The sequence below is a fragment of the Mustelus asterias genome, chromosome 12 (genome assembly GCF_964213995.1).
Source record: "Mustelus asterias chromosome 12, sMusAst1.hap1.1, whole genome shotgun sequence".
Lineage (NCBI taxonomy): Eukaryota > Metazoa > Chordata > Chondrichthyes > Carcharhiniformes > Triakidae > Mustelus > Mustelus asterias.
Genome location: NC_135812.1, coordinates 44,621,182 through 44,693,270, shown reverse-complemented (window position 1 = coordinate 44,693,270; position 72,089 = coordinate 44,621,182). Strand labels below are relative to the sequence as shown.

The 72,089-nt window shown below is 43.9% G+C and overlaps 1 protein-coding gene across 1 annotated transcript; it reads left to right on the top strand.

Annotated features, from left to right (window-relative positions):
* The first annotated feature begins 28,063 nt into the window (after window positions 1-28,063).
* Window positions 28,064-71,839, top strand: LOC144501413 (cytochrome P450 2J6-like). The gene is made up of 9 exons (XM_078225140.1): window positions 28,064-29,288; window positions 38,568-38,736; window positions 42,272-42,424; window positions 48,978-49,138; window positions 54,456-54,629; window positions 59,477-59,618; window positions 67,024-67,211; window positions 67,706-67,847; window positions 70,590-71,839. The coding sequence occupies exons 1-9, from the start codon at window positions 29,079-29,081 to the stop codon at window positions 70,769-70,771; spliced, it is 1,521 nt and encodes a 506-aa protein (XP_078081266.1). The 5' UTR covers window positions 28,064-29,078; the 3' UTR covers window positions 70,772-71,839.
* The last annotated feature ends 250 nt before the right edge of the window (window positions 71,840-72,089 follow it).

The following is a 72,089-nucleotide window of genomic DNA, read 5'->3' as shown; positions in this document are numbered from 1 at the left end:
TCCATTGGCAGAGCATGGCAAGATCTGGTGAGAAATCGACCTCTGGAGAGAAAAATGCCATTTTTTTCACTGGAAACAATACTCTGCCAAATTCAAGATGCTCTAAAAAGTTTTACCACCAACAAGGTACTTCCTGCAGTGCAATCACTGTCATAATAAAGGAAATACAGTTTGTGCACAGCAAGGTCACAATAAGATATTTACCAAATGGAATATTCAATACCTGGCTTACTGATCATTGGACCATTTTTCTCAATAACAATGTCAATGTCTATTAATTGTCCATCTTTAACAAAACATCCTTAATGCTATACAGAGTATAAAACTAAATATGGAACTGAGCTACAGAAGAGATATTAAAACAGATGGCGAAAAGTTTGGTCAAAGAGGTGGGTTTTAGAGAGTATCTGATTGAAGGAAGATGAGGTGGAGAGACAGAGAGGTTCAGGAAGGCAATTCCAGAGCTTAGGGCCCGGGCAGCTGAAGGTAAAGCAAATAAAACAGTCGAGGCTCAAGGGGTCAGAATTAGAGGAGCTCAGATATCTCAGAGGATTGTAGGGCTGGAGGAGACCCCAGTGATAGGGAGGAGCATGGTCATGGAGGGATTTGCAAACAAGGATAAGAGTTTTACAATTGAGGCATTTCACAGTCAGCAATCAGGACAGGTCAGTGAGCACAGTGGGGTATTGGTGAATGGAATTTGGTGCAAGGCAGGAAATGGGTGGCAGAGTTTTAGATTATCTCATAGTCATCCATTCCTGGAGGACAGAATGCCTCATCCTCCTGATAATAGTTGGTGAAGGAAGAACCCAGAGCTAGTCTTTACTCGGAATAGATTTATTTGCAGAGTGAAGCAGTCCAGGTATGTATCTCCCGGTTCCACCCTATTCCTGTGTCAATTCGTGTCTCTATATGTGTTCATATAACCACCCAATCAAAACCCTCCTCCTCCTATATGTACTTAACTTCAATTGATACGATTAGCAGAATGTGGGTGGCCAGCCAGCCGTGTGTCAAAATAATCAAGAGGTATGAAAGTATGAATGAGGGTTTCAGCAGAAGAAGAGCTGTGCTGACTAGAGCCAGGTAATGTCAGTGCAACAATTTTAATCAGACAATTGAGGTTGGCTGGTTTGAATATGAACTCCCTGATTAAGGGCCAAATTGATGGGCCAGTCAGGGAGCCCCATGCTCTGTAAACAGGAGTGTCAGTTCCTCTGGCACTCCGGATGTGGACTGCACACTGAGAGCATTCTGTATAGTGTTGTTGGATCTTGTAAATGAAAGAATTTTGGTGAAGGGAATTCCGCCTCTGAGGACTTATTACGGTCAGGCAGGTGGAAACAGGTGGTCTTAGCGACTACATAGATATGTAGAATACATCGCTGTGTCACATATAACACTGAGGGTATGAAGAGTCCGGTTCAGAGTCAGTCAGTTGCCTGGGAAAGGGATAGAGTCAGTGGTGAGGGGGCAAAGACAATGCCTTCAATCTTCCCACTTAAGTGGAGAAAGTCTTGCTCATCCAGTTCTGGATGTTGGGATGAGCAGTCTGAAAGTGTAGAGACAGTAAAGGTGGGAAGACAAGTAGTGATGAGCTAGAGTTGAGTGTTGTCAGCATTCCTATGGAAACAAACATTGGCCAGAATTTTATGTGGCTGGGCCTGACGTGTGTTAAATCACGCAAGAGGACATCAGGAGCATTTCCCGGCATCATCATGCACGTGAATCAGATGCACGCCTGCCAACAATTAAAGGGCCAATTAAGACCATTAAAAGTCGAATCAACAGGAATTTTACATTGCCCATTTGATTTTTAGCTCATTGCACAAGCAAAACTGGTGGGCGCTCATTACAATTTTTTTATTTCCTCATCCTAGGATGAGATGAAATTTCCCCGGGGCAGTCACAGTTTCTCTGTGATAGAGTGCGCAGCTGTGTTAGTATTGAGTTTAGTTCTTCTTCTGGGTCACTTGTTGGGACTCTACCCTCCCCGCCAGCTTTCGAAACAGTAAGTTTAATCACGTCCCAAACCTTTATTCCATTAACAATTCTGTTGGGGTGATTCCTGTCATTGTATGATTCCTGTCATTGTGTGAGGGATAGTCCTGTAGTTGAATGAAATGCGTGCCAGTTTGGTCTCTGTGGATTTTGGGGGTTGCTTCTTCATGCCAAGCTTAAAAGTCTGCACCATTCGGTCAGCGGATCATTCGATGGTGGGTGTTAGGGTGCTGTCCTAATGTGTTTGATTCCATTGGAAAGCATGAAGTTCTGGAACTTGGTGCTAGTAAAGGCAGTGCCATTGTCAGAGAGCAGGAATTCAGATATCCCGTGCATGCAGAAACTTTGTCGTAGTTTCTCAATGATAGCATGGAAAGTGGTGGAGTCCATGTGATGTATCTCCAACCATTTAGAGTGAACACCAACCATAATCAAGAACATGAAAGCCAAAAAAGGCCTGGCGAAGTCTACATGCTCTCACACTCAGGGCCTACCAGGCCACTCCCATAGATGTAGGGGGGCTGGGGGGCGAGTTGTTGATTCTCCTGGCACCACTCACACTGTCTGACCAAGTTGGTAATGTCTGCATCAAGGCCGGGCCACCATACATGGCTAGCATTTTCATCTTCAAAATCCCAGATTTCTATGATGTAATTCCATAAGTATTGCACATCACCCAGGGCAAGGCACAACTACGCAGGAACCCCAGAGGATGTTGTCATCCTCAACACAGGACTCATCTTTCTTCATTCAGTAATGTTTCATTTCATCTAAGGGCTGTCCTCTGAATCCCCCATGTAGTATTATGTTTTTCAATTTAGACAGGACTGGGTCCTTTTGTGTCCAGGCCCTGATTTACCCTGCAGACATTGGCAAGGTGTCCAATAATTTGACGTTCATCACGACCTCTTCCACAGCTGGTCATGAAGTCAGGCTTATGGGCAATGGCAGATGAATCAGTGCATTGGCGTTAGCTATCCAGGTCCCACAGCAGTGCTCTAGGAAGTATTCATAAGCCACTAGTAACAAGGCCTAATACTATCTGGGCAGAAGCAATGGGGGGGGGGGGGGGGGCGGATATTGCCGTCTCTCTTTAAAAAAACCCAGCAATGGTTTATAATCAGTTACTATGAAGTTGCATCTGCAGCAGACATATTGATGGATTTTATAACGCTGAAGACAACTGCTATCCTATCTCTCGATCTGGGAATACCTCCGCTCAGCTTCTGAGAGAGTCTTAGATGTGTACACAATAGGCATCTCTATTCCATCTCTCCAGTGATGTGCCAGTACCATTCAAATCCCATTAGGGGAGCCATTGCATGTCATGATGAGATCCTCTTTGGGTTCAAATGGGCCAATAAATTAGAGGGCAAAAGTTGCTGTTTAACCCTTTGAAAGCCACCAGCTGCGGCACCCCCAAGATCACCTTTGATGCACCTGTAGTAGGGTATGCAAGGAGGCCGTAAAGAAGCGAAATTAGGAGTAAATTTCCCGTAATTTCACTAACCCTATGAAGGATTTCAATCCTGTGGGGTTCCTTGGAGTTGGCGCCTCCTCAATGGCCCTCACCTTGTCCTCCAACGGATGAAGGCCCTTGCCTTCTATCTGATAGCACAAATAGGTCACGGTACTTGCTTGAAATACACATTTTTCCCTTTCAAGCATACTCTGACCTCCTAAAATTGCTGTAAGATCTCTTCCAGCTTTGCTAGATATTTGTGTTCCAAAATTCCTATCACTAAGAGATCGTCCAGGTACATCGCTACTTGAGGTAACCCTTGGAGTATGTTCTCCATAAACTGTTGGAAAATGGTGCATGCAGACGAGAACCCAAATGGCAGGTGAGTGTACTAATATATAGACCTTTATGAATAGTAATTGTTACATACTTTCAGGAAGGCTCATTCAATTCAAGTTGGAGATATGCATGGCTCATGTCCAACTTTGAAAATGTTTGGTCCCCAGGCATACAGGTCTTCAATCATGTTCTACACGGCCCACAGGAGGATCTACTGAAGTTCCCCAGTGGACATCATAACGGCATGACTTCAAAATTTGCAGATGATACCAAACGTGGATGTGTTGTTAACAATGAAGTGGATAGTGTAGAACTTCAGAAGATCATAGATAGGTTAGTGGAATGGGCGGACAATGACATTTGAAATTTAATGCAGAGAAGTGTGAGGTGATTCATTTATGTAGCAAGAATTCAGGGAGCTAATATATAATAAAGGGTACAACATCAAAGCAGGTGCAGCAAAGAGGCCACAGTTTATACGTTCATAAATCATTGAAGGTGGCATGTAGTTTGAGAGAACGGTTAATAATGCATACAGTATCCTGGGCTTTATCAATAGGGGCAAAGAGTACAAAAGCAAGGAAGTTTTGTTAAACTAGTATAAACCATTTGTTCAGGCTCAACTAAAACATTGCGTCCAGTTCTGAGCATAAGCCTTTAGGCTGTGAAGGCATTAGAAAGGGTACAGAAAAGATTCACAAGAATGGTTTTCATGTAGAAAGATTGGAAAAGTGGGACAATTCTCATTTAAGGAGAGGATTTGATAGAGGTATTCAAAATTCTGAGGGGTTTACAGACAGGGAGAAATTGTTTCCATTGGTGGAAGGATGAGAAGTGGGGGGCACAGATTTAGGTTAATGGGGAAAAGAAGCAGTGACAACATAAGGAAAAGCTTTTCTCAAGCAGTAAGTGGTTAGGATCCAGAATGCACTGCCTAAGAGTGGAGTGTAGTGGGGGATGGGTCAATTGAGGCTTCAACTAGGAAATTAGATCATTCTGTGAAAAGGAAATAAATGCAGGGCTGTGGGGGAAAGACAGGGGAGTGGCACAAGGAGAACCTCTCCTTCAGAGGGCCAGTGCAGACATGGTGGGCCAAATGGCTTCTTTCTGTGTTGTAACCATTCTATGATTCTATGAATATACTTGAATAAACTCAACAAGTGAATATCTTCTCTATAGTAGTTGAGAATTCTAAAGGTACACAACTCTTTGGATGAAGAAATTTTCCCCTAGTTCTGGGCAGTCTAACTAGTGGAAACATCCTTCCAGCATTTACCCTGTCAAGTTGCTTAAGAATTTAAATATCCTAATTTCAATAAAGAACACTGCAGTTTTTTATATTCGAGGGAATATTGGCCTCATCCCAGGAATCAACCTAGTGAACATTAATGCACTCCCTCTAAAGCAAATATATCCTTCCTTTAGGTAAAAACACCAAAGACAAGATCTTACCAGCCATTCACGCCACGCTCCTGCAGCAGCGAGGTCGGAAAATTTTGCACTCAGCCAAATCTCCATTCACAGCAGTGGGATGGGAAAATCCCGCCCAGCTTGAATGGCCATAACATTCCGGCCCAACACTATGTGCAGTATTCCAGGTATGGTTTCACTATGGCCCTATATAATTGAACCAATCCTTATTGGATTGAAATGCAGGAACTCCCCCCCGCAAACAGCACTGTGGGTGTATCTACACCACATGACAGCAGTGGTTCAAGACGGCAGCTCACCACTTCCTCGCAAGGGAAATTAGGGCTGGAAGTAAAAATGTTATGTTGGTCAGCGATGCCCACATCCCATGAAAGAATAAAAAAAATACTCTTATTCTGCAATTCCTTTTTAACAAAGGCTAAAATACTATTTTCTCTCCTAATTGCTTATTATACCTGCACGCTAGCTTTCTGTAATTTATGTCAATATCCCTCTTAATAGCAACATTTTCCATCTCTAACCTTACATTCTTTTTTGTTTTTCCTACCAAAGTGGATAACCTCACATTCCTCCATATTATATTCCATCTGCCAAGTTCTTGCCCCGTCCAGATCCATTTGTAGCCGCTGCATCTTTTTTAGAACTTACTTTCCCACCTAACATGGTATTGCCCCAAGCACTGACCCTGGTCACAATCTAACTTGAAGATGACGCGTTTATTCCTGCTCGCCTTCCTGTTGGCTGACAAATTCTTAATCCATGCTAATATGCTACCCTCAATTCCACCTGCCCTAATGTTGCATAATAACCTCCTGTTATTACTCAAACTCCATAGTGGTGCTGCAAATTTGGTTTGCCCAGTCAAAGTGTAAAGTTCCCCATTCTTATGTATTGCAAATCAATGCATCTCTGTTTAATATGTCACATGATTATGCGATGACAACAGAGGCATTTGGGAAAATTCTCCTCTCTTCCATCCTGGACTGTAAGTAAGCAACAGCTAGCTAATGAAGCTCCACTAACTGGCTAAGTAACTCACCGTGTGGCAACCTTTTCATTCTTTTATCTTTCTGTTAAAGTGAGCTGACCACTATAACACCCATGATAACTGTATTACCCTTATTACATGCACCTCGAATTTCTTGACTCATGTTCTGTCCAACACTACAATTGCTGTTTGGGGCCTGTTAGTTATTTCCAGGGGTTTCTTATTTCTTAGCTCCATCCAAACCGAATTGGTAGCTTGGTTTTCTTCTCAGCTACCTTTATTCCTTCCATTAGAACAACTCCTCCGATCCATCCCTTTTAAAAGTCAAATATCCTGAATATTAAATTCCAAACCGAATAGTAATTAGATCACATTCATTTCTATCTGTGCTATAAATACATCTATTTTCTTGCAAATGAGCGACAGATTCAAATGCAATGCCTTTAACTTTATCCTCTGTTTTCACCTGATGTCATCCTCGTCTTGAATGTCTCATTGTTTTTGTTAAGCTCTCTGGCCCTTCCTGACATGCACTCCATATTTTCATCCAAATTGGTTCTTGGCTCAATGCCAGTGAGTTGCTTTTGAATTTAACCTCCCCTCAAATCATCCTACTACTCTCTTTATCAGTTTAAAGCCCTATCTGGAGGTTTAGCCCAATCCTGTTTAAGTGGAGCCCATTCCAAAACAGCAGCTCCCTCTTTCCGCAGTACTGGTGCCAGTGCCCCATGAGTTGGCACTCTTTCCTCCCCCATCACTCTTTCAGGCACATAATCTTCTAATCTATTGAACATCATGCCAATTTGACTGTGGTTCAGATAACAATCCAGAGATTATTTCATCTGAGGCTCTGTGTTTCAATTTTAACCCTAGTTCCCAAACTCTCTCAGAACCTCATTCCTAGTTTCATCTGTTTCATAGAAAAAAATTATGGGTGGGATTTTACGGCCTCACTCATCCCAAAACCGTAAAATCCCACCTGAGGTCAATGGACCTTTCCATTGTCCGCCCTCCAATTCCCGTGATGGGCAGGGCGGTAAAATTCCGGCTTACATCTTTAGTTAAGAATTTGGTCACCTGTCCTACTGTCTCCTTATTTATCTGGGTATCAGTCTTTCTTTGACCACACCTCTGTGAAACATTTTGGGACATTTTACAATGTTTGAAATGCTATACAAATGCAAGTTGTTATTGTTCAGTTCCAAGCTGCCAGAGGCCTCCAGCTTTGTGAAGGAGCCCGGCTGCACCAAATGAAAAATTGGAAGCTCTCTGGATGTGCCTTCTATGCTCTTATTGGGCTGTTCAATTGAACACTCAACTGTTTGAGATGGGTTCATTTCAATTCAGACCAGTTCCAATGTAATTTTCCAACTCTTTCCCCATTGTCTGATAGAAAAAACAACTCCTTCACAGACTTTCCAATCTGAAAAGATAGGTCAGCCACAGGCTCCATGGTCTCTTGGGTCTGTTTCTTTTCTATCAGACAATGGGGAAAGAGTTGGAAAATTACACTGGAACTGGTCTGAATTGAAATGAACCCATCTCAAATAGTTGAATGTTCAATTGAACAGTCCAATGAAATGCCCAATAAGAGCAAAGGAGGCAAAGCCCCAAAGCTCGACCTTTCACCCAATTTTCTTTCTATCAGTCCAAAACCTGGTGCACACAGAAGAGTTTTGCTAATTCATTCATGGGACAGATGTGTTGTTAGTAATTCCATTTATTGCCCATCTGAAATGTCCTCAAAAAGATGGTGGTCAGGTGCCTTCTTGAACCACTGTAATCCATGAGGTATAGGAGCACCCACAGTGCAATTAGGGTGGGAATTACAGACTTTGAGCAGGGAATAATGAAGGAGCTGCGCCATATTTCTTAGTCAGGACTGTGTGTGACTTGGAGGGTGGTGGTTTTTGCATGCATCAGCTACTCTTGTTCTTCTAGCTGATAAAGGTTATGGTTTTTGAAAGTGCTGTCAAAGGATCCGTGGTGAATTGTTGCAATGCATTTTGTATATGGTACACACTGCTGCCATTGTGCGATAGTGATAGAGAGTGTGAATGTTTTAAGGTGGTGGATGAGGTGCCAATCGAGTGTGCTGCTTTGTCCTGGATGATGTGGAGCTCATTGAGTGTTGTTGGAGCTGCACCCATTCAGGCAAGTGGGAGAGTTGCGATTTGTGCCTTGCAGATGGTGGGAAAACTTTAGGAACTCAGAAGTTGAGTAAAATCAATCATATTGAGCACAACATTAGACAGAAAGTTCATTGAAATCTGCTCACCGTTTTCATCCTGAAATTCTTTGTTAACTAACAGAAAGCAAAGCAAAGAGTGGGGGTAAATGGGTGTTTTACTGGTTGGCGATCAGTGACTAGTGGTGTGCCTCAGGGATCAGTGTTGGGACCATAATTATTTACGATTTACATAGATGATTTGGAGTTGGGGACCAAGTGTAGTGCGTCAAAATTCACAGATGACACTAAGATGAGTGGCAGAGCAAAGTGTGCAGAGGACACTGAAAGTCTGCAAAGGGATATAGATAGTCTAAGTGAATGGGCGAGGGTCTGGCAGATGGAATACAATGTTGGTAAATGTGAGGTCATCCATTTTGGTAGGAATAACAGCAAAATGGACTATTATTTAAATGTAAAAAATTGCAGCATGCTGCTGTGCCGAGGGACCTGGGTGTCCTTGTCCATAAATCACAAAAAGTTGGTTTGCAGATGCAGCAGGTAATGAAAAAGGCAAATGGAATTTTGTTTGGAGTTTACAGTGAGGTTATGTTGCAGCTGTATAAGGTGCTGGTGAGGCCACACCTGGAGTACTGTGTACAGTTTTGGTCTCCTTACTTGAGAAAGAATATACTGGCACTGGAGGGGGTCCAAAGGAGATTCATTAGGTTGATTCCAGAGTTGAGGGTTGGCTTATGAGATGAGACTGAGTAGACTGGGTCTATACTCATTGGAATTCAGAAGAATGAGGGGAGATCTTATAGAAACATATAAAATTATGAAGGGAATAGATAAGATAGAAGCAGGGAAGTTGTTTCCACTGGCGGGTGAAACTAGAACTAGGGGGCATAGCCTCAAAATAAGGGGAAATAGATTTAGGACTGAGTTGAGGAGGAACTTCTTCACACAAAAGGTCGCGAATCTGTGGAATTCCCTGCCCAGTGAAGCAGTTGAGGCTACCTCATTGAATGTTTTTAAGGCAAGGATAGATAAATTTTTGAACAGTAAAGGAATTAAGGGTTATGGTAAGCGGGCGGGTAAGTGAAGCTGAGTCCACAAAAAGATCAGCCATGATCTTATTGAATGGCGGAGCAGGCTCGAGGGGTCAGATGGCCTGCTCCTGCTCCTAGTTCTTATGTTCTCTTGTTTCATTTTGGACCGGTCTGTTAAACATTTGGTTGCTTGTTCCCTGGCTGCACATGTTCTGACCTTAGTTGTGAATCAACCATGCGTTGCCTTATCAAAAAAAAGCTGTTTCAAAAATCCAAAGCTATTATACCTGCAACATTATCTACCCTTTCGAACTCTTTTACAAACAATTCAATAGAGTTGGCTAAGCACGACAGGAATCCCTCACATATTGTTTTAAAACTCCATTCCCTCTAGCACTCTCGCTACCTGGTCTTGTCAGTTTATTTCCGGCCAAAAAAAATCTCCCATGAATATTATTTGTCCTTTACTCATTCCACATTTTTATTGACATATTTCTTTCTCCACTTCCTTTCCCCTACTGCTCTGTACTGCTGCCCCAATTGATGCTGGACTTCGGGGAGGTTGGCACGCCAGTCCATGTGTCGGTTATGTGACGGGCAGGGGCGTAATTGGATCCTTCTTTACAGCGACTACTTTCCTCGGCTAATTACCCCATCCAACGGACTGTGAATCTTATGCCGAGCCTCATAAATACCGCAATATCTCAGTTCAAAATATGCATTAAATTATGAAGGTAGTGTTTCAGGTAATTTGTTGCAGCAGTCTTTATCAAAGGTATCATTTTACCAGTGACTGAAACGTTGAGCTGGATCCTCACTTTGGGGAGGTAACAGGCCCATTGTGAGTGCCGATTCGATTGTATTGTGACTCCTGGTGCTTTGTCATGGGGAACTCTGCGAAGGTAACACACATCACAACAACTGCACAATGGCTTCAAGCAGATCAGCACCACTTTAAAAATAATAGTTTCTAAAACTGCCCTGAATATTGGTCTATGTCCAGTGATTAAACCAAAGTGGGAGTGGGGAATTGATTTTTCACTTTAAATCAAAGGTATACTCAACATTCTATCATTTGTAGTGCAGGAGATAGTGGGAATTTCCCCTCACTTCTTCAGGAGAAACTTTGGTCTCGACAAACTATTGGTTATAAAAGCAAAACATGCTGGATAAAGTCAGCAGGTCTGGCAGCATCTGTGGAGAGAGTAACAGAGTTAGCGTTTCTAGTCTAAATGACTCTTCTATATAACCATTTGTTATGTCAAGTTATGGTTGTCACGGCAATACAGAAACATTCTTCACTAACCTCCACATGCAGCCTCCACTTGTACTGACTCTGACCAGTGCTGCACCCAGGGATGTGGACTGCAGGGATCTTTTACTCCCGATGCGTGCCACCATTGACTATATAGACAGCATTGTGATGTGGACCTCATGCACCCTCCACTTTGACCGACCGAAGTTTGACCAGGGGTGAGGGTGTGAGGTGAGTGTGTGGCTGAGATGCACAAGGAGGGCAATAGGTAACAAGGGCCTGCAAAGGCAGAGATAAAGGGCACAGGGGCACGATGGAAGGCAGAGGCGCAGGAATGTGGAGGAGGATGATGAACGATGGAAGGCAGAGGGAAGACCGAGGGCTGGGAAGCTGACCTCGACAAGGATACATGAAATGTTGAATAAAGAAATGGGTGAAAGTGGTACCACATTGTTTATTGGAAGGGGTGCACGCAGACTCTGGAATGGGCGAGGGGGTGCTGTCATTAGTGGGGCACTTTAGGGATGGTTTGCATCAATTCTTGGAAGTTGATGGAGGTGTAGTTTGGGAGTGTCAGTTGTCCTTCCTCCTCTTTGGAAAGGGAAAATATGTCAAAGTTTCAATGTTAATTCAGGAGCATGCTGACAGGAGTCACAGAGATTTCTCCTGCCAAATGGAAAGGAGTCACACATGACAGGCAGCCCAGGAGCTATGTCGACCTCACAATCAGAAGACAGAGAAAAGGGACAGTTCAGAAGAGCAGCAGGCATATAACAGGGGCAGCCTTTGGGAGCATGGGTACCTCAGCTGCACGGAGGGGCAAGAGCTCTGCACTCTGCAGTGAGGGAGGGAGGGAGAGTCAATCTGGGTCCTGAAGTATAGGTGGAGCAACACCATCTTGAGGTGTTAGAACAATGGTATCGTGCAAAAATAAAAGTAAGCTCACTTCTGTTTGGGAGAGATATAAGGCATTGTGGGAAGACTGCTAAGCTGGGTAATGGGCTTCTTCGTGGTGAAGTAGGAAAAATATACAGATGGGTACACATAAGATGGTTGCCTGGCACACAAACAGTCACCTGGGAAAGAGACATTAAACGGGCACTGACTTTCAGTACAGACAGCCACCTGAGATTAAAACATAAAGGACAGACAGGCATTCAAAGTTAAACATGCAGGAATCAAATCCTACAGGAAGCCAGCCAGGGCTTAAGGATAAGGACAATGGGGTAGATAATGAGATTAGCTACAGGTGGGATCGGGAATACACAACTGCAGGAAAACCAATTACTGTAAATTACTATATGAATAGGCCGAAACTAAGAACCATTGATAGCCACTGACGTAGGAAATGTATCTATTCATAAGACAATGCGATGTTAACATATTCATGTCTGTATCTGTCTGTATTTGTCTATAATGATGTGTTAACGATCGATCACCTACTTGATTACAATGATGTGATAATGGCTAGATGTCCAGTTCATTTATTGTGTAAAGAGAATAACGATGGACCACTCCTATTGTCTCATTGAGAGAAGGTTTGCTGCTTGTTAGTGCCTTTTCTCCACGAAGCTTCGTTAAAATAAAACTGTATTCTTGAAACCTTCAAGCCTGACTCAGTGGTACTTTTCCCACAACAATTGGCTAGGATCCTATTACTGGTGAGATCGATTGGCCACGATCGGAGCCGGGGTAGAGATCACTGAATCTGTGAGAGTCAGACAAGGTCAAGAATACAGTTTGCAAGGGGTTAAACTTAAGGTGTTAAACTTAAGGGGTATTTGTAGTAATAAGTATTGTTGTATATGATATAGTGATAAGTACTAACTGCTGGTAGTGATAAGTAACTGTTGCTTGTGCTGACCGACAAGAGGACAAGGTAGTGCCTGCCTCAAAACCCTGCCTTAGACCGGTTGTTAAGAGGAGGAACTTCCCACGCGAAGGTCAGGAGGTTGAAGTGGATAAAGAGACACCAAGGGCACTTAGGATTGTGAAGCACAAGTGGCAGAGGTCGGTTAACATCAAACTCTGTAGTGGCGAACAAACGCAGAGTTGCTATCTGATTGCATGAAAGTTTGAAAAGTTGGGAACTGTACTGTCAATGTTGTGAAAAGCGGGGCGGAAAAGGAGCTTGATCAACTCTGACCAAAACCGGACTCCGGTGGAGAAGCACATTGCCGAGGTGGTAATAGTGGAAGCCGTGAGTATAACTTGAAACCCTGTAACAGTAGTGAAACACGGTGCTAGATTAGTAATAGTGGCCGGGGTAGTGAAGTCCCTACGGTAGAGAGCACACTTTACTAGCGAGTAATCGTGGCCGGGGTTAGTGAAGTCTGCGAAATGGCAGATAATGAAGTTAAAAGGGGACCTGCAGGATCCCTCATTGAAATTTACATGACAGACAGGGAAGAGTTAATAAAGAGAATGCAAAAGGATGGCTGGGATACTTCTCACACCTTAGAGCAGCGGAGAGAGTGGATAGATAAAGAAAAGAGAAACAAGACAAAGAAGATAGGAGTAATGTTAACACATCAGTTAGCTGGTCTAATTGAGCAAGTAGTCGCCTCTACTAAGAAGTGAAGAGAAGATAAAGAAAGGATTAAAGAATTAGAATCCCGAGTGAGGGAACTGGAAAAGCAAAACCAGGTTTTAGAAGAAAAGCAATGGAGAGGGGAAACTCTTCCTCTACCTCCTCATGAGTCCACACAGCAGGAACCAACCGCTCCTTCAGAGGAGTGGGAAGCGCTAGAGCACAACTTAGCACCAGTAACCCGAGGGGGAACAAATGCACGACCAAAGGCAACTTATCAACCCTTCACCCCAGGTGAGAGACAACAGATAATGGCTTCCCTGGGTAAATTACAACCTAGAAACGCAAACACCAAATTCTGGGAAGAATTAGACACAATCTGGGTAGGACACCAATTACACCTGAGAGACGTACACCAGCTGGTCAGGGCAGCCTGTCCAGTGGATAAGTGGAGGCAGGTAGCAGGTGAACCCGCCGCTCCTCCAGCACAGGATTATAATGGGGGACGGTGGACACATGCAGTCGTCCTAACATCGGAGATAGATGCCCAACAGGCACCCTTCACCCAGTTTAAAGCAGAGATTCAGAGGGTATTAGGGAATGCTCCCACTAACTGGAGCAGAATTACCACATCAAAACAGTTAAAAGGGGAAGGAGCTTCTGAATACGGGGAACGGTTGTTCCAGGTATATCAAGAGAGCTCAGGACAAGGGAACCCAGGTTGCTGGGATCGAGCGTTCATCCAGGCTTTTAAGGATGGACTCTCCAGCACTCACCAGGTCATCCTAAAAATGGGAGTGATTATGTCCCAAGATTACGATGAGTTGGTAGAGTGGGCTAGCGGAGTACCGGGAGAAGAGAAATCCCAGGCAAGAACAAGGCTAGAAAGAGTAGCAGCCTACAGTAATGGGAATGGAACAAAGCCTAAACTGACTTGCCACAATTGTGGCCGGCAAGAACACTTTGCGAGGGATTGCGGGACTCCACGGAAAGGGAACAGATTTGGGAACAGTGGGAAACATTGCAGCCACTGTAATAAATATGGACACACAGAAGCAGTGTGTTGGAATAAGCATGGGAAACCCCCGACCCGATCCATGACCACAGCAGAACCGGAGGAACCACAGGACCTCCGGGGTCAGCAAGATTGACGGTCTGCAGCCCCCATTCACAGGGGTAAGAAGGAGGGAAGGATTTACGTGTCAGCACTAGTAGGGGGCAGGCAATGTGAGATGCTAGTGGACACAGGAGCATCCATATCTGTCACCGACCTACCCTTACCCACTACAAATAAAATGATTTACCTAACCGGGATAGGAGAGAACAAAACACCCGCCTACCTGAGCGAGACCACATTAGTAGAGATAAATAATCTGTATATACCAATGAGGTTTTGTGTGCGCAAAAATAACGAGGGTACAATAATGGGAAATGATCTGATGAAAGAATATGAGATTCTGATACTCTGTGGAAAGGGAGAACTAATCTGACCAAGACAGGACGGTCGGAAAACGAGAATAGGGAAACTTACAAGTCACCTCGAAACTGTTAGGGTGGCCACAGTCATCACCAGAAATTGGGAATTAGAAACAGGAGGGTTCGGAGCCACCTGTGCCTCCGTCCCCGGAGTATGGGCTAAAACGAAGTTAGATACCGGTTTGATTAAAACGGACCAAAGGAACCGGGACCGGAGCATAAGCCACACCGACAATACCCAACCAAACCAGAGGCAGAGAAAGCTGTAGTGGAGATAGTTAAAGGGTTAGTGGAAAGGGGGATTCTGAGAGAAACCACAAGCACCACTAACTCCCCAACATGGCCAGTGAGCAAGCCTAACGGAAGCTATAGGCTCACGATAGACTACACCGGACTCAATAAAGTCACGTCCAAATTGCACCCCATTGTAGCAAGCCCTTCGACAATCCTGAATGGACTGTCACAGGAGCATAAAATATTCACAGTATTGGACATAGCCAACGGATTCTGGTCCTTACCATTGGATCCTGAATCCCAAGACAAATTCGCCTTTACAGTAGGAGACAGACAGTACACCTGGACTCGCCTACCGCAGGGATTCCACAACAGCCCTGCTATCTTCCATCGAGCAATGAGTGACATCCTGAACAGGGTAGAATTGCCAGAGGGTAGTACGGTCCTACAATATGTAGACAATATCCTGATAGCTTCAGAGTCCAAGTCAGGACATCAAGAAGCCTTGTATTTAGTACTGAATGAATTAAAAGCCGCAGGGTTAAAGATGAGCCCCAAAAAGGCACGAATCGGGAAAACACAGGTCCTATACCTAGGACACCTTATATCCCAAGGACTTAAAGAAATGCCAATGGACCAAAAGAAGGCAATACAACAAATGCCGTGACCCGTCACCGTAAGAGGGGTCAGAAAGGTGCTAGGAATATTTAACTATAGCCAGAGTTTCATCCCAGGGTTCACAAAATTAGCAGAATCCATACAAAGACTAGTCAAAGGGGGAAAACCAGCTTTAGATCCCGTAGAATGGGGACCCGAGCAGGAAGAGGCTTACACTAAACTAAAAACAGAACTGATATCAGCCCCTGGACTAGGATTACCAGATTCTAATAAGGACTTCCATATCCATTGTAGTACTGAGGGAGGGTTCTATTCCGCTGTGGTAACACAAGACCATGGCGACAGAAAGAGGTAGCCATGATGTGGAGATGCCGGCGTTGAACTGGGGTGAACACAGTAAGAAGTCTCACAACACCAGGTTAAAGTCCAACAGGCTTATTTGGTAGCAAATACCAATGGTATTTGAGGAAAAAACTAATATCATTATTACCCCTGCAAATACCAATGGTATTTGCTACCAAATAAACCTGTTGGCCTTTAACCTGGTGTTGTGAGACTTCTTACTGTGACAGAAAGAGGCCCATAGGATATTATTCCACAGCAGAAGGGTCGGTAGTCACCGGACTGCCAAGGTGCATAGCCACCTTGGATTGCGCCGCCTGGGCTGTAAAGGTTAGCGAGCCAGTAATCATGACAGGGAATATAATCCTTCACACCAAACACACCTTGGTGGAAATGTTGAACACGGGAAAATTAAGGTCAGTCTCAAACATGAGAAGGGCTAAGTGGGAAGCTGTTCTCCTACCTCCAAGCAAGTCCGTGATAATAATAAGGGATACAGGGAATAACCCAGCAGAAGGGATTTTAGACGAAGGAGAGCCACACAATTGTGAAGATATAGATAGGGACGAAGAAGAGGGTAAGATAAAGGATATACCCTTAATAACAGCTGAGGAGACCCTTTTTGTGGATGGGTCACGTAAATATGTGGAAGGATCACCCCGAACAGGGTGGGCAGTAGGGAATGACAAATTAGAGACAGTAAGGTCAGGAAGGATTGACGGAGGTCTATCCGCGCAAATGGCAGAACTAGTGGCACTCACACAGGCACTAGAGTGATCTGAAGGTAAAACGGTAAACATCTATACAGACAGTCGCTATGCATTCGGAGTCATACATGACTATATGTAAGCATGGGGAAGAAGAGGGTTCATAACCACACCCTATTAAGCACCAGCAAAGAATTGAGGCATTATTGAGAGCTAGCGAGAAACCTAGAGAAACCGCAGTAATCAAAATTAAAGCGCACCAGAAAGAGCCAGGAAGAGATAACCCGGACTGGTTAAATTTCAAAGGGAACCAAGCCGCAGACAGGGCGGCACAGTTAGCCTTAGGACAGGAGACAATTGGCAAGCTGCCAATAGCAGCAACAGAACAGACAGGAGACGAAATAGATATTCGGGACTTACATGAGGATACCCCAAGGGAGGAAAAGGAGAAATGGAAAGCACAGGGAGCAGTCAAAGGGACTGATAACATTTGGAGATGGGAAGATAAGGTAATAGCACCAGAGTGCATACAAAACACCCTATTGGAACTACACCATGGACTCTCACATGTGGGTAGAGAGGCCATGATAACTGGTATAGGAAAGGAATGGTGGTGGAAAGGAATGGGAAGAGATATAGCCCGACACTCACCGATGCGTAACGTGCGCGCCACACAACCCTGGTAGATCCATAAAAATTAAAATGGGACACCAGCCGAGACTAAAGGGACCCTGGGAACATCTGCAAATAGATTTCACAGGGCCACTACCACAATCCCATAGCAAAACTTATTATCTGGTTATTATAGACCAGTTCACCAGGTGGGTAGAAGCGTTCCCTACTACAAATTGTACTACTACCATGGTGGCTCGGATATTGGCAGAAGAGGTAATCCCTAGATGGGGAGTACCCCTACAAATCGATTCGGATCAAGGGATGCACTTCACCGGAAAGGTGGTAAAAACAGTCTGCTAATTAATGGGGATAAAACAAAAATTTCACATCCCTTACCACCCACAGAGTTCTGGAATGGTGGAACGCATGAATAGAACACTAAAAAATGCATTAGCTAAAGCCATACAAACATCGGGAAAAATGTGGACAGAGGTATTGCCCACTATACTAATGAGATTAAGGGCTACCACAAACCGGACAACCGGATTAACCCCTTATGAGCTAATGACAGGACGGGCGATGCAATTACCCGAAAGCATCATAACAGGTGGGACCGATGTAGGTCTATGAAAAGATAAAATCGGGAGATATGTTCTGGAACTAAGCACCCAACTAAAAGGGATGCGCAAATTGGTAAAGGACAATCAGGAAATATAAGACGCAGAGAGCTTGAAATGCTCCCTGACGTCCCAACAGCGGGAAGTCGCGTCCTAGTAAAAACATTACCTGACAAACCAGGGTTTGCACCAAAATGGAATGGGCCATATGAAGTTATAATTAGTGGAGACACCTGTGCCTGTATAGACATAAGAGGGAAAGGGGTCTGGAAGCATTGGACACAGCTAAAAATATACAAGGGGACAAATAAGTCATTAAATTGATGAACTAACGAAAATGCTTTCCTCAACACAGGCAAAGACTGCAAGCAAGAATGACTGGCGCGCGCGGGTTGATAGATAATATAACTTGTAAAGATTATATGAATTATAGTGTTAGGTTTGATATTCGATCGTTGCGAATATGTATGTAATTGCGTAGGTAACTGTACTACTTTGCATTGTCGCGACTGTAAATTTAACTGGATTGGAGGATAACTTGTTTTACAAAGCTCACATACATTTACACGGGAATCGAACTGTATGGTACCCGTTAGCACAATCGGTAGAAGCCCTATTTGTAGCCCTGGGTGGACCCCTCATGACTTATATACTGTAGATACATCAGATACACCCTGTAAGGGACAAATTGGCAAATATAAAAGAGGTATACAGGGGAGATGTGTGGGACTTGTAAATCCCACAGATCCTGTGTGCAGGGGGTTCTAACCGGTGGGAGGAAAAGCTCATTCAGATACTGCAAGCTATCCGCTTTGTTTTACGGGGCAGGGATGGGGATGTGCCTATGCCTTGGTCCCTAAGAATGATTCCTGCGTACAGACGCAGTGCGTCCATCAACATTGTCGGGTTAATACGGGACAGTTTACTTGCACTTGTGAACAGAAATGTCTGAATATAACCGCGGGAAGACAGCTCATTTGTGGACAATACAATGGAACTCACGTAAGCTCAGACAAATGGACATACCCATTTGATACTTACCAGGTGGTGGGATCAAACGGGGAGTCAAGTAAACCGAACAATTGGCAATATGAACAAACTCACAATCAAGACACTAAATGTTACCGAGCTCAGAAGGGATATGTGTTCCTCTTCAATGGTACATACATGACAGAAACACCAAACCTCCCAAACCGTTTTGCAGTAGGAATAATCGGACCACTGACTGTTCCATGCCCTTAGAAGGAGCATATTCGGAGGAGAATAGTAACTCGGGCTATCAGCAAAGAATTCTGTGCTGACTGGGAAGCCCCAGGCACAATGGGATCCTCACTGGAATATGGGTTCCTTGGAGCCTTATCACTGGGGGGGGGGGGGGGGGGGGGGGGCAGCAGGAGTGATTAGTGCAAAGAATAGGAATCATATTGTTTGTGGACGAACAGTCCTGGGAAACAGCACTTCAAAAGCACTGGAGGCTGTTAACCAAGAAATGGCTGAACTGAGATTATATGCACAACAGACACGATACGCAGTGGACTATCAGTTTGCACAAGGGGGAGTGTGTATAATTATAGGCAATAAATGCATAAACCATGTCACAGACAAGTCCTATAACATTACACAGGTCATCAATAGCATCAGAGAACAACTTGATAGCTTCAGACAGGGACCCAAGAAAGGAAGTAACTGGCTGGAATGGCTAGTGGGGGGGTCCTGGGAATCTTGTTTATTACATGGATTGGTCATACTTATTTCAATTGTAATTGTCTGTTGTCTCATTGTTGGATGCCTAAAAGTCTGTTGCCAGGTGATGGTGACTAGAATTGTGCCAGGAGCCAGTGTATACATCGAAGAAGAAACCCCGATGAAGATCCCCGAAGACATCAGAAGAAACGAAGAAGGAAAGAAGAACAAAGAATTATACATATAAAAATTGTTGGTCTAAGGATTAGTGAAACTCATAATCTGACCAAAAGTGGGGACTGAAGTAGGAAAAATATACAGATGTTTACACATAAGATGGTTGCCTGGCACACAAACAGTCAGCTGGGAAAGAGACATTAAATGGGCACTGACTTTCAGTACAGACAACCACCTGAGATTAAAACATAAAGGACAGACAGCTATTCAAAGTTAAACATGCAGGAATCAAATCCTACAGGAAGCCAGCCAGGGCTTAAGGATAAGGACAATAGGGGTAGATAATGAGATTAGCTACAGGTGGGATCGGGAATACATAACTGCAGGAAAACCAATTACTGTAAATTACTATATGAATAGGCCGAAACTAAAAACCATTGATAGCCACTGACGTAGGAAATGTATCCATTCATAAGACAATGCGATGTTAACATGTTCATGTCTGTATCTGTCTGTATTCGTCTATAATGATGTGTTAACGATCGATCACCTACTTGATTACAATGATGTGATAATGGCTAGATGTCCGGTCCATCTATTGTGTAAAGGGTATAAAGATGGACTGCTCCTATTGTCTCATTGAGAGAAGGTTTGCTGCTTGTTAGTGCCTTTTCTCCATGAAGCTTCGTTAAAATAAAACTGTATTCTTGAAACCTTCAAGCCTGACCTAGTGGTACTTTTCCCACAACAGTGGGATGGACACTTGTTGGTGCTGCTACAGTAGACATGATACAGGTCAGTTACAAAGGAGAGAGACCTAGTTGTGCAGGAAGCAACAGCCAATCGTTTCATTCAGCCCTGTTAAAGGGATACACAGAACTCAGTAGCCTCACAAAGTTTCAACACTGACAGAGTATAAGGCAGGAAACCTGAAGGGGGAAAAAAAACAGTAAAATGGGGAGATAGGAATACTGGTCTGAACTGTTTATTCCTTCTGGGAATGCAGCCTGGAGAGTGAAGGCAATAGTGAAAGGGGCACAGCTGATCTGCCATCCCATCAGTGAAGGAGGGTCATGGGGTAACCATGAATGCTGTTGTCAGAGATCTTGGGTACCAGCATCGACTTGGGTACAAACAGCGCTAGACACCATACATAATCCAATACGAGGCCTTTAATGACTTGTGCAAGGAGAAACCAGCTTACAGTCTTCCTCAAAGTGTTTCTGAAGATACAGACAAACAATTTAGCAATTATAGTCAATTACCACAAATCAGAAACAAGCAATTTTTTTAATCCTTCATTTGCATACATATTCACCAATTAAATCCTAGCTTTTCACCCTTTCTCATTCGATGAAAAACTGATTCCTGCTAATCCTTCATTGGCATAGCATATCCCCACATCTTGCCTTTGGTATTTGTTATGGAAAGCTCTGGTCTTGCTCACCCTCTGATGAAGGCCGAAAAGCAGACTGTTATGGGGCCTTAGCAATGTAGATTAGCCTGTTCACGCTGAATAGCAGACACTGACCCCTTTTGAAGGTCTGTAAGCCGATAAACATTTTCCACTACTGTACAGAGAAGGCATGAAACTTTAATTTGAAGACTTTAACTTCTGCACAATTTAACTTCCATGTGATGAAACTTCAATCTGAACATTTTAACTTCGATGTGGAGATGCCGGCGTTGGACTGGGATAAACACAGTAAGAAGGCTCCGAAAGCTTGTGTGGCTTTTGCTACCAAATAAACCTGTTGGACTTTAACCTGGTGTTAAACTTCTTACCATTTTAACTTCCACACGGTTCATCACTGGCCAAATGGATTCCACTCATTGGCCATGAACAACTGAAAGAACTCAGAATGGAGTGCAGAGCGACATTGGTTTCATCATTTCATTCACACCATATCACCACCACAGGCCCCCAGGGGTGCAAGTTTCCGGCTGCACTCGCCTTAAGACCGGAAAATCCCTCCCGAGGTCAATGGACCTTTGCATGGTCCTGCATGATTCCCTGGCGGGCGGGACTGGAAAATTCCACCCCAGATATCATATCTCTGGAGTGGAAAGTTATTCACCTCTATGTGTGTGCTAATGTCTCAGGCACAAGGCTACATCAGGCACAATGCAATCAAAGCACTCAAAGCTGTGCAGCCAGACATCTCCCATAGGTTTCTCGACCAGAGCTTCCCTTTCTGCACCCATTAACCATTGTTTTCTTTGATGTTTATTTTCACAGAGAAGGCAAAAGGACCAATGGATCCAGGGCTCAATGCTGCATTTCTCAGAGTCCTCATTCAGTGGAGGAGAGGAATGAAGGAAAGGTGTCAGTGCATGCAACTCCAGCTGGAGATACAGCCTGGGACCATGGCTAAGGGGGAATTTGAGCATCAACAGGGGGCTGAGGAGGAGAGACCCGGACAATGGAGGTGATTCACCAGACCGAGGGTTTATCATCAAAGAAAATGAGTGAATGGCAGTGCCAGGCATGACTGTGGTTGGCTAGACACCTTGTATATCACATATGCCACTATCTTCATAAGACCTGACACCACATGAGTTTGGAAGTTTCCCTTGCCAATGACTTTCAACTTGAGAGTAACACTCAATTTCCTTGCCTCTGGGTCTTTCGAGGGATCAACAGGGGACCTGTGCAGCATTTCTCAGTCCTCAATACATCGATGCATAAAGGAGGTCTTTGATGCCCTTTACAGGAAGTGCATTATTATGTCAGATTTAATCTAGTTTAATCTCAGGTTTCCCAAGAGTGTAAAGTGCAATAGCCCGCACCCATGTGATTTTACAGGCTCCATGGCAGCAGCCCCTAATGTTTATAAACCACAAAGTCTACCATTCCATCAACTTGTAACTAGTGTGTGACCATTGCAAGCACATGAGGGGCCAATACGTCTGCAGGGATGGCTGCTGGGGTGTAAGTGCTACAAGAATGTTCATCATATAATGGGACGTTCTCACTGAGTGTTGGAATGGCAAAACCCAAGATCAAATGTTTCCAAAGTACAAAATCAAAGCTCCTTCAGTTGGCTAGAACATTCACAACCCGTTCAATGAGTTCCAATAAGTGCAATGTATTTACAGTGATAGCACATCCATGAACCAGAGGTAACATCAACATTTTTCCAACCCTGCCACTCAGCCTTGATGCAGCCCTGACATCCACAGCAGGGGTGGAGGCAGCCTGCTAACTGCTACGTCTTGATGCTTGTGATGATCTTGGCAGATGTCCTCTGGTGACCTGAGGCCTGGAGGCCCTCAGCATGATTAGGGTCTCCTGCTCTGGGGCAGAAGTGCCCTTGGCAGCTTGTGCTGTTGGAGTTGGTGTGGGCATTGGCAGAGGGGACTATGAGCGAGTGCACACCCTTGGAGTATCCTGAGTGGGGGGCCCTGCGGTATCCAGCTGACACTCATCCTCCCTGTGGGTGCCAGAGGGCCCCCGGTGGACAAATCAGCTCCTGGCCTTCCAGGTGATGCGGAGAGATGGTCGGTCATGCATAATTGATGAGATTCCAAGTGTGAGCGGGCACAAATTCACATGTCCTGCTACCGCACTTAGATACAAAAGTAGAGAAATCAGCCTCTAGTAACAGAGGGTACTGAGAAGGTTAAATGTGATCCACAGAACTGGATTCCTCACCTCCAGCCAGCTCCATTCACTCCCTGTTATCTCACTGTTTGAATTTACCTTTGCAAACGATAGGTGAGTGTTGCTCAAGTCGACCTGAAGAATGTTCCCAACGAAAGGCAAATCCCAGGGCCCAGGAGGGTAGTTCTGACATTTCTTCCGTCTCTTCATGAAGTCAAGGGCCAGGGCAAACACAGTGAAGAACACGGCCAGCACAGTGAATCTGTCAAATACAGTGAACAGGAACCTGGGGAAAGCTGAGAGCTCCATGTTCACCAGAGAGACAAACACTTGGCCAGCAGCCAAACAGCAAAGAACAAACTCCACTCAGTCTGTTAGCTGAGTGCTTCAGAGTTTTACTGGGATCAGCCTCCAATCTAATGTAACACACAGGACTTCAGTACAACAACATTTGACATACAAACTTACATAAATACAGAACATATATCAAAAAAAAGTCTATAATAAAGATCGATCACTGCCTTGCCCTTCTTAAACAAGATTAATAAGGTTTTCAGATTAATTTATTAAGTGCCGGAAACTTCAGTGATTCCGTTTTTGTAAATTCACTCACGCTTCCAGCAGAGCCAGAATGAACATGTTTAAATAGATCAGAGACGTTGGGCTGCATTTTATACCCACTGCTGGCACACTTCCTGTGGGGTGGGGGTGGGGGGGAGCACGTTGAATAGGGCAGGTACCCACTGCCTCTTACCCACCTTCCCACCCACCCGAGGTTACACTCAAAATCAGCAGCCCTCCTGCCATATGTAAATAAATAAGCTTGTTTATGAGCCAATTGACTCCAGTAATATACCGGCTATGCCATGAAACAGTAACGTAGGCAGTTGGGTCAGATTGGGACAGCCATGTTTTAAAAAACTTTCTCAAATGGCGGGATCAGGAAAGGGGGCACTATTTTCAGGGACTGCTACTTTTGCATCAGGGGTGTTAAATATTTAACTAGTTGCATGATTGCTTTAAGAGCTGATGACATGATGGTTATGTCTTTGGGGTGATACACAGGCTGCTGTTTTAGTTTAAGTTTGTTCTCTGCAGATGCAACAGCTCTTTCAATAAATTATAGAATCCCTACAGTGCAGAGGAAGGCCATTCAGCCCATCAGGTCTGTGCCAACTCACAGTCCAGGCCTGTGTATCCCTGTGTTTGTGTGGGTTTCCTCCGGGTGCTCCAATTTCCTCCCACAGTTCGAAAGACGTGCAAACAAATCATGGAATCCCTGTACAGAGCATTTTCCGTACTTTGTACAAGTGAATAAAATTTCAAATGAGTTGCTCGTAGCAGTTTTTCTCAGTATAGTAGGAAGTAACACCTTCAATTTGCTCTGGAGCTTGGTACATCCAGCAAAGCCAGGAATGAAAACTCATGATGACTTGACAAAGATCCTTGAAGAGCATCACTCTCCAAAGCCACTGATCATCGTGGAACGGTTCAGGTTCCACCGAAGGAATTAAGCGGAAGGCAAAAGCATTGCTCAGTTTGTGGCAACCTTCAAAAAACTGACACAATATTGTGAGTTTGGTGAGTCATCGGAAGACACTCTTCGAAATTGTCTAGCTTGTGGTCTCTAAAATGAGGCTATCCAAAGGAGATTGCTTACTGAACATGCTTTGATTTAAAGACAGCAGTAGAAATTGCAGTGCTGATGGAACTGGCGGCTAAAGTGGCTTCAATTTGGTGCAAGAATGAAGATCCACAAGTTGGGAATTGCACATTAGAAGTCAAAATAGCAACAAGCTTTTGCCAAAATGAGCCATTCAGCAAGTGAATACCGGAGCAAGGATTGTCAATGCAAGATTGTGGCAAAATGTGTCAGATTGCAAAAGCTTATTGGGTTGAACCAGCTTCCCCTGAGAAAAATATTCAGAAGAAAAATTTTGGTACCTTCAAGAAGAATAAGTAGCATTCTACAAAAAAAATTACAACATAGGAAATAATTACAACCGTGAAGAAGATAACGTCCAGAGATATGATGAAAAGCTCCAGCTGAATGTCCTATTCGTGCAGGGTGAATCACAGATTCTGGGCGACTCCGAAGTTAAGTGGACAATCTATTAGGATGGAGGCTGATACTGGTGCTGCTGTATCTTTAATTCCTGAGACTACATACCAACAAAAGCTGAAGCATCTTCCTTTAAAACCAGCAGATGTCATTTTAAGGACATACATGGAAGAAATTGTGCCATTAAAAGGTTACATCATGGTCAACATAGAGTTGTTGTGTGGACAAATGGCAAAATTGCCTCTCTATGTGGTCTGTGGTCATTTTCCAGCTCCATTTGGAAGATCATGATTGGAAAAGATAAAGCTTAACTGCATTGTTGTCAACAGATTAGTCAATGCCAAAACAGATGCACAGCACCTTCTGGATAAATACAAGAATATCTTCAAAGAGACACTTGGCTCAATGAAGGGAAAGCAAGTGAAACTGAAGATAAAGCCTAATAGTCGACCAAAAAGTCTCAAAGCAAGAGTAGTGCCATATGCAATTCGTCCCAAAGTCCACGCAGAATTAGTAGAACTTGTTAACATGGGTATGTTAGAGTTGGTTACAATGAGTGACTGGGCTACCCCCCAACATACCTGTCATGAAACCAGATAGTTCAGTTCATATTTGTGGTGATTTTAAACAACCATAAATCAAGTGTTTTGTGCTGATCAATATTCGCTTCCTTTTTCTGAAAAGTTGATTGCTGGGTTATCAGGTGAGCAGAAATTCAGCAAGATTGATCTTTCACAAACATATTTACAGATGAATGTAGCCACTGAATCTCAACCATTGTCTACCATTATTACTCATTAAGGTCCTTTTCATTATAAAAGATTATCTTTTGGAACAACATCCATACCAGCCCTATTCCAAAGATTGGTGGATCAGATTTTAAGTGGTTTCTCTGGCGGACAATGTTACCTGGATGATATTCTAATTACAAGCACACTTGAATAATTTAGAAGCAATATTGGAACATCCAAAGATGTGCGAGTTAGATTGATTGGCCATGCTAAATTGACCCTAGTGTCAGGAGGATTAGCAGAGTAAATGTGTAGAGTTACAGGGATAGGGCCTGGGTGGGATTATGGTTGGTACAGACTCAATGGGCTGAATGGCCTTCTTCTGTACTGTAGGGATTTTATGATTCTATGATCTTCAAGAACATGGTCTGTATATCTAGAAAGAGAAGCATGACTTTTTCCAGACTTGAGTGCAGTATTTGGGTCACATTATTGATAGTAAATGCCTACTTAAACACCTAAAAAGATGAATGGTATTTTAGAAGCTCCATGACCGGCAACAACTAAAAGGTCCTTTCTAGAGTTAATAATTATGGCGAATTTGTTCCTAACTTCTCTATATTATTGAAGCCATGGCATAATTTACTATGTGTGATAGTCATGGGACTGGACCACAGAATGTGAGAAGGCATACAAAGATGTCAAAGAAGCTCTACAGAAATCTGAAGTATTGGTTCATTTGAATCTGAAACTACCATTACTGCTTGCTTGCAACGCTTCACCTTATGGAGTAGGAGCAAATGTTTCACTTATTATGCCTGCAGGAGAAACCTTTGCTTCACGTACTCTGATTAGTGATGAATCTAGCATTGAGTATAATTTTTGTTGTATGACGGTTTCATCATTATTTTTATGTGTGTCATTTCACATTATTGACTGATCACCAACCCTTAACTACAATTTTTGGGCATACTGTCATTAGTTACTATACCACATAAGAGTGATGAGAATTAGTTCCAAGAGGAGAAGTACTTACTGAAGTTCCAAATCATAACTCTAGAGTCAAGGACAAATAAATTCCAGAACGTCATACACAACCAAAGAGGAATAGAGGCTCTCCTGATTGACTTTCTTATTGACTGTGTATAATGATTATTGATGCACAGTACTGTGTCTAGAGTATTTTTGATGCCATGTGTAACATCATAGTAATTTGTTGCCATGACCACAGAGATAAAGGGAGAGGGATGTTACATATTTAAGTAGCACTATTGCTTCTTTAGGGTTTGTCCTCTTTACAGGCAAAACTCTTGTTGTTGTAAGTTTGAATCCACATGTGCGAACCACATTTTTTTTCTTTTTGTTTAAAACCCACAACACCAAACATTATTAGGAAACTACAAGGAGGTAGCCCCCTAGGATGGAATGCACCCCTTTCTTTCTACCCCCCTGCTCTTTAAAACTCATCTCCCACATCCATCCCCTCCTTCCTAAATACCAAAAACACTCCCTGCCTAAGAACTCAGAAAATCTGGCTCCAGGATCTGTGGTCCTTCTTCTTGGGCCTGCTTGCATCAGCATCCACGTTATGTGCTCTTGGTGCTGTGGCCGGGGAAAGAACGGCTACAACAATGATTCAACAACAATAATGGCTATAGTGGCTTTAAAATGGTTATTCTGGCTCAGAGCTAAGTATGCTGGGAATTTTGGTCAACTTATAGATTAAAACCAGATGCAGGTCATAAAGAGGCTCTGGTCGGGGAGCTGTGATCTGAAGCTTCCAGTGTTGGCCAGATAAAGGAAGTTGTTTACATTAACTGACACAGTGTGGCTGCGATTTATATGGCTACTATGTATGGGACATGTAAAATGAGCTGAGCATCATGGCGTCGTTGAAAAGAGTTTCATTGGATGTTCAAGCCATGTGATCGGTTTCTGGTTACACAGTTGACTGGATGACAGAGAATCTTCCAGAAGCAAGTGGAGAATTGTGGATAAACAACATGAGTCCTTTGTTTAGCAGCATTAACTCGAAGAGACCAACCATCGCCACAAGACCTTGTACCCTGAAGGATACTTCAGAAAAGAAGATAGACTCTACATCGAGGATATTTTTTGGCCAAGGTTTTCCGAAACTCGGTAGTATCTATTTTCAGTTAAAGAGTTAAAGTTGATGTTCAGTTAAAGTTAAAGTGCAGTTTAAGAGTTAAAGTTCAGTTGAAAGTTGATGTTCAGTTAGAGTTAAAGTTCAGTAAAGAGTTAATGAGTTGCAACTGTTTATGTTTGAATTGGTACTAGAAGTGTTAAATAAAGAAATAATTGAATTACTGTCCATGTTTATCTCATTAAACTGGAATACTTTGAAGGTGTTTAAATTAAAGCTGTATAAGAATGCTATTGTGACAGATGTAGCTGTCGGCCAGTCAGATTTGAACTGTTGCCTTTATTATAATGTAGTGAACACAGTAACAGCTTTTGCACACAAAAAGTCTCAGAATGGGCAACGTGATAATGAAAACATAATTTGTTGGTTGTGACAAAAGCAAAGTACTGTGGATGTTGGAAATAGCCAGCAGGTCAGGCAGCATCTGTGGAGATAGAAGCAGTGTTAACATTGGGCAAGATTTCCATATTCTCCTGGAGTCTGTAATCACCTCTGTTACAACAGCAAGTAAAGGTCCATCATCTGTGAATGTCACAAACAATATCTCTGGCCTATCTAGAGTTTAATCCGGACACCCTCTGGCTGTGTGAGTTTAAACCCAGGAACACAGAATTCAAGCCACTTTTTGGCACTCTAGAAATTCACCTTTAAAAGTTAATGTTGCTTATGAGATATTGGATTAGGCAAGCTAAAGTCACATGGTGCTGTATGTTATATAAGATTGAATGGCCCCTCCTAGTAAACTCTACAATAGAGTTCGCTGGCACTCAGCTAACAGACTGAGCGGAGCTTATTGGCGGCTGGACAAGTCTCTCTGGTGAACATGGAGCTCTCAGCTTTCCCCAGGTTCCTGTTCACTGTATTTGACAGATTCACTGTGCTGGCCGTGTTCTTCACTGTGTTTGCCCTGGCCCTTGACTTCATGAAGAGACGGAAGAAATGTCAGAACTACCCTCCCGGGCCCTGGGGTTTGCCTTTCATTGGGAACATTCATCAGGTCGACTTGAGCAACCCTCACTTGTCATTTGCAAAGGTAAATTCAGATGAGGAGATAACAGGGAGTGAATGGGGCTGGCTGGAGATGAGGGCTCCCATTCTGCGGATAACATTTAACCCTCTCTACCTCTTTCCCACTGTTATTTTATCTTTTCCTGTTTCTGCTCTATGAATTGTATCCAACATCTTTCCCTTTTCGACTCCAATTTTTCTTTACCCATTTATGTTCTTGTTTATTGTTTTTTCAAATCCTGTTTCTTTTAATGGAATTGAGTATAACTTTTATGTTCAGAGTTTTGTGTTGTTCCAGGTTTAGACCGTGTGAAGACCTCAATAATGAGAACAAGTTGTCCCACAGAAGGCAGTGGCATGTTGATATTGTCACTGAACTAATATTCCAGACCCCCAGGGTAATGCTCTGGGGCTCTGGGTTTGAATCTCACCATGTCAAATAGTGAAATCTGAATTAAATACAAATCTGGAGTTAAAAATCTAATGATTAGTGAAATCATCGGCATAAAACTTCATTTGGCTCACCAATGTCCAATGGCTCTTATATGACCCCTTGTGGAAAATAAATACTGGTTCAGCCTGTGATGCCCACATCCTCTGAAAGAATAAAAAAAATTCCAGAGATCACTCTTGATCAATCTCTCTTTTCCTCTATTTGTTTGTTTTGTGAGTTGATTTTCTTCGGTCTTCCTGTATTTCTATCTTGCTTGTCTCACGGCACGGCACAGCACAGTAGCACAGTGGGGCGGCACGGTGGCACAGTGGTTAGCACTGCTGCCTCACAGCGCCAGGGACCCGAGTTCAATTCCGGCCTCGGGTCACCGTCTGTGTGGAGTTTGCACGTTTGCCCTGTGTCTGTGTGGGTTTCCTCTGGGTGCTCTGGTTTCCTCCCACAGTCCAAAGATGTGTAGGTTAGGTTGATTGGCCATGCCAAATTGACCCTCATGTCAGATTAGTAAGGTAAATATGTGGGGTTATGCGAATAAGGCCTGGGTGGGATTGTGGTCGGTGCAGACCCAATGGGCAGAATGGCTTCCTTCTGTACTGCAGGGATTCTGTACTCTTTTTATCAAGTTGAATATATCATTTGAGTCTAATATATTCTTATTCTAAAATTAAACTGAAGTTGCAAAACGAAAAGGCTGTATTTCACAAACAACGCCTTTCACAAACAATGTAGGTCCCACCATGGTTACAAGCGATGAGGTGCTTTTGAAGAGTAGTTCCTGTTACAATATCGGAAATACAGCAGCCATTTTGTGTGCAGTGCACTCCTACAAACAGCGACATGGTAAAAAGAGAAAATGCTGGAAATATTGACTGGTCAGGCACCATCTATACCAAGAGAAACCGAGTTTACCCTTTGAGGTCTATGACCTTTCATCAGAACTGGGAAAAGTGAAAGATGTGATAGGTTTTGAGCAGGAGGTGGGTGAGTCAAGGACAAAACAAAGATCTGCGATTCAGTGAAAGACAGGAGGGATCGAATAACAGAAGAGTTAGGACCAGAATGTCTGAGGACAGAGTTGCATTCCCCCCACCCCCCAACTTCCGGCTAATCTCTTTAACTCATACTGGAATGAAGCTGCACATTTATTGTCCTCCCTTCCACTTGGGCACTGGGTTTCTGAGGCCTCCAGTATCAGGCAGCAGATAGGGGGAAGTGAAGACATGCCCCCTTTTGCAGCACTAGCTGTAATCCTGAGCTGCGGAGGGGGCAGTACGTGAGAACATGGCCAGTTGTATAGCTACCAAGGTGTTAGAAGTGGTTTCAATTCCTCTAATGCAATTGTTGCCAACTTTTTCCTTTATGTGGATAACTAGATTGTCACTCAAAGCTTTTGAAACCACAATGTACTCAAGCTGTTTTAAATCTTTTTTTTTACATAGCCTAAGGCTGGTGGGAGTCAAACTTATACATCAACAGGTATTAAACACTCAGCTATTTCTAGTAGATTATGATGCACACTCACAAATATATTGCACACATCACAGCACGTTTACCTGTAGTGGAAGCAGATAATGCTTACCTGATTCCCCCCCTCCCCCCCCCCCCCCCCCCCCCCCATGGACCACCTGCAGTACCGATGGACAATCAGTGGACCGTGGGGCACAAGTTGCTTTAACTTCTCCTGGGTGACTATTCCGCGAAGGGAGTTTGGAAACATTCAAAGTCTCCAACCGAAATCAGAGTTTCAGATGGTTCCAGGTCCAGGATAATTGCCTAGCGGAAGTTTGAACTTCCCAGGTGATTCACGTGCAGTTCGATTGGGGACCTATGGGACGGGGGTTCCACCAATGTATCTTGCTGCTCCAGGGCAGTGTAGGGCTGCAAACCCCTGTACATAGTTTGTCTTACTCAATAAATACCTTTTGTTCCTAACTGAGCCCAAAGTGCACTGACGACCTGCAACTATATAACATATTGGTGACAAGGTGGTTAAGTTTTGGTGGCACTGCTGACCGGTGAGTATCCAGTTTAATTGAAGTTTGGAAAGAAGGGATACTCACCTTAGTGCCTGTTTTGGGGTGAATAGACTTAGAGAGTTGTCAAGGTAGAGCCAGACCCTGAGGGGCAGATGAAGTAACAATCCCAGCATGGCCAGCAAGTCAAGAGGTTTGGAAAGATATAGAAAACTAAAATGAAGAGAGGTTAGCCTCCAGGAACTAGACAAGTAAAACCTGAGCTAAAGCGAAACTCAAGAGGAAAGGACAGGAGTGTTTGAAATAAAACGATGTGCCCCAGCTGGAGGAGAGCTGTGGTCCAGATTTGCAAAGAAGAAATTTGGATAGAAGATAAAGATCTACTGCAGTTAAATAAGTTCAGAGGCTAAAAAGAGAAAAAGTCTCAGGGAGCTGTAGAACTTGTCCAAGATAAGTTTTTAAGTTTATTTATTAGTGTCACAAGTAGGCTTACATTAATACTGCAGTGAAGTTACTGTGAAAATCCCCTAGTCGCCACACTCTGGTGCCTGTTCAGGTACACTGAGGGAGAATTTAGCATGGCTAATGCACCTAACCAACATGTCTTTGGGACTGTGGGAGGAACCGGAGCACCCGGAGGAAACCCACACAGACACGGGGAGAATGTGTAGACTCCACACAGACAGTGACCCAAGCTGGGAATTGAACCCAGGTCCCTGGCGCTGTGAGGCAGCAGTGCTAACCACTGTGCCACCATGCTGAGATTGCAGGTCTCCTGATCACAGCAGAGTGATGTGGAGATGCCGGCGTTGGACTGGGGTAAACACAGTAAGAAGTTTAACAACACCAGGTTAAAGTCCAACAGGTTTATTTGGTAGCAAAAGCCACACAAGCTTTCGGAGTCTTAAGCCCCTTCTTCAGGTGAGTGGGAATTCTGTTCACAAACAGGGCATATAAAGACACAAACTCAATTTACATGAATAATGATTGGAATGCGAATACTTACAGCTAATCAAGTCTGGAGATTCACCACCCTCTGAGAGAAGTTGTTCCTCCTCAACTCTGTCCTAAACTGACCCCCCTTTATTTTGAGGCTGTGCCCTCTAGTTCTGGTTTCCTTTCTAAGTGGAAAGAATCTCTCCACTTCTACCCTATCCAGCCCCTTAATTATCTTATATGCCTCTATAAGATCACCCCTCAGCCTTCTAAACTCCAACGAGTACAAACCTAATCTGCTCAATCTCTCCTCATAATTTACACCCCTCATCTCCGGTATCAACCTGGTGAACCTTTTATACACTCCCTCCAAGGCCAATATATCCTTTCGCAAGTAAGGGGACCAAAACTGCACACAGTATTCCAGCTGCGGCCTCACCAATGCCTTGTACAAATGCAGCAAGGCTTCTCTGCTTTTATATTCTACCTCCCTCGCGATAAATGCCAACATCCCATTTGCCTTTTTGATCACCTGTTGTACTTGCAGACTGAGTTTTTGCGTCTCATGCACAAGGACCCCCAGGTCCCTTTGCACAGTAGCATGTTGTAATTTTTTTCCATTTAAATAATAATCCAATTTGCTATTATTTCTTCCAAAGTGAATAACCTCGCATTTGCCAACGTTATACTCCATCTGCCAGATCCTCGCCCACTCACTCAACCTATTCAAATCTCTCTGCAGACCTTCTGCTTCCTCCACGCAATTCACTTTCCCACTTATCTTCGTGTCGTCAGCAAACTTTGTTACCCTACACTCAGTCCCCTCCTCCAGATCATCTATGTAAATAGTAAACAGTTGAGGCCCCAGTACCGATCCCTGCGGCACGCCACTAGTCACCATCTGCCAACCAGAAAAGCACCCATTTATTCCAACTCTCTGCTTCCTGTTGGATAGCCAATCCCCAATCTACACCCTGCCCCCAACTCCGTGTGCCCCAATCTTCTGCAGCAACCTTTTGTGAGGCACCTTATCGAATGCCTTTTGGAAATCCAAAAACACCACATCTACCGGTTCCCCTCCGTAGTAGCTGACCATCTTAAAGCAACAACGCATTTAAAGTTGTACAACATTTAATGCAACAACTACAAGAATGAACAAAGGTCAAGGGACAGAAAAAGCAGAGAAGACCCCGGATAGAAGGTAACTTTCAAAAGGGGGTCATAAGCAACGCAAGACTTCAGTAGAGGAAATTAATCCCTCAAGAAAGAGGCAACACCAGACTCAGAGTAGGCAGTAAAAGATGCCAGGGGGAACACTGAAAACCGGGGAGAGGGGTTCACTGGAAGACCCCGAAGAGGTGGAGCACTGGAAAACCCCAGAGTGGGTGCAACACTGAAAACCCCAAAGAGTGGGTGCAACACTGAAAACCCCAAAGAGTGGGTGCAGCACTGAGAACCCCAAAGAGTGGGAGGAAGCAGTGGAAGACCCTGGAGGAGGAGGCGCGAAGAGGACCCAGAAAAGCCAACTGAAAACCCTAAATGGCTAATTAATTTGCTGAAGCAGCAAGACTCCATCACCCCATCCTTTTAAGTTGTTAAGAAATTCCTTGAAAGTTTTCGCAATAAACTACAAATGATAAAGCTGTAATCAGTCAGAAAATAAGACAAGCCACAGCAGAGTAGTAACAGTGAAGAGAACCACAGCAAATAGAAAATAAGGTAAATGTTTCTGACCCTAATCTAAATTAGAAGTGGCCAGCTATATCAAAGCTAAGGAAGAAAAAGGTGGAAGTAGGTTGGAAATCTATTAAGACTAGTATGAAACAGTAAAGCACTCACCAGCAAGCAGTGAAGGAACTGGAGTTGGAGCATTAAGACATGAATAAAAGGTAAACAGGGTTGAGAGAAATTGCACAAGCGGAACTTAGCAACAAAGGTGGAACTCAAGTGTCAAGGAAGTCCCATGGATTTAATCAGTTTTGTGATGGGTGCGAGAATTGCTCATCTCAGAGTGAAACATATCAAGGATTTGATCCATGGAACTCATGTAGGACACCCTGTATCATCTACTACAAGGGTCACCATACGATTGAAGCAGAAATTGGAACAGAGCTATCATTTGCCAGAGCGATTATTGGGAATTCTTTACAGATCTAATTGAATAATCAAACTGCCGGCTGTATGAAATAAACAAATAAGCTTGAGAAAATGGCATTTTACAGAGAGGCAGGAACTGTCTATTGTTGAGGGTACTGAGGAGGTCTTAGCAATGGAGAAACCCAAAGAGAAAACACAACTGTTGGAATAAGTTAGCAATTCAGGAGAAACTGTCTGAAAACATGCAAAGCACGAGAAGAGAGAGGTCATTATCAAATGTTGTTCAAAGAAAATGATGGATTCACCTTGGAGGAATCTCAGAAACAGAGAAACTGAATGAATTTCAAAAGTAGAGAATGGACTAAAGAATAATTGTGATTCTTTTCCACAATAGCAAGTTGTTCTGATTGAAAAACTGCAGTAGTTTGAAGATCATATAAAAAAAATTAAAGGGGAGTGAATGTACTGATAGTTTTGTTTGTATCTTTAAGACAGCACAGCTGAAGAGAGTCACCTAGCTTGAGGGACCAATGGGGGCCAAGAGGGAGTGATTACCCCAGAGAACGGAGTCCTTGACTGGATTTGATTTCTTATTGTCACATGTATTAGTATTTGGTGAAAAGTATTGATTCTTGTATACTATATAAAGCATACCATACATAGAGAAGGAAAGGAAAAAGTGCAGAATGTAGTGTTACAGTCATAGCTAGGGTGTAGAGAAAGATCAACTTAATATAAGGTAGGTCCATTCAAAAGTCTGATGGCAGCAGGGAAGAAGCTGTTCTTGAGTTGGTTGGTACGTGACCTCAAAGTTTTTTATTTTTTTCCCGATGGAAGAAGGTGGAAGAGAGAATATCCGGAGTGTGTGTGGTTGTTGATTATGGTGGCTGCTTTTCTGAGGCCATGGGACTTGTAGACAGAGTCAGTGGATGGGAGGCTGGTTTGCATGATGGATTGGGCTACATTCACGACCTTTTGTGGTTTCTTGCTGTCTTGGACAGAGCAGAAGCCATACCAAGCTGTCATGCAACCAGAAAATATGCTTTCTATGGTGCATCTGTAAAAGTTGGCGAGAGTTGTAATGGACATGCCAAAGTTCCTTAGCCGCCTGAGAAAGTAGAGGCGTTGGTTTTCTTAACTATAGCGTCGGCGTGAAGGGACCAGGTGTTGTTAATGATCTGGATATCTAGAAACTTGAAGTTCTCAACCATTTCCACTTCATCCCCGTTGATGTAGACAGGGGCATGCCCTCTACTATGCTCCTGAAGTCGATGACTATTTCCTTCATTTTACTGACATTAAAAGGGAGATATTATTGTCATCGCACCAGTTCACCAAATTCTCTCTTTGTTATACTCTGTCTCATCATTGTTTTGAGATCTGACCCACTACGTTGGTGTCATCAGCAAACTTGAAAATCGAGTTGGAGGGGAATTTGGCCACACAGTCAAAGGAGTATAGTAAGAGGCTGAGGACACAGCCTTGGTGTTGAGGATAATCATGGAGGTGTTGTTGTTGCCTATCCTTTCTGACTGTGCTTTGTGTGTTAGGAAGTTCAGGATCCAGTCACAGACGGAGGAGCCAAGTCCTAGGCCACGGAGTTTGGAGATGAGTTTTGTAGGAGTAATGGTGTTGAAGGCTGAGCTGTAGTCAATAAATAGGAGTCTGACATAAATGTATTTGTTACTAAAATGTTCCAAGGTTGAGTGTAGGGCCAGGGAGATGGCGTCTACTGTGGACCTGCTGCGGCAATAGGTGAACAATAGTGGATCCAGGCATTCTGGGAGGCTGGAATTAATTTGTGGTATGACTAGCCTTTTGAAACACTTCATAATGATGGATCCCAGAGCCACCGGGCAGTAGTCATTAAGGCACGCTGCCTGGCTTTTCTTTGGTAGAGGGATGATAGTCATCTTCTCGAAGTAGATGGGGATCTCAGATCAGTGCTTCTCTTCGGCAGAATACATGTGGAAACCATGTAGTAAGCATGCAAGGACTGGGGCAGCAGTGTTGCAAACCCCTGTAAATGGTTTCTCTTATTCAATAAATACCTTTTGTTCCTAACCGAGCCTGAAGTGTCTGAAGAAAAAAGAACAAAGAAAAAAGGACAGTCAGCACAGAAACAAGCCCGCTGGCCCTCCAAGCCTGCACCGATCACGTTGTCCTATCTAGACCAACCGCCTGTATCCCCCTATTCCCTATCTGTTCATATGTCTATCCAGATAAGTCTTAAATGTCGCTAACGTATCTGCCTCAACCACCTCACTTGGTAGTGCATTCCAGGCCCCCACTATTCTGTGTAAAAAAACTTCCCTCGCACATCTCTACTGAACCTTTCCCCCCTTACCTTGAACTTGTGCCCCCTTGTAATTGTCATTTCTGCCCTGGGAAAAAGCGTCCAACTGTTCACCCTATCTATACCCCTCATAATTTTATTAACTTCTATCAGGTCGCCCCTCAGCCTCCATCCTTCCAGAGAGAACAAGCCCAGTTTATTCAACCTGTCCTCATAGCTAATACCCTCCATACCAGGCAACATCCTGGTAAATCTTTTCTGTACTCTCTCCAAAGCCTCCACATCCTTCTGGTAGCGTGGTGAACAGAATTGGACACAGTATTCCAAATGTGGCCTAACCAACGTTTTATATATCTGTAACAAAATTTGCCAACTTTTATACTCGATGTCCCGTCCGATGAAGGCAAGCATATCATATGCTTTCTTCACCACCTTTTCCACCTGTGCTGTTACTTTTAAGGATCTGTGGACCTGCACACCCAGATCTCTCCGTGTCTCTGCTCCTGATGGTTCTGCCATTTATTTTATAGCTCCCACCTAAATTGGATCTACCAAAATGCATCATCTCGCATTTGTCCGAATTAAATTCCATCTGCCATTTCTCTGCCCAATTTTCCAGCCTATCTAGATCCTGACAATCTTCATCACTATCCAGCAATCTTAGCATCATCTGCAAACTTGCTAATCAGACCAGCTACGTTTTCTTCCAAGTCATTTATATATATTACAAACAGCAGAGGTCCCAGTACTGATCCTTGTGGAACACCACTAGTTATAGATCTCCATCCAGCAAAATATCTGACGACGTTTGGAATGAAACTACATAAACTGCACCCCCATATCACCGGAGATTGGAAATTCCTCCTGGACAGGAGAAATTGAATGACAGTAGAGTTAGTCCTCCAGGGCCAAAGACAATGGGGATCTGTCAAGAGAGTAAACAAAAGATGCGTCTCAAACAAGTGTGCTGCTGTCTGAAAACAAACATAAGCAAAAGATTGAAACATGCAAAGACAGGGAATCAAAATGGTAGGGCAAGGTGTGGGTCAGAGTTTATGATGTGAAATTGTTGCACTCAGTGCTGAGCCCAGAAGGCCTCACTGATTTTTTGTAATGTTGATTGAGGAATAAATATTGGCTGGACATCAGGGATACTTCATAGTGCCATGACATCTTTTATATCCACCTAAGCAAATAGTGTGGCTTCAGCCTAAAGTCTCATTGGAAACTGTCGCTCCTCTAGCTCAGTACAGCATTGGAGAGTCGGCATAAGTTTCTCATGAGCGCTGAAGTGCTATAGTCAGAGTTGAACCTGAAATCTTGTGACAAAGAGGAGGGAGAGCAAGTAACTATGGCATGGCTGGTACTGACAGTGTTAACAGCAAAACTACACCAATGGGACAGGCCTGTTACCTTGAGCAACCAGAAGATCTATTCCAATGTATAAATTAACAGTAAAATGATGCCTTTGATACAAACTCTGATCAATGTCAAAACTACAATAATAGGCCTGTGTTTTCCCCCAGTTAATTTTATTTTTACTTTTTTAAGCTGAGAAGGAAATACGGCAATGTGGTCAGTTTACAGTTTGGATGGACAAACACAGTGATCCTGAATGGTTATGAAACTCTAAAAGAAGCACTGGTGAAGAAAGCCAAGGATTTTGCTGACCGGCCACAATTAACAGTATATGAAGATTTGTGGAAGAACATAGGAGAAGGTAACTGGATACCTGACTTCAGAGATAAGCTCAGGAAATTGGTGGGGGGCTGGGTGGCTATTATTATTTGGTTTGAACTGCTATTTTCATTGCTTCAAACTGATTTGAGTTGTTTCTATTGATTAGAATAGAATCATAGAATCCCTACTGTGCAGAAGGAGGCCATTCGGCCCATTGAGTCTGTACCAACCACAATCCCACCCAGGTCCTATTCCTGTAACTCCACATATTTCCCCTGCTAATCCCCCTGACACTAGGGTCAAGTTAGCATGGCCAATCAACCTAACCCACACATTTGTGGGAGGAAATGGGTGCACCCGGAGGAAACCCACGCAGACATGGGGAGAACTTGCAAACTCCATACAGACAGTGACCCGAGGCTGGAATGGAACCCGGGTCCCTGGTGCTGTGATGCAGCAGTGCTAACCACTGTGCCGCCCCCATTAAACACCCCCATTGTCTTCTGGGTCTGCAGGGGATTCTGTGGAGGGAGAGGAATGATCCTCAGCCAGCTGTATTTAATACAGTTCAGTGCAATAGGAAACATGGTGGCTGAGCCCACTTAATGGTGAGAAAGGACAGTCGGCATATCTCTCAACAGTGGCAGAAAATCCTGATTATGTCAGAAAGCATGGGATGTGAGTATCGCTGGCTAGGTCAGCATTTATTGCCAATCCCTAACTGCCCATGAGAAGGTGGTGGTGAACGGCCTTTTTGAACCCTGCAGTCCATGTGGTGTAGGTACACCACAGTGCTGTTAGGGAGGGAGTTCCAGGATTTTGATCCAGCGACAGTGACAGAACTGCAATATATTTCAAAGTCAGGATGGTGAGTGGCTTGGCGAGGAACTTCTAGGTGGTGGCGTTCCTGTGCATCTGCTGCTCTTGTCCTTCTAGATGGTAGAGATCCTAGGTTTGGAGGGTGCTGTCGAAGGAGCCTTGGTAAGTGCCTGCAGTGCATCTCGTGGATGGTAAATACTGCTACCATTGTTCGTCAGTGGTGGAAAGCATGAATATCATGGTCGGTGGGGTGCCAGTCAAGTCGGCTGCTTTATCCTGGATTGTGTCGAGCTTCTTGAGTGCTTTCGAAGTTTCATTAATCCAGGCAAGTGGAGAGTATTCCATCATACTCCTAACTTGTGCCTGTAGATGGTGGTCAGGCTTTGAGGAGTCAGGAGATGAGTTACTCTTTGTAGAATTCCTAGCCTCTGATCTGCTCTTATCACAGTATTTATATGGCTAGTCCAGTTCAATTTCTAGTCAATGGTAGCTCCCAGGATGTTAATAGTGGCAGATTCAGTGATGGTAATGCCATTGAACGTCAAGAGGAGATTGTTCGATCCTCTCTTGTTGGAGACTGTCATTGCCCAGCACTTACGAATGTTTCTTGCCACTTTTAGCCCAAGCCTGAATAATGTCCAGGTCTAGCTATGTGTAGACACAGACTGCTACAGTATCTGGGATATTGTGAAAGGTGCTGAACATTGTGCACTCAATTGCACACATCCCGTTTCTGTCTTTATGATGGAGAGAAGGCCTTTGATGAAGCAGCTGAAGATGGTTGGGTCTAGGACCTGAGGAACTCCTGTTGTGATGTCCTGGGACTGAGATGCTTGGCCTTCAACAGCCACAACCATTTTCCTTTGTGCTAGGTATAAATCCAACCACTGGAGCGTTTTTCCCCTGTTCCCAGTTTTGCTAGGATTGCTTGATCTCACAATCAGTCAAATGTTTCCTTGCTGTAAAAGGCAGTCATTTTCATCTCTGCTCTTGAATTCAGCCCTTTTGTCAATGTTTGGACCAAAGCTGCAATGAGATCAGGAGTTGAGTGGCCCTGGCACAACCCAGATTGAGCATCAGTGAGCAGTTTAATACTGAGTAAATGCTGCTTCTTAGCACTGCTGATGACAATTTCCATCAGTTTGCAAATGATCGAGGATAGACTGATGGGGCGGTAATTGGCAGGTTGGATTTGTCCTGCTTCTCGTGTATAGGACATACCTGGATAATTTTCCACATTGCTGGGTAGATGCCCGTGTTGTGGCTGTGCTGGAACAGCTTGGCTCGGGGCATAGTTAGTTCTGGAACACAAGCCTTCAGTATTATTACCGGAATGTTGTCAGGGCCCATTGCCTTTACAATATCCAGTACCTTCAGCTGTTTCTTGATATCATGTGGAGTAAGTCAAATTGGCTGAAGACTGACATCTGGAATGCTGGGGGCTTCCGGAGGAGGCCGAGATAGAACATCCACTTGGCACTTCTGGCTCAAAATGCCTTATCTTCTGAATTGATGTGCTGGGCTCCTCCACAGTTGAGGATGGGATATTTGTGGGTGGGATGGGATGCTAGCCGTCAGTGGCAGAATGCCAATGAGCCAATTGACACCCCTTAACAATGAACCCACAGCAATTCAGTGCTGGGTCAGGGGTTTTGTGGTGGGACTTCCACAGCCAGGCTCCTTCAGCTCAGAGAAGGCCCCAAGGTGGACACTTAATGTACCTCTGGGAGAATTGGCCTTCCCACTGAGTTGACAGACCTTATTAATTAACTATTTTATTCATTAGTCACAAGCAGGCTTACATTAACACTGCAATGAAATTATTGTGAAAATCCCCTAGTCACCACACTCCAGTGCTTGTTCAGGTACACTGAGGGAGAATTTAGCATGGCCAATGCACCTAACCAGCACGTCTTTTGGACAGTGGGAGGAAATCCACGCAGACACGGGGAGAACGTGCAAACTCCGCACAGTGACCCAACTCGGGAAGCGAACCCAGGTCCCTGGTGCTGTGAGGCAGCAGTGCTAACCACTGTGCCCCCATGGCGCCCACCCTCTCTGCTGATTTGCCAACTGGTGGGTAAGACTCTCATTGGCCTGACAGAATCTGAGCCAATGCATCCAGGGGAGCTGATGCCAGTGAGTGTGTCCAGAATGCGGAGGAGATCATGTGAGGTAGGATGTACATACTGACCTTGAACAGTTAGTGAAAGCATTAAACATATTCTGGCACAAGGTACTGGAGGCCAGGCTTGTAGTGACTTCCCTGGCTGCCTGCTCCCAATTCTTTCTCAAGATGAACCTTTAGGGTTTTCTGACCTTCCCCATGGAATCATGGCATGTTTCCTCTTTTCTATCTCTACCTCTAATGCTTCTGGCACTGCACCCAAAAACCTTGATGCACTCTCTCTTGCCTGTTTCCCCACTTGCTATGTTTTTTCTTCTATCCAGGTCTTTCACAGGTAGAATGCAGCAGCAGTAGAGTGAGTGTGCCTACCTTTTGAGAGGGCAGAGCTTGCCTTTAAGAGGTCTAGGCAAATTATGAGCCTTGCTAGCCAAGCACGCTGCTGGCACCCTGTTGAGTCTGTCAGCAGCACATTCCACATGTGGCAATCATTTAAATGAGCAGGCAGTACAAAATTCACCTTCTACCTGTCTGAACGGGACTACAGGAGCAGCCTCATTTGCGCATCATTATCCTTGCACCTGAAAAGAGGCCTTGTTGAATTTGTCCCTCTGTATCTGTATCCGTGTAGGTATTATCTTTGCAAGATATGGTGACTGGTGGAGAGAGCAGAGGAAGTTTTCACTTTTGACACTAAGAAACTTTGGAGTCGGGAAGAAATCTCTGGAGATGCGAATTGCGGAAGAGGCTGAATTTTTAAACAAAGAATTTGAGAATGAAAAAGGTGAGCAGTTTCCAAAGTTATCCCATCTTGTCTAATTTTCAGACCCGTTAAGCTGAGTTTACTCTTCAATGCACCCTCTGTGCACCAGTTTTTGAACAAATTTGACAGGAGGGAAACTGTGGGCTTTTCCCCCCTTTGCAATTGATGGGCATTTCATTGAACTATTCAATTAAACATTCAACTGTTTGAAACGGGATCATTTCAATTCAGATCAGTTCCAGTGTAATTTTCCAACTCTTCCCCTATTATCTGACAGAGAAAAAACAGCCCCAAGAGACCTTGGAGCCTGTGACTGACCTGTCCTTTCAAATTGGAAGGTTTGAAAAGGAGTTGCCGGCAACCCACTAGCGCATCTGGAAAGTTTTCTATTTTCCATCAAGGTGCAGTCTTACATGTCTAGCGACCAGCTAGCAGCCAGGAGGTTTTAACCTTTATACTGACTGAGCAAATCCAATCTCCAGTGGTAGTAGAGAGGCTGAGTTCACACAAGGCAGTTTTCGAGATCAGCATATCAAGGGAACAACAAAGAACAATTAACAGCAATGAGCCAGTGTTAATAACTTTGTAGTAAAGAAGGCTCTAGGGAAGTGTGATCATAAAATGATAGAATTTTATATTTACTTTGAAAGTGATTTGGTTAAGACTGAAACTAGGATCTCAAACCTCCCTAGAACAAATGATGTAGACTCAAAATAAGGAGTCCACCATTTAGAAATGAAAAGAAGAGAAATTACTTCACTGAAAGGGTTGTGAACCTTTGGAATTCTCTGTCTCAGAACTTGAAAGGAGAATGGAAAAAAACAAAGTCATCACAGGAAAAAATATTTGGTTGGTAAACTGCTGTTTGGGGTCTTTAAATTGCTGTAAATTAGAAAAGTCACATTTTTATACAGGTAGCTATAGTTGCATTTAACTGAGAGGCACCAGGAATAAAGAAAAGTCCGGGCCAATATAATAAAGTACTATAAGTAATCCAAAGTTGAATAAAGTCAACCTGAGGGAAGTAAAATTGGGCAAGGCAGCTCAGTTGAGTGGAATGGATGACCAGTAGTAGGTGGGAAATTATGAACATTACCAGCATCCTAGATAAATATTAGTGCAGAAAGTACTGCCAACTGCAGACATTTGAGCTTCAGGTTTCAGAGCTTGAGCAGTGGCTGGAGGCACTGTGGTGCATCCATGAGACTGAGAGCTACGTGGAGTGAATGTTCAGAGAGGTGGTCACACCACAGCTTAAAGGCTTGGAGTCAGAAAGGGAATGGGTGACCACCAGGCAGTCCAAGAGAACTAGGCAGAGAGTACATGAGTCTCTTGGGGTCACGCTCAGAAACCAGTTTTCCATTTTGGAAGCTGTTGAAAGTGTTGGTTCCTCAGAGGAATGCAGTCAGATCCAAGTTTGTGGCACTATGAGTTTCTTGACTGTACAGGAGGGGAGGAAGAAGGGAAGAACAATCTTGATAGTAAAAGAAACATTAGTTAGGGGAACAGATCTATGGTCGTGGATTAGACTCAAGAATGGGATGCTGCCTTCCTGGTGCCAGGGTCAAGGATGTCACTGAGCGGCTGCAGGACATTCTTCTGGGGGAAGGGGAACAGCCAGAGTTTATGGTCCACATTGGTACCAATGACTTAGGTAGAAAGAGGGATGTTGTCCTGCAATCAGAGTTTAGGGAGCTGGGTCGAAAATTAGCAAGCAGGACCACAAATGTGATAATCTTTGGATTACTCTCACTGCCATGTGCAAGTGATTACAGAAATAGGTGGATAAACTGGATGAATGTATGGCTGGGAAGATGGTGCAGGAGAGAGGACTGTAGATTTCTGGGATAATGGAATTGCCTGTCGAGAAAATGGCACTTGTACAAGCCGGCCAGGTTGCACCTGAACAGAGCTGGGACTGAGTTCCTCGCTGGACATTTTGCTAGTGTTGCTGGAAGGGCTTTAAACTCATTCGGCAGGGGTATGGGAATCAGGAGAGAACATTAGATAGGAATACCTGTGTGCACAAAATACTGGGAGAGACAGATTGCACTAGGATAGGGAATAGTAAGTTAATAGGTGGAGTCAGAGAAGAGAGGAAATCGTAAAGTCTAAATCAGGGTTACTGCATGTATGTTAATGCATGAAGTATAGTGAATAAGATTGAGTTACAGACACAGAACGACATGTGGAAATATTATGTTGTGGTGATAACAGAGACCAGGCTCAAGGAAGGGCAGGATTAGGTGTTAATTATTCCTGGGTATAAGATGTTTAGAAAGGATTGGGCATGAAGTAATGGAGGAGGGCCGGCGATATTGATTAGGGAGAGCATTGCAGTGCTAGAGAAAGATATCCCAGAGGGTTCAAGGGCAGAATAAATTTGGCCAGAACTAAGAAGCAAAAAAGGGTGCAATTACATTTCTCGATATAGTCTATAGATCACCAACTAGCGAGAAGGATATACAGGAACAAATCTGCAGAGACATTACAGTGTAATTAAAAAGGAGGACTTTAATTACCTTAATGAAGACTAGGACAGTGATAGTGTAAAGAGCGGAGAGGGGCAGAAGTTCCTAGATTGTGTTCTGGAAATTTTTTTACAACAGTATGTGTCCAGTCCAACAAGAAAGGATGCAGAGCAGAAGCAGGTTCTTGAAAATGAGGTGAACCAAGTAGATCAATTCTCATTCAGGAACATCCAGGAGGCAGTCATCATTATATCCTAAACTTTAGGATGATGATAGAAAAGTAGAATGGATAATCCATAATGAGAACAATTAACTGGGGAGATGTGACTTCAATGGAACAAGAATGGAGCTAGGCTAAATAGATTGGAATGAAAGATTGGCAGTAAAAACTGTAGCTCAACAATGGGCTACATTCAAAACACAAATGGTCCAGACACAGTCGAGGTATATTCCCTCAAATAAATCCAGAGCTCCCTGAAGTAAAAGGAGATAGAAATGAGGATAAAGAAGAAAAAGTATGCTTATGACAGGTGTCAGATAGAAAATACAATTGAGAACCAAGAGGAATGCAGAACGTTCAGAGAGGTGAAAAGCACATTAGAGAAACAAAGAGGAATTATGAGAAAAGACTGGTAGCCAGCATAAAGGAAGTGTTGAGTAGACTGTCAGTACTTAAAGCTGACATGGTTCCAGGACCAGATGAGATGCATCCAAGGATGTTGAAGGAGTGGAAATTGCAGGGGGGCTAGCCATAATCTTTCAGTCTTCTCTAGTCTCAGGTAAGGTGCCAGAGGGCTGGAGAATTGCAAACATTGCATACTTGTTCAAAAAAGGGTACAAGAATAAGCCCAGCCATTACAGACCAGTCAGTTTAACTTCAGTGATGAGGAAACTTCTAGACACAGTTATTCAGGATAAAATTAGTAGTCAAATGGAAAAATGTGGGTTGATTAGGAAGAACCAGCTTGGATTTCTAAAAGGGGAAGTAGTGTTTAACTAACTTGCTGGAGTTTTTTGAAGAGGTAATGGAAAGGGTTAATGAGGGTAATGTTGTTGGTGCGATGTACATGGACTTTCAAAGGAGACATTTGATACAACGCCACACAACAGACTTGTGAGTAAAGTTATAGCTCATGGAATAAAGGGACAGTAGCAACATGGATACAAAATTGGCTGAATAATAGGATGCAGAGAAAAATGGTCAATGGATGTTTGTACTGGAGTTCTCCAGGGGTCGGTATTGGGACCCTTACTTTTCCTGAAATATATTAATGATACGGACCTAGATGTACAGGGAAATTTTTCAAAGTTTGCAGGTAACACAAAACCTGGAAGCATCGTAAATTGGGAGTTCAGTCGGACTTCAAAATAACATAGACAAGTTGGTGTGGTGGGTAGATAGGCGCAGGTGATGTTCAATGCAGAGAAGTGTGAGGTGATGTATTTTGGTAGGAAGAACATGGACAGACCACATAAAATAAGGGGATGCAGGAGCAGAGGGATCTGGGTGCATATGTGCATTAATCATTGAAGGTGGCTGGACAAGCACAGAGAGTAGTTAACAAAGCATTAAGTATTCTGGGCTTTATTAAGAGGGGCATAGAGTACAAGAGCAAGGAGGTTATACTGAAACCAAAAGAGAAAATGCTGGAAAATCTCAGCAGGTCTGGCAGCATCTGTAAGGAGAGAAAAGAGCTGACGTTTTGAGTCCAGATGACCCTTTGTCAAACCAAGCCAATTGGGTGCAAGGGTGCATGTCCTCAGTCGGGAGGAACCTCAGTTGGAGCCAGGGAGGAGAAGAGAGTAGGTGTATATTGCAGTTCTGTCAGATTCTGGTTTGTACATATATAAATATTGTTGGTTATAAAGCCTTTGTCACATAAAGCCACGAGTCACTTTCAAAGCTATTACAGGTCCAACATAGGCCAACGAACACAGGGATGAGGGGTGAATGGCACTTGGTGTACAATAGGATATGGATAGCAGAGTTTTGTGTAAGCTATCATGCATGGATGGTGGATAAAGCCAGCCCGGACTGTATTTGAAAAGTACAAAGAACAAAGAAAATTACAGCACAGGAACAGGCCCTTCGGCCCTCCAAGCCTGCACCAACCATGCTGCCCGACTTAACTAAAACCCCCTACCCTTCCGGGGACCATATCCCTCTATTCCCATCCTATTCATGTATTTGTCAAGACGCCCCTTAAAAGTCACTACCGTATCCGCTTCCACTACCTCCTCCGGCAACGAGTTCCAGACACCCACTACTCTCTGTGTAAAAAATCTGCCTCGTACATCTCCTTTAAATCTTGCCCCTTAAACCTGTACACCCTAGTAATTGACTCTTCCACCCTGGGAAAAAGCTTCTGATTGTCCACTCTATCCATGTCTCTCATAATCTTGTAGACTTCTTTCAGGTCAGCCCTCAACCTCCGTCTTCCAGTGAGAACAACCAAGTTCCTCCAACCTCTCCTCATAACTAATGCCCTCCATGCCAGGTAACATCCTAGTATATCTTTTCTGTACCCTCTCCAAAGCCTCCTGGTAGTCTGGCGACCAGAATTGAACACTATATTCCAAGTGCGGCCTAACTAAGGTTCTATAAAGCTGCAACATGACTTGCCAATTTTTAAACTCAATGCCCCGGCCGATGAAGGCAGGCATGCTGTATGCCTTCTTGACTATCTTCTCCACCTGCATTGCCACTTTCAGTGACCTGTGTACCTCTACACCCAGATCCCTTTGCCTATCAATACTCTTTAGGGTTCTGCCATTTACTGTATATTTCCTTTCGATATTAGACCTTCCAAAATGCATTACCTCACATTTGTCTGGATTAAACTCCATCTGCCATCTCTCCGCCCAAGTCTCCAACTGATCTATATCCTGCTGTATCCTCTGATGGTCCTCATCACTATCCGCAAATCCACCAACCTTTGTGTTGCCGGCAAACTTACTAATCAAACCAGTTACACTTTTCTCCAAATCATTTATATATATTACAAACAGCAAAGATCCCAGCACTGATCCCTGAGGAACGCCACTTGTCACAGCCCTCCATTCAGAAATGCACCCTTCCACTGCTACCCTCTGTCTTCTTTGACCGAGCCAGTTTTGTGTCCACCTTGCCAGCTCACCTCTGATCCCATGTGACTTCACCTTCTGCACCAGCCTGCCATGACGGACCTTGTCAAATGCCTTACTGAAGTCCATGTAGACAACATCCACTGCCCTATCCTCATCAATCATCTTCGTCACTTCCTTGAAAAACTCGATCAAGTTCATGAGACACGACCTCCCCTTCACAAAACTATGTTGCCTCTCACTAATACATCCACTTATTTCCAAGTGGGAATAAATCCTATCTCGAAGAATCTTCTCAATAATTTCCCTACCATTGATGCAAGGTTCACCGGCCTGTAATTACCTGGACTATTCTTGCTACCCTTCTTAAACAAAGCTTACAAAGTCGAGCTTCCACGGCTAAGAATCCTATTTGCTCTGTTAATCAGTGACCTGGAATAAACTGAAACCAAATCCTGGGTTCCCCTGAAAGGTTGAGAATGAATCCTGGATAGATCAAAACGGAGGGATTTAAATGTGAAATGAGCACCCAACCTTCACTCAACTACTAACTCCCTCACTAAAATCATAGAATCCCTACAGTGCCGAAGGAGGCCAATCAACCCATTGAGTCTGCACCGACAACAATCCCACCTAGGTCTTATCCGCATAACCCCACATATTTACCCCACCAATCCATCTAACCTACGCATCCCAGGACACTAAGGGGCAATTTATCACAGCCAATGCACCTAACCTGCACATCTTTGGACTGTGGGAGGAAACCGGAGCACCCAGAGGAATTCCACGCAGACACGGGGAGAACGTGCAGACTCCACACAGACAGTAGCCTAAGCCGGGAATCGAACCCAGGTCCCTGGAGCTATGAGGCAGTAGTGCTAACCACTGTGCCGCCCCATATTGTCTCTCAGCTCTTGGTGCCATTGTTCCTTCCTCTGTTCATGTAAGACTTTCAAAATGTGGATTAATACCAGAATCATTTCTTGGAAAGCTATTATAGTTTATTGCTTTTTATACAGGACATCCTTTCAATCCACAGTTCCTTATAACCTGTGCGACTTCGAATATTATCTGTTCAATTGTCTTTGGAGAACGTTTTGAATATAGAGATGAAAGATTCCTTGACTTATTACACATGCTTGAAGAAAGTTTTGAATTGGAAGGTGCATTTTGGGGTCAGGTAAGACAGATTCACTGGATAAGTAGAATGTGTGGGTTTTATAAGGTTCGCACACCAGTGTCACCCACAAATGATACAAAGACAAGGTTCGGTTGCATTCATCAGTGGTGTGAGAGAAAGGTTTGATGAAGCATTGTCGTGACTTGGAGCAAAGGTGATGAGTAATCTTGCCAAACTCTACAGAATTGCATGCAAGTGCGTTTCCTGTCCTCTCTCCGGACTTTATTTTCACACGGGTTTGCACCAATTCTTCAAACCTATCTCCTCTCTCAGACTTTTTACTTTCGCCACAGACCCTGTTCATTTTTCATTACCTCAGCAAAGTGACCACTCTTCATATGTGAGCAGACAGTATAACATGGATTTTCCTGGGTGAGAATTGCCGACGTGTTTTGCTGGTTCCACCACACATCAATCAGCATTTCAGCCCTGGGTATCATTGGTGGTTCAATTGGAACTAAACATAATGTAGATGAGGGTCAATTAGGAACATTGGCGAGGATATCAGGAGAACAGTTGAAGCAACTGAATGCTTCGAAGGAAGCCTCATCAAGCCTCAGCTGCAGCAATTGGCAAGTGCACAGTTGTACTTTCAGACTTTATCGCCACCATCCCTGGCGATGTCCTTTTCTACCAGCAGGGCAGACTGTTAAATGGGATGCTAATCACATTGTTAGGGCACACAGATCAAAGACATTGTTTAATTAAGTACTTTGAGCACATATTATAGAGGACAACCTCTATGATGGAGGCCTTCCAAGACTCATGAGCACCACCGGGAATCAGGTGCATCATCACCCTGGGAATTATATCATAGTTTGATTATAGTTTTCTATGACATTTTGATTTTTATTATAGTGCCCCACCAGCTTTTCCCCCTCACTGTCTAGACCTGTTCATGGTCACATTATTCAGTCCCGGGGCAGACTGTCTGTCTGGGGGGGCTGGAATGCATCATCACATTTATATTTGATTTTGTAAGTTTCCTTTGACAGCTTTGATTTTTTGTTCGTGTCCCACTAGGGGCTGTCACCCCCTCACACTTATTTGTTTTTTTTTAGTATAATCTTTGAGAATAATCCAGGCTTGGAGTGGGGGGAGGGGGGTATAGGGATGGAAGAAGATCTCCTTGTAAGCCTGCCCCTTGGCAAGGTCCAAGCAGCAGGGGTCATACAGCTATGGAGAAGGAGCACTCGGTGTCTGCCAGTCTGCTTAAGGCCTTTCATGACTAGTGGGCATGACAGGAGCTGGGGCGCGTCACCAACCCCAGAAATTGTGACTGGTTTAATTGGTCATATTTTTGATTTAGTTTCAGTTCCACAGAAAGTGTTATCAGCCCTTCTCATTTTTTGATTTTTGTTATTTTTTTTGTATAAATAGGGCATTATTAATTTTTTTAGCTAAGTTTCCTTTGTTTTCTTTTTGTTAGAGTACCCCTTTGTGGAGCTGTCGTCATACCTGGTCATTTGTTAATTGGTTTATTTTTCATTAAAAGAGCAAACTCAAATCTCCTTCATCCATTGCACTCCTGCTCATTGACCAACATGGATTGCTGATATGGCAAGGTCTCCATTTTAGATAAAGTAGATAAAGTTTATTTATTCGTCACAAGTAAGGCTTACATTAACACTGCAATGAAGTTACTGTGAAATTCCCCTAGTCGCCACGCTCTGGTGCCTGTTCGGCTCAATGCACCTAACCAGCACATCTTTTAGAATGTGGGAGGAAACTGAATCACCCGGAGGAAACCCACACAGACACGGGGAAAATGTGCAAACTCCACACAGACAGTGACCCAAGCCAGGAATTGAACCCGGGTTCCTGGCGCTGTGAAGCAGCAGTGCTAACCACTGTACTACCATGCCACCCTAAAACATTTACCCTGGTTTTAATTTATTCATGGGATCTGGGCATCGTTGGCTGGGCCAGCATTTATTGACCATCCCTAATTGCCCTTGAACTGGTGGCTCGCTAGGCCATTTCAGAGGACAGTTAAGAGTCAGCCACATTGCTGTGGATCTGGGGTCACTTGTAGGCCAGACCAGATAAGAACATAAGTGAACCAGATGAGTTTTAAGACAATTGTAAAATGATTCATAGTCATCATTTGATTTTCAATTTCAGATTCTTAATCAAATTCAAATTTCACCATCAACCATGGTGGGATGCAAACCCAGGTCTCATGAGAATTCCCCTGGCTCTTGGGATCACTAGTCCAATGACAATACCACTGTGCAATCACCATGCCTACCTTGCTAACTGCTCTATGAACTTTCCCTTCCCTACAATACTCTTCCAAGTCTGACCTGGGCAGCACAGTGGTTAGCTCTGCTGCCCCACAGTGCCAGGGATCCAGGTTCATGTTCTGGCCTCAGATGACTGTGTGGAGTTTGCATGATCTCCCCATGTCTACTTAGGTTTCCTCTGGGAGCTGCGGTTTCCTCCCACAGTCCAAAGATGTGCGGGTTAGGTGGATTGGCCATGCTAAATTGCCTTTAGTGTCAGGGGGACTAGCAGGGTAAATACATGGGGTTACAGGAATAGGGCTTGCTAGACCATTTAAGAGTCACAACCACATCCTTTATGATGAGTGTTTGTAGTTCAGCTGATAATCATCAGCCAAGGTTGCCTCCTGCCTGGCCCATTACTCTCTGGTCCCTTACATACCTTCTCATTAGAAAAGGTATGGAGTTTTTGAATTCCTCGAGAAGAATTGTTTCATGAAGGCTTTTGCAGGTAACTCCATTTTAAGTGCCTGTACCCATTGGTCAAAAGCAAGCCGCCTAAATCTTTCAAATTCCAGATACATCTGATCAGGGTATTTTCTGAGGGTAAGGAATTTCTGGCAATAACTGTTTTGCACTTAAAAGTAAACACGTAAAATTGCCCTTTTTCTGCCTCATTGCTTGTGGCAGTTTCCTCAGACGACCTTAAGAGCTTTCTTGAAAACCTACTTTGCAACAGCAGGGGCCAGTAGAACATGGAACATAGAAAAACTACAGCACAAACAGGCCCTTTGGCCCACAAGTTGCGCCGGTCTTGTCCCTACCTACCTAGGCTTATAAATAGACTTACCTATAACCCTCAATCCTATTAAGTCCCGTGTACTCATCCAGAAGTCTCTTAAAAGACCCTATTGAGTTTGCCTCCACCACCACTGACGGCAGCCGATTCTACTCACCCACCACCCTCTGAGTGAAAAACTTACCCCTGACATCTCCTCTGTACCTACTCCCCAGCACCTTAAACCTGTGTCCTCTCATAGCAAACATTTCAGCCCTGGGAAAAATCCACCCGATCTATACCTCTCAACATCTTGTAAACCTCTATCAGGTCACCTCTCATCCTTCATCTCTCCAAGGAGAAAAGATCGAGCTCCCTCAACCTATCCTCATAAGGCATGCCACCCAATCCAGGCAACATGCTTGTAAATCTCCTCTGCACCCTTTCTATGGCTTCCACATCCTTTCTGTAACGAGGCGACCAGAACTGGGCACAGTACTCCAGGTAGGGTCTGACAAGGTCTGACAAAGCTGCATCATTATCCCCCGACTCCTAAACTCAATCCCTCGATTGATGAAGGCCAGCACACCATATGCCTTCTTAACCACCTCCTCCACCTGCGAGGCCGATTTAAGAGTCCTATGGACCCGGACCCCAAGGTCCTTCTGATCCTCTACACTGCTAAGAGTCTTACCCCTGATATTACAGCGTTGGGCTGGCCACTTTAGCTGCTGTGCTAACCATTTGAAAGAGATAAAGAAAGCGTTCACTCATGCTTCGTCAAACTTAGGGCTTAAATGGGAAAATTTTAATGTCTCAGCCCTTAAGTTTGAGATATGGGCATCTTCAAGGGACTCAGTGCAATCTCCCTTCCTCAACTGGATTTCTTAAAAATTAAAATTCCCTTTCCTTTTCTCTGGAATTATCCCTCTTCTCCCCATTCCCTTTCCTGCACCACCCTCCTTTCCCTTTCATGAAATTCTCTCTTCTCTCCGTTACTGCAATTCCAGTTCCAATTACTACCACTTCCATCTTAATTCCACTAACTGATCCATTTCAGTGCCCTCAGTTTTCACCTCTAGCTGTTTGACCACTCCTTTTAAAAGTTCCGATTTTCAGGCTTTTGGGCAAAACTCTAGTTACAAGTGCCTTCAACTCTTCGAGATATACCTTTTAAATCCTCAATAGTAACTCCCCTCTCTTCTAGAATGGCACTGGCATTAAATCTGGACATTTTCTTTCCATTTGGTATTATAAACACAAAAAAACCTTTTGAAATTTTGGATTATTTTTGAAGGAACAATTTACTTTCCCTACTCTAGTAAAATACATGGTGACACATACAGGTTTCAGAAGTCAGAAAAGTTAGAGTCCAAATAACAGTTAAAAAATGTCTGATTAAGCCCTTTGCATGTCCTTAAGGCATAGATTGTTGAACTTTCTTAGCTTATTGCTTTAAAATAGTGGAGTTGAAATGCAGTTCAGGTAACTGCACTTTGCTGGAGATAAGATTAACTTCAGAGAGAGAAAGAGATTATTCACTGCCACTTTCAGCAGTTTTTTCCAGGTGACTTTGGTGACCTGCTCTCCACTTCTGGTTTAGCAAAACCACTTTTTATGATTCCTGTCTGTATATTCCATGATGGAATTTGATTAATGTCTTGCAGTCATTGTTGTAGTAATCACATTTTTGATCTATTTCTAAACCCTTTGACAAATTTCAAGATAGAAGAAACTAACAGGAGACGGAGTTATTCTGTCCTTCCCAAGGGGTTTTGTGTATCTGACTGGTGAGCAGTATCCATTATCTTCAAGAATTACATTGCTTCAATTCCAGAACTTTGCATTTTTCATCCATTTCTTTCAAGAGTTCCTGTTTTGAAGTGGATCTTGATGGACACTAGTTCCATGCATCATGTCAGGGCAGGTCTGCAGTGCAATCCATAGAGGAACTTCCCAGAAAAGTGATCAATTTAAAATACCAGACATCAGGTAACTGGTGGTAGCCATCTTTGGTCAGTGACTTTTCTTGTGCTTTTAAAAAAAAAACAAGTCCTCTTCAAACGATTTGATGTTTTTGGTTAGTTGGTGAAGTTATAGGTAAATCTTAATCAGTCACTGTATCCTGTTGTCATGACAAATATGATTTGCTAAGATATTAGTTTGGATCTGGGGCAAATAATTCCTCTTGGTGTGGTGTTGCTTTTGTGGTAAATATAATAGGATGAATTTCTATGTTTGCTATTTTCAACAATATCATAAATGTTTTGTAAAAGAATGGATTTAATTTCAAATCTTACTTTTTCTTTTGCAGGTGTTGAATGCGTTCCCCTTTATTCGTCACTTCCCGGGTCCACACAATAAGATATTTGAAAATCAAAAGAAAATCGTTAATTTTGTGCAGGAGATAGTCACAGAGCATAAAAAATGCTGGGATCCAAATGAACCCAGAGACTTCATTGATGCTTTTTTCGCAGAGGAGGAGAAGGTACATACTATTCTAGTATGGGGGAATATGTTTCAAATTCACTTTCTATTAAGAGATGTTGTATTCTGAGCAGAGAAAAGGAAATTAATTGGAGCATATCAAGGTCAAGAGTTTTTATATTTGATTTAAAAGCAAATTACTGCGGATGCTGGAATCTGAAACTAAAAGAGAAAATGCTGGAAAATCTCAGCAGGTCTGGCAGCATCTGTAAGGAGAGAAAAGAGCTGATGTTTCAAGTCCAGAAGACCCTTTGTCAAAGTCAAAGCTTTGACAAAGTCCTGCACCGATCATGTGTTCCTAACTAGACCATCCGTTTGTATCCCTCTATTCCCAGTCTGTTCATGAGCCAATGTTTCGAGTTTAGATGACCCTTCATCAGAGCCTGCTGAGATTTTCCAGCATTTTCCGTTTTTGTTTCAGATTCCAGAATCGGCAGTATTTTGCTTTTAACTCAGGATCAACTATGTCACTCTCCATCCTGATGAAGAATTCTTATCATATTATGGTCACTCATCCCCAAGGGATCTCACACAACAAGATTGCCAATTATTCCTTTCTCATTACCCAATACCCAGTCTAGGATGGCCTGTTGTCTAATTGGTTCCTCAAGATATTGGTCCAGAAAACTATCCAGTACATGTTCCAGGAATTGCTCTTGAATGGTATTGTGACTAATTTGATTTGCCCAATCCATGTGCAGATTAATGTTACCCATAATTACAGATGTTCCTTAATCACATCCGTCACTAATTTCCAGTTTAATGTCATTCCCTAACATCACCACTACAGTCTGGGGGGTCTTTATACAACCCCCACCAACGTTTTTTGCCCCTTGGTGTTTCTCAACTCTATCCATACAGATTCCACATTGTCAGGACTAATATCTTTCCTCACTATTGTGTTAATCTCCATTTCAGCCAGCAATAAAACCTCACCCCCTTTTTCTTTTTGTCTGTCCTTCCTAAATATTGAATGCCCCTGGATGTTCAGCTCTCATCCCTAGTCACCCTGCAGCTATGTCTCTGTAATCCCAATTATATCATACCTGTTACATCTATTTGCGTGATTAATTCATCCACTTTATTGCAAATGCTCTGCACATTAAGGCACAAAGCCTTGTCTTTTTAACATTCCTTGTCCCGTTCTATTGTTTTCACTGTGGCCCTGTTTGATTCTGGCCCTTGATTTCTCTGCTGATCACTTTTCTTATTCCCCTTTGTCTTTTGTTCTGATCCTTTTCTCCCCCCACGTCTCATTCCTTACATAGGTTTTTATCTCACTGTCATTTTTGCCCCAGTCCTGACCAGGTGCAACCCATCCAGTTTGTACTGGTCTCACCTTTCCAGAATGGGTCCCAATGCCCCAGGAATCTGAAACCCTTCCCCTTGCACCCTCTCTTCAGTCACATATTCATCTGATATATCCTAGTATTTCTGCTCTGATTAGCACATGGCACTGATTGTAATCCTGAGATCACTGCCTTTTAGGACCTTTTTTTTAACCTATGTTATTTGTACCAATGTTTACCACGACCATTGGCTGTTCTCCCTCGCCCTCCAGGTGTCCTGTGGTTGCACTGAGATATCATTCACCCTAGCACCAGGAAAGCAACTTATCATCCATGAGTCTCATTGGAGGCACAGAAATGCCTATCTATTCCCCTTACAGTTGAATCCTCTATAACTATTGCATTCCCACACTTTCTCCTCCTCTCACATGCAGCAGATCCAATTGTGGTGCAAACAAATTTGGCTGTTGCTGCTTTCCCTCGAGAGGCCATTCCACCCCTGCCCACCAATATTAGCCAAAGTGGTACGACTGTTTTGCAGGAGAATGGCCACAGGAGATTCCTACATTGCCTGTCTAGTCCTTTTGCTCTGCCTGTTAGTCAATACCCATCAGGATCTGAAAGGTTTCAATCAAGTTGCCTCTTACTCTTCTAAAGTCAATTTCATACAAACCTAACCCCTCCAACCTTTCCTCATAAGACAACCCACCCATTCCAGGCATTAGTCTAGTAAAACTTCTCTGAACTGCTTTTTATATATTTACATCTTTTCTTAAATAAGGAGACCAATTCCGTACACAGTACCCTAAATGTGGTCTCACCAATGCCCTTTATAATGGAAGTGAAACCTCCCTACTTTTGTAAACAATTCCCCTCACAATAAACGATAACTTTCTGTTAGCTTTCCCTGTATACTTTTGTGATTCATGCACTAGGCCAGCCAGATCCCTCTGCTCCTCAGAGCTCTGCAATCCCTCACCATTTAGATAATAAGCTTCTATTTTATTTTATTATGGAAGTCTGGTACAGCCAGAAAAGCCAGGCACAAAAACATACGAAGAGGTAGTGGAAATTTTGCAGGGCCACTATTCACCAAACCTCCAGTCATTGCAGAAAGGTTTCTGTTTCATAAGCTCACCCAAGAAGCAGGGGAAATCGATTGCACAGTTTGTAGTTGCACTGAAAAAATTGGCTGAGCACTGAAAATTCAGGGATGCATTAAACCATACCATCCGAGATAGATTAGTCTGTGGTTTGCGAAACAGGGCAATTCAAAAGCGGTCGTTAACTGAAAGCAACCTGACTTTAAAGAACGCCATGGAAGTTGCTGTATTGATGGAATTAGAAGCCAAAGAAGCTCAACAGCTGAGTTTCAACACAAGAATTCACAAGGAGGTGAACTTTCTTGTTCCACCCACCACGGGAATTGTAGCGGGTGAGGGCGGGCCATGGAAAGGTTTGTTGGCCTCGGACAGGGCTTCCGGTTTTGGGGCAAGCGCGATTGGAAAATCCTGCCCATAATGTTGGCTGAGACTTGAATGGGAACACAGATTCGCACTTGCTATAGATGTGCTAAAACTGGACACTCAGCAGCAGAGTGTTAGTGAAAAGACTGCACAAATCATGGAAGGACCACACTGAACGCACAGGAAAAATAAACAAGCTTCTGGCAAAAGTTGCAAAAAGCAAAAGTTGAATAAAACAAATGATTTTAAGGGGGAGGAAATGTTGTGTATTTATAGTACTTTTAGTTACTCCTTACCAGCAGCCTTGTAGCAGAACAGAGGCACTTTAAGAGAATGCTTCACTGGTCATTTGTGCAGGCAACTGCGCAGTGTAACATCACAGCCTGTAATGTTAACATCTCCTGAATAAAACTATTAGTTTTTGTTGAACCTCTACGGTCTCCTAAAGTCAACCCTGTGAAGACCACAGCCACCTTCTCTAAAGAGCCTTAATGAATGAAGGGGGTTTTTTACAATAGTGCAGTCGTTGATTATTATTCCAGGTTTAATTAAATAATTGAATTCAATTGAATTGGGTGGGATTTGAAGGTGTGTCTCTTAACTATTAACTCTAGCTCACTACTCCACTAACATTACCACCAAGCTACAACTCCCCACTGATTAAATTTCTAGTTCTCAGTGGCACACTGAGCAGTGTAGTAAGACAGGGAGGCACTGGAGGGACTTGTCATACCTCTTAAACCAAAGGTCAGGGCAATCTCACAGAAAATGTTGAATAAACTTGGGGAAAACTGTGCAAGTAGCAGTGCACATGTTATAATACATAACTAAAATGACTCCCACAAGGCTGGAGTCCCTTCCCCAGATCCAGCTTTATTTACAATTGTTAGTAATGCAGGCACTTCCCAATACAAAGTAAACATCCTGAGTGCTGGTAACACGCACACTCCACATTATATATCTCTGCAGGGCTGCCAGATTGGAGAGCATTAACTGTCTCAATCAGGGTGCTCATAATCTAACAGGCCCACTTGTGGACCTCACTAAAGTCATTACATCCCTGCCCCTCTAGGTCTGAGGAACCTTGGCAAGTTGTTCGCCTTGCGAACCTCTTGCGGCGTTTCAATGCCGAGTCCAGTTCCTCCAGCTCTGCGTCGGAAGTAGCGGACCGGAACTCGCCTCTTTCATCTTGAGCACCGAAGCACGAGTTCACCCTCTTCATCAGATGGCAAGGGAGTCGACGCAGCTAAATCTGCCCTATCCATTTCAAACTCTAAGCTTCCAACGGCCGGAGATGGAGAGCGGGAGCTGGCGGGTCCTGGGATTTCTTCCAAGTCTCCGAATGGGATGGGTATAGATTGTTCTAGCTCATTGGTATTTAGGAATCTGTCAATCTCTAGGTTAAACGTACTCAATGATTGGGCTCTTACAGTCCTCTAGGGCAGAGAATTCCAAAGGTTCATAATGCTCTTAGTAAAAATAAATTCTCCTCATCTTATACATTGCTTGAAACAGATTCAGTGAACAGAATTCAATGGATGGTGGGTTTCCTGCCCTTTTCATGAGCAATTCAGGATAGGCAACAACTACTGGACAAGCGAGTGATGCCCACTTCCCATGAAAGAATAAATACAAAACCCAACGAGTCAGTGAGGAACACGTCCTCACCAATGCTGGCTACCCCTCAGCCATTAACTGACCACATAAGGACCTCAAATGGGACAAGCGTGGGCAGGCCACCCAAGGCCTCACTAACCATGACTTGCCCACCACTAAATCTGTGGACAGGTCGGAATGGTGTTGGAAGGCCACCAGGGTTATTTAATGAACCCTCCCCACCTCCCACTGCTAGCAAAACTACCGGCAGGGAACGACTAAATTCTGCCCAATAGTTACTTTCAAAATGGAACTGGATAAATAGCTTAAGGGAAAACATTTTTGGGGCTCTGCGCAAAAAGCAGGAAATGTGACTTGTTCAAGAATGCTGCCAAACAACTGGCAAAACATATGATGGCCTGAATGGACTCCTTCACTGCAGGTTCATTCCATATTATATAAATTATCACTGATGACTTTTTAAACCTGCACTTTAGATGAAACATGTCCCCAAGACAAGTTTCCTGGAATCCAAAATGATGGGGACAGTTTTGAATCTCTTTTCCGCTGGTACAGAGACCACCTCCACCACCCTACGCTGGGCATTGCTTTACATGATGCTACATCCAGAGCTGCAGTGTAAGTATAAATTGGACTCAAATACCTGACAGGGGTATGGAGGCCATTATGGATTCTAGGAGAGGGAAGGAGGGACCTGCTAGTGTGAACTGAGATGGAGGATTGGGGGCTGTGAGCACCAGTAACAGATACAGGAGGGAAGGGAAGAGGGTTAGGAAATGCATTTGGAAACAGTGGAAGAACTATTTTCTGCCCTCAGCACTGACCGGAATGATCCAATGATCAGTAAGATAGGTTTGCAATCCTCCATTTACTACTCACTAAGTGTGATGATGCTGAGCCTTTGAGAAATGTATTTTAGTCATGTTTCTGTGCAGGGTGCTTCTAACAGTCCCTTCCATTTTATTGGAACTGTTCTGTCTACAACCGGTATCCTACATTGTTACTGCAGCAGCATGATTGTTTAATCTGAACAAATGCTGTTTTTGTTCTCCTGGGATTTTGCAGAGTGGGGTTTAATTGGGATGATTGAAAGACATGGTCATATGACTGGGTACAGCTAAGCTTCTAGAGAATTCCAGCTTAGTGATTTTTAAAATTCATTTTTGGGACGTAGGCGTCGCTGGCTGTCCAGCATTTATTGCCCATCCCTAGTTGCCCTCAAGAAGGTGGTGGTGAGCTGCTTTCTTGAATTACTGCAGTCCATGTGTTGTGGGTTGACCCACAATCTCAGTTGTAGGAGAGTAGCATCTCTCTGTTCCCCTCTCTGAAGTTGGAGACTGGAATCTGCCACAAGATAAGTTTCTTTCTCAGAGATTCTGCTGTATGAGAATGGATCTTTATCTAAGAGTTGTTGTTTTGGAAGTTGCAATGTGAGAGGTATCCCTTTCTGTCTCTGAAATCTGGAGACTGGGAACTGCCAGTGCCTAAGTTTACTTCTCTTAAGTTTTGCTGTTTTGATGGTATGTCCTTCTCTGAAAATTGTTGTTTCGATCTCTGTCCAGAAGAGGTAAAAGGCTGAAAATCCAGCATCCAGCTAACTAATTCTGCAGAAGAATGTATATCTAGGGGGTATTTCTTTAAATTGGTACGACAGAGATAGCTAGTTGTTAAGGATTATAGAAACATAGAAATATTAAAAAAACTACAGCACAAAACAGGCCCTTTGGCCCCACAAGTTGTGCCGAACATATCCCTACCTTTTAGGCCTACCTATAACCCTCCATCCTATTAAGTCCCATGTACTCATCCAGGAGTCTCTTAAAAGACCCTATTGAGTTTGCCTCCACCACCACTGATGGCAGCCGATTCCACTCGCCCACCACCCTCTGTGTGAAAAACTTCCCCCTAACATTTCCCCTGTGCCTACCCCCCAGCACCTTAAACCTGTGTCCTCTTGTAGCAGCCATTTCCACCCTGGGAAAAAGCCTCAGAGTCCACCCGGCCTATGCCTCTCAACATCTTATATACCTCTATTAGGTCTCCTCTCATCCTACGTCTCTCCAAGGAGAAAAGACCAAGCTCCCTCAGCCTATCCTCATAAGGCATGCCACTCAATCCAGGCAACATCCTTGTAAATCGCCTCTGCACCCTTTCAATCTTTTCCACATCCTTCCTGTAATGAGGTGACCAGAACTGAGCACAGTACTCCAAGTGGGGTCTGACGAGGGTCTTATATAGCTGCATCATTATCCCCGGACTCCTAAACTCAATCCCTCGATTGATAAAGGCCAGCACACCATACGCCTTCTTAACTACCTCCTCCACCTGCGGGGCCGATTTTAGAGTCCTATGGTCCTTCTGATCCTCTGCAGTACTAAGAGTCTTTCCCTTTATATTGTACTCCTTCATCCTATTTGACCTGCCAAAATGGACCACTACACATTTATCTGCGTTGAAGTCCATCTGCCACTTCTCTGCCCATTCTTGCATCCTATCTATGTCCCTCTGTAACTTCTGACATCCCTCCAGACTATCCACAACCCCACCAACCTTCGTGTCGTCGGCAAACTTACCAACCCATCCCTCCACTTCCTCATCCAGGTCATTTATGAAAATGACAAACAGCAATGGTCCCAGGACAGATCCCTGGGGCACACCACTGGTGACTGACCTCCATTTAGAAAAAAACCCATCTCTACACACTCTCTGCCTCCTTTGGGGAAACACAGTAAGAAGTTTAACAACACCAGGTTAAAGTCCAACAGGTTTATTTGGTAGCAAAAGCTACACAAGCTTTCGGAGCTTCAAGCTCCTTCTTCAGGTGAGTGGGAAGTCTGTTCACAAACAGGGCATATAAAGACAGACTCAATTTACATGAATAATGGTTGGAATGCGAATACTTACAGCTAATCAAGTCTTTAAGATACAAACAACATGAGTGGAGAGAGCATCAAGACAGGCTAAAAAGATGTGTATTGTCTCCAGACAAGACAGCCAGTGAAACTCTGCAGGTCCAGGCAAGCTGTGGGGGTTACAAATAGTGTGACATGAACCCAATATCCCGATTGAAGCTGTCCTCGTGTGTGCGGAACTTGGCTATCAGTTTCTGCTCAGCGACTCTGCGCCGTCGTGTGTCGTGAAGGCCGCCTTGGAGAACGCTTACCCGAATATCAGAGGCCGAATGCCCGTGACCGCTGAAGTGCTCCCCAACAGGAAGAGAACAGTCTTGCCTGGTGATTGTCAAGCGGTGTTCATTCATCCGTTGTCGCAGCGTCTGCATAGTTTCCCCAATGTACCATGCCTCGGGACATCCTTTCCTGCAGCGTATCAGGTAGACAATGTTGGCCGAGTTGCAAGAGTATGTACCGTGTACCTGGTGGATGGTGTTCTCACGTGAGATGATGGCATCTGTGTCGATGATCCGGCACGTCTTGCAGAGGTTGCTGTGGCAGGGTTGTGTGGTGTCGTGGTCACTGTTCTCCTGAAGGCTGGGTAGTTTGCTGGTCTGTTTGAGGTTGTTTGAAGGCAAGAAGTGGGGGTGTGGGAATGGCCTTGGCGAGATGTTCGTCTTCATCAATGACATGTTGAAGGCTCCGGAGGAGATGCCGTAGTTTCTCCGCTCCGGGGAAGTACTGGACGACGAAGGGTACTCTGTCCACTGTGTCCCGTGTTTGACTTCTGAGGAGGTCGGTGCGGTTTTTCGCTGTGGCGCGTTGGAACTGTTGATCAATGAGTCGAGCGCTATATCCTGTTCTTAAGAGGGCATCTTTCAGCGTCTGGAGGTGTCTGTTGCGATCCTCCTCATCTGAGCAGATCCTGTGTATACGGAGGGCTTGTCCGTAGGGGATGGCTTCTTTAACGTGTTTAGGGTGGAAGCTGGAGAAGTGGAGCATCGTGAGGTTATCCGTGGGCTTGCGGTACAGTGAGGTGCTGAGGTGACCGTCCTTAATGGAGATGCGTGTGTCCAAGAATGCAACCGATTCCGGAGAGTAGTCCATGGTGAGTCTGATGGTGGGATGGAACTTGTTGATGTCATCATAGAGTTGTTTCAGTGATTGTTCACCATGAGTCCAAAGGAAGAAAATGTCATCGATGTATCTAGTGTATAGCATCTGTTGAAGGTCCCGTGCGGTGAAGAAGTCTTGTTCGAACCTGTGCATGAAGATGTTGGCATATTGAGGTGCGAATTTGGTCCCCGTGGCTGTTCCGTGTGTCTGGATGAAGAACTGGTTGTTGAAGGTGAAGATATTGTGGTCCACGATGAAGCAGATGAGATGTAAAATTGCATCTGGAAACTGGCAGTTGTCGGCGCTGAGCACTTTGGGCAAGCCAGTTCTGGATCCACAGGGCAGCAGCCCCTTGGATCCCATGCCCTCTCACTTTTTCTAGAAGCCTTGCATTGGGGACCTTATCGAACGCCTTGCTAAAATCCATATAAACCACATCTACCGCTTTCCGTTTGTCAATGTGTTTAGTCACATTTTCGAAGAACTCCACCAGGCTTGTAAGGCACGATCTGCCTTTGACAAAACCATGCTGAGTATTCTTGAGCATACTAAACCTCTCTAAATGCTCATAAATCTTGTCTCTCAGGATCTTCTCCATCAGCTTACCAACCACTGAGGTTAGACTCACCGGTTGGTAATTTCTTGGGCTATCCCTATTCACCTTCCTGAAAATAGGAACCACATCCGCAATCCTCCAATCCTCCAGCACCTCTCCCGTCTCCATCGACGACGCAAAGATCATCGCCAGAGGCTCTGCAATCTCTTCCCTTGTCTCCCACAGTAACCTAGGGTACATCCCATCCGGACCCGGCGACTTATCTATCTTGATGCCATTCAAAGATTCCAGCACAACCTCTTTGTTAAAGTCCACATACTCAATCTTTTCAGTCCACCGCAAGCCCGCAGTACATCCACCCAGGTCCTTCTCCTCTGTGAAAACCGAGGCAAAATACTCATTAAGCACCTCTGCCATTTCTACTGGTTCCGTACAGACTTTCCCGCCTTCACCTTTTATAGGCTTTATTCCTTCACGTCTCATCCTTTTACTCTTCACATATTTATAGAACGCCTTAGGGTTTTCATTAATTTCACCTGCCAAGGCCTTCTCGTGACCCCTTCTGGCTCTCCTAATTTCCTTCTTTAGTCCCTTCCTACAAGCTGTATACTCAACTAGATCCCTATCTTCGCCAAGCTCTCTGAACCTTTTGTACGCTTTCCTTTTCTTCTCGACTAGGTCCCGCACAGCTTTCGTGCACCACGGTTCCTTTAACCTACCAACTCCTCCCTGTCTGCTTGGAACATTGTCCTGTAGAACTCTAGACAGACATTCCTTGAAAAACTGCCACCTCTCTTCAGTACATTTCCCCGAGAATACCTCCTTCCAATTTACTCCTCTAATTAGCTGCCTTATGTCTTCATATTTCCCCTTACTCCATATAAACGCTTTCCTAGCTTGCCTGATCCTCTCTTTTTCCAATGCAAGCATAAAGGAGAGAGAGTTATGATCGCTATCCCCAAGATACTCTCCCACTGAGAGATCTGACACCTGTCCAGGTTCATTGGTCAGTATCAGATCAAGTACAGTGTCTCCTCTTGTAGGCTTGTCCACATGCTGTGTCAGGAAGCCCTCCTGAACACACCTAATGAACTCCTCCCCATCCAATCCCCTTACCCTTGGGATATTCCAATCTATGTTTGGGAAATTGAAGTCTCCCATCACAACAACTCTGCTATTATTGCAACTCTCCAGGATCTGTTTCCCTATCTGCTCCTCCACCTCCCTGTTACTATTGGGCGGCCTATAGAGAACTCCCAGCAATATGATCGACCCCTTCCCACTCCGAACTTCCACTCACAGAGACTCTGTAGACAATCCCTCCACAGCATACACCTTCTCTATAGCTGTGACACTATCCCTGATCAGCAGTGCCACTCCACCCCCTCTCTTGCCTCCCTCCCTGTCCTTCCTGAAACATCTGAATCCCGGCACCTGGAGTATCCAGTCCTATCCCTGAGACATCCAAGCCTCCGTAATGGCCACCACATCACACTTCCAGGCATCGATCCACGCTCTGAGCTCATCCCCTTTATTCACTACACTCCTGGCATTAAAGTAAACACATCTCAATCCTTTGGTCTGAGCTCTCCCCTTCTCTATCTCCCGTCCATCCTCCCTCTTGCACTGTCTATAACCCCTCTCTGTTTGCGAGCTAACTTCCTCGCTCCCAGTCACCTCGTCTTGGTCCCCTCCCCCCAACCTATCTAGTTTCTCTTCCCAGTAACCTTAGCCAACCTTCCCGCCAGGATATTGGTCCCCCTGCCATTCAAGTGCCACCTGTTTTTTGCGTACAGGTCACACCTGCCCCTAAAGAGGTCCCAATGGTCCAGGAACCTGAATCCCTGCCCCCTGCACCAGCCCCTCAGCCACACATTCATCCTCCACCTCACTCCATTCCTGCCCTCACCTTCCCGTGGCACAGGCAGCAATCCTGAGATTACTACCTTTGCTTTCCTCCTTCTCAGCTGTCTCCCTAATTCTCTATGCTCTCTTTTCATGAACCCTTCCCCCTTCCTTCCCACATCAGCGGTACCAATATGTACTGCTACCTCTGGCTCCCCTCCCTCCCCCCTCAGGATTTCTGGGAGTCGACCAGCAACATCCTGGATCCTGGCCCCAGGGAGGCAGACCACCATCCGAGACGCCTGACTGCCTCCGCAAAAATGCCTGCCCGAACCCCTTACTGTCGAGTCGCCGATTAACACTGCCTTCCTCCTCTTTTCCTTAGCCCTCTGAGTTACAGGGCCGGACTCCACTCCGGAGACACAGCCACTGCTGCTTCCCCCAGGCGGGCTGTCCCTCCCAGCAGTACTCAGGCAGGAGTACTTGTTGTGTAGGGGCACATCCACCGGGGTGCTCTCAATCACCGGAGCTTTACCCTTCCTGGCCGTCACCCACTTGGCCTCCACCCGTGGCCCTTGTGTGACCACCTGATGATAGCTCTTGTCTATCACCTCCTCATTCTCCCTTAACAGCCTAAGATCCTCAAGCTGCAGTTCCAGCTCCTTAAGACGGTACCTCAGGAACCGCAGCTCGACACACCCCTCACAGATGTGGATGTCCAGGAGGCCAGGTGCCTCCAGGACCTCCCACATCCTACACTGGGAACAACACACTGGTTTCACACTCATATTTGACCCTTTATACCAAGGTACACAGAGAAAAGTAAACAAGAATTAAAACTCAGCCCTGCTTGCACTGTCCCCCGAAGCCCTGTGAGCCAAAGCCCTTATAGCTCTCACTCGGCTCCCTGCTCACTCCACTGCCCGCTCCCGACACTGCCCGCTGTATACTGCAGCCTACTTTTTATACTTCGCGCGCTTAAAAAAACCCTTCCCAGACTCCTTAGCAGCCCACTTCCGGTTTTCAGTTTAAAATTAAGAAAAGAAAAATACTACTCGAAAAATAAAGGCAAAAAAAACCACACTGACTAAATAAATAAATAAATAAATCTCTCACAAGCACTCCTGCCACAAATCACTCCCCCTCTCTTTGCTTGCTCCAGTGGAACAAATATAATTTTATATTATATTTTGCCATGTTTAAGTATTTTGATTGGTAAATGTTATGCTAATTCTTTTTGTTATATTCTAACTGTTCTTAAATAAAATTTGTTTTGATAAAAGCTTCCTAGTGTGTCACTTCAATCATACCAGGAGTGAAACATCTTATATGTTCATCCTCGTGCCAAAATCAAATGTAAAAGTTAGATTCCAGGCTAACTTCATAAAATACCTTGAAGTTTCTGATCTGGGACTTAACACTGAGACAGATTATCTGCTAATCATTTCATTGATGTTTGTCGGACCTTGCTGTGCACAAACTGAGTTCTACACTTCAAAAAGTATTTTATTGCTGGGGGGTCTCTCTCTTGGGGATATCTCCAGGTTGCAAAAGCTGTAAGGTACAATTTCTTTCTTTCAATGAACAATCATAATTTGTTCTTTTGTTTCTGTAGCTAAAGTCCATGAAGAGATTGACAGAGTAGTTGGGAAGGAGAGAAAGCCAACACTGGAGGACCGTGAGGAAATGCCGTACACTAATGCTGTTATCCATGAAACCCAACGCTTAGGGAATATTGCTCCAATTTCACTTCCTCATCAAACATTCAGGGATACGGAGGTTATGGGATACACAATCCCTAAGGTACAGTCTCTATAAACATTGACTGTTGTACTGAAGCCTTAATAATAGGAAAGGTGGAGATTCTGAGTGATCAGAACTGCTTCCTATTGTTTAAAGGTCTGAGTTTCTCAAAAATCAATACTGTTATTAGGGTAGATGGCCAGCTCCTGATGCGAGAAGTCATGGTGCTTCTAGTCATCCTAATAGATCTTCCATGGCATTGCTCATGGTCTGTAGGGAACAGGTAGATGTGATGGTGTTAAGAGGTTTTTTGGTGTATCGTTGTGAATCTGTAAACATTTCTGGGCTGGAAACATATATCTGAGTGTTCCGGAAACTAAGCAGTGGTCTTAATCTCATGGTGGGTGGTTTGAACACTATCTGTCCATAAGAGGTGGAACAAAAATCTGGGACCGGGGATTATGGACCTCACTAATCCACTCACCGAATATAAGTATCGGGCTCCTCCTTATTGCTCTCATGGTCAGTTACAAATATATTCTCATAACTTCCAGGGAACAACGATCATTCCAAATCTTACCTCCGCCATGTTTGATGAGAAAGTTTGGTCAACGCCACATCAGTTTAATCCGGGTCACTTCCTCAACGCCAAGGGGAAGTTTGTGAAACCGGAAGCCTTCATCCCATTCTCTGCAGGTAATGTAGGATTTGAGGAATCATTAAATGTACTGGAATATACAACTGTGGATTAGTAATGGATGTCCAACCACATCTCTGTGCAGCGTTCAGTGTCTCTTCCTCGTCATCAAACATTTCAGAAATTGCAATCTAAATTAATATCAGCTCTCAAAGCCCCTAGGGTTAACCCAGTTTCTAAAGAGTTATTTTTACCATCTTCAAAGTGCTGTGCCGAGTGGCATCGAGGTCTCCCAAACTTTCCGATCATAGCAGAAGTGGATAACCTGATTCTTGGTGTTCAGGTTAAGCAAGTCATTGATGTTGGCTAGCTGCCTCCTTCACTGTCTGCCTCTTATTCTTCATCCATTATTTCTTCCAAGGGTGCTTAGGCATTTCAACACTTCTGCACAGACCTGAAGAACTCCATTTGTCTTCTTTTGATTTTTTTTGAGTTCTCTTGTTCTTCTGCCTCATTCAATAGTTCTTTGGTAGCTCTTTTCTCCACCCAACTTACCCTTAGGATCTTTCCTAAGCACATTTTGAAGCTGTTTTCTTTTCATCCTCTTTCCTGATGTTTCAAGTTTCACATCCATAATTTATTACTAACCAGATAGAACATTTTTGTACATGGATTCTCATTTCAAGACTCAAGCTGAAGTTTCTTATAATGTTGCTAAATTTTGTAAAAACACTTTAGGCCTGTCCAGTCCTTTTCAGATTTCAGTACTGCTTTTGGCATTAGATGTTACTGTGCTTCCTAATTAGTTGAATTTATTCATGTGTTCTAATTTGCTTCCATTTATTCTTGTTATCATTATTGTTATGTGCATGTTCTTCCAGTTGAGTCTAAGTCCATCTTTAACACTTTACAACCATATCAATTAATTTTTGCAAGTATTCATTTCTTGCTCGAAGTACAGTGTCATGGGCATAATGGCTCTTGTTGATGACTCGCCCTCCTACCTTTATACCATCCATGCCTTCAATTCTTCTAGGAATACATTTACTGTTCAGAATCTGGTGAGAGAATGCAGCCTTGTCTGACCCCTTTTTTGATTGCTTTCCAATCACCGAGTTCATTCTTATAACTGATCGTCACTATCTGATTCTAATAAATATTCCTAATGAATCAAAGATCTTTCCTGTCAATGCTGATGCCTTCCAGCAGGATAAAGGGGAACACGTGTATTTGCTGTAATTAATTTCCATATTTGACTAGGTCATCAAAGGCCCCTACGCAAGAGTGCTTGGTGTAGGGAGTAACATGTTCACATGGACAGAGGATGGGTTATCTAACTGGAAACCGAAAGTAGGCATAACTGGGTCGTTTTTAGGTTGACAAGATGTGACAAGTGGAGCACCACAGGGATCAAGTGCTGGGGCCTCAACAATCTATATCAATGACTTGGATGAAGGGATCAAACGAATGGTTGTTAACTTAGCTGACAACACAAAGAAAGTTAGGAAAGTAACTTACGAAAAGGACATAAAAAGCCTGCAAAAGAATATAGATACGTTAAGTAGGTGGGCAAACATTTGACAAAGTTCAATGTGGGAAAATGTGAACTTGCCCACTTTGACAGAAAGAATAGAAAAACAGCATATTACTTAAATGCTCAAAGACTGCAGAACTCTGAGGTACAGAGGGATCTGGATGTCCCGGTACATGAATCAGGAGAAGTTTGTATCTAGGTACAGCAAGCAGTTAGGAATACAAATTAAATGTTGGCGGCACGGTGGCAAAGTGGTTAGCACTGCTGTCTCACAGCGCCAGGGACCAGGGTTCAATTCCCGTCCTGGGTCACTGTCTGTGTGGAGTTTGCACGTTCTCCCTATGTTTGTGTGGGTTTCCTCCGGGTGCTCCAGTTTCATCCCACAGTCCGAAAGACGAGTTGGTTAGGTGCATTGGCCATGCTAAATTCTCCCTCAGTGTACCCAAACAGGTGTCGGAGTGTGGCGACTAGGGGATTTTCACAGTAATTTTGTTGCAAGTGTTAATGTACGCCCACTTGTGACACTAATAACAAGACTTTAATACAGGGGAATGGAATATAAAAATAGGAATGTTTTGCTACAGTTGTACAGAGCATTAATGAGATTGTGTACAGCTTTCTTTCCTTAAGAAAGGATATACAGGTGTTAGAAACATATCAGAGAAGGTTCAATCCACTGATCCCTGGGATGAGGAGTGTTCCAAGTTGGTCATGGTGAGCTTGCATCCATTGCAGTTTAGAGGTTGAGAGATTTTATTGAAACAGAACATATTGAGGGAAGCTGACAAGGTTGATGCTGAAAGGCTGTTTCCCCTTGTGGGAGAAACTAGAACTCGGAGATACAGTTTAAAAATAAAAAGTTTTCCATTTAAAATTGAGATGAGGAGATTTTTTTGTCTGAGTGGGTCATGAATATTTGGAACTCTTTGACCCTAACCCACTGCTCTCTGGGTAATTGAATATTTTTAAGGTAGATAGATTCTTGATTAATGAGGGAGTCAAAAATCATTGGGGATAGTCGGGAATGTGGAGTTGAGGCCACAATCAGATCAGCCATAATCTTCTTGAATGGTGGAGTAGGTGCCATGGGCCAAAGGGCCTACTCCTGCTCCTAATTCATATATTAGATGCTGGGGGATGCTGCCAGGGTGCCATTAGGTATTTAGGACTGTGAGGGAACCAGTTGCTGTTCAATCCGTGTGACCCCGCAGTGACCTTCCGGCCTTTCTCCTGTGCTCTCTAACTACTCTCTCTCCTCGCCTAGCAGGTCATCGTGTGTGCCTGGGGGAGCAGCTGGCAAAGACTGAACTCTTCCTGTTCTTCACGTCCATGCTCCAACATTTCACATTCCATCTCCCGGAAAATGAACTAAAACCAAAGTACACGGAAGCCAAATACGGAATTACCCTGAGTCCACTTCCTTATCGACTGTGTGCTAAACTCAGATAAGGTGTGCTCAGGAGTGGGGAAGTGATGCACCTTCTTCAGATTGAAACTGATCTATTCAACAAGTGTTTTTCTGTCCTCTTGTATATGAAATTCTAACAGATATATCTTGTTATGGAGTGAACATGCCTAGTATGTATATGGAGCACATTTGCTTCTGAGGTCTAAATTCTGCTCCAGCCAAGACCACCAGCCAAAGAGGTATAATTCAAGTCTTTTCCTGTTAATGTCACCGGAACGCACTGAAATCCCAATGAGCAAGAATTCTCAGTACAAGTTGCACAGATATTCTGCACTGATTAGTTGCTATGCAACAATGGGGATAAGTTGACCTTGAGTCATAGTGAAATATGAACATTAGTGAATCACAAACCTCCCCATTGTAAATCAGTTGCCCAACATCAATCACCTGTTTTGTCCTATCGCCAAATTCCAATTTCACCCCATTGAACAACTGCCCATGTCTGTTTGAATAATCACCGTTTCTCCTCCGTCTCTGTCCAAGTGCTCATTAATTTACAGATATAAATTTGTACAATCTTGTGTCAGTCACTTAATCAATTGTTTTACACGTACTACGCATTTAAGAAAAAATAAAAATGTTTTAATCACTTTATTTTGGAACAATTATTCTCAAGGTCACATTAATTATTCTCTCATTTTTTGCTTTCTCTAGTGAGTGCAGTATGTTCTGCCTATAGCTACAATGGATCAGTGTACCAATGTTGTAATTATGTCCCCAACATGTATTTAGTTAAATAAAGAAAAATGTTGAAAATCTGAAGTAATTCTGCCAGTGTGTGCTGAACCATCGTTGGTTCCCACTGTGGGGTTGTTCTAATGTTGTTGTTGGGCGAGGGTGTTCACACTGTGGGATTGTTCTAATGTTGTTGTTGGGCTAGGGTGGGATTAATACACCTGTGGTTGTTACTGTTGTGGCACATCCCAGTCGGGCTCCGCCTCCTGGGAGAGGTATAAGACCCCCTGCTCGGGCGGGACCTCGTCAGTCTGGGATGGTGTACTTACGTTCTAGTAGTTCCATTGTTAGGCAATAAAAACCTTCTGTTACCGAAGCTTCGTGCCTTGAGTTCAATTGACGTGCATCAATTTTATTGCCTCACACTAAGCTCTCGACGGAAAGGAGAGTATGGAACAAATCTTAAAGCCAGAGCGTCTGACGCTGGATCCACGTGCGGTGGGCGCCTCTAACACCTTCGACCACTGGCTGAAGTGTTTTGAGGACTACCTGGCAGCCTCCGCAGCGGTCATCACAGATGACGACAGACTCCGGGTCCTCCATGCGAGGGTAAGCGACACTGTC

Coding starts and splice junctions, on each gene's coding strand:
- LOC144501413 (XM_078225140.1), top strand. CDS start 29,079: ATGGAGCTCTCAGCTTTCCCCAGGTTCCTGTTCACTGTATTTGACAGA. Junction 29,289..38,567: donor CTCACTTGTCATTTGCAAAG/GTAAATTCAGAT, acceptor TACTTTTTTAAG/CTGAGAAGGAAATACGGCAA. Junction 67,848..70,589: donor CTTCATCCCATTCTCTGCAG/GTAATGTAGGAT, acceptor CTCGCCTAGCAG/GTCATCGTGTGTGCCTGGGG.